We start from the raw sequence: 69,734 nt of genomic DNA on the forward strand, positions 1-69,734 counted from the left end.
TGATGCCAGTGTAGAAATTGCATCACGAGTGAAGGAGCTTTGGTGCTGACTAGACAAGGCAATGCAGAGGGAGCAGGATGGAGGGACGGTTGGAGGAAGAGGAGGCGGCATGGGGACTGCACAAGCGCTCTATGACTCACACACACACACACACACACACACACACACACACTTCATCACTCCCATGGTGTCCTAGCTCTCTCGGCTCGACCCCTCCTCTTTCTGGATCTCTGAGCCTGCTCTTGCTGGGAGCTATACAGTGGGATGGGGATTCTCAGTTCCCTCCCCCCCACACACTCAACTGTACACACTCAGCCTCAAATTCTCTCACTCTCACACTCCACGTTGCTGCATATAACATCTGACTGTAAACCACCCTCTGCTGCATGGTAGAGTCCTGGTGCAAAATGCAGAAATGTGTTTGAACATATGCAACATTAGGAATTGGAGATTTGAAGGAATCCCTCTTAGAGCATGACATTAATATTATAGTAAGATTTATAACATAATGTAACAATACATTTAAAATAAATGCTGTATTATTTCCTTGATAACATAAACACCCCTTTCTCTAGCAGTGTCTCCACACCCTCTTGCGTATCCCCGTCATTTCATCCTCCTGCTTTTGAAGGGTGAATGCCTAGATATCAAAGGGGAAGCCTGCAGCGGAGCACACCAAAGTGATGCCTGATAGGGGTGACCTTTAATTATTATGTTTTTAAATCTAATATAATAAACACTTTATATCTACGGAATACGTAATTTATCATTTTAAATCCACAGTTTTAGTTTCATAAATTGGTTGTGCCGCACAGTACACCATTAACAAACTTTGTTTTATTGCGCCCCCCACACCCAGTCGATGATAGGTTTTATCCGTATGGCCAAGTCAGGTGATATTTTCCGCTTCGCCATTTTGTACTGCTGCGCCGGGTATTTATCATAAGAGTCGTGACTATCCCGTTTACACTGCTAGTTAGGTGTTGAGACGGTTCCTGCTATACTCGGTTTCTCATTTCAAGCCTGTGGCCTTCGTTAGGTTTCGCGAAGTGCGATTTTAAGAGTCGACATTCCTAATTAATTTTGTATATTTAGATTATTTTTATATTGTGTGAGAAAGAATGTCGGCCGAAGCTCCCGAATACTCTCCGTTCTTCGCAGTGATGGGTGCCTCTGCGGCTATGGTGTTTAGCGGTAATATCACACGACCACCTCTTATATTTAAGCTGTTTAATGTCGTTTTGTGCGTTTCCTGCTAACCCATTTTGCATTTATATCATTCCTAACAGGGTGCTTTGAATTGTCAACCATGGTGTTTCTTGTGGCTTTACTAAAAGCCACCCGCTAGCCTTGCTAACGTTAACGTCGCATTGCTAATCTTGAGCGGTCATTTATTTAGACTTAACGGCTAGCTGGGGCAGCCAGTGACTTTGGTTTATTATTATGCCAGTGTTTAGTTAGTATTGGCTAAGTAGTTGATGCAATTATGGCTGCTAGCCTCTCTGCTTCAAGACTAACGGTAGTCAAGGCGAGTTAATTTCGCTAGCTAGCTAGCTGATGACGACTACATTAGGTTAGCTTTGACGTTAGCTAGCTTAGTTCGGTTTTGTACGTTAGATGATTTATCTGATTTAAAACGGTGAATGTTGCCAACTGATAAGACAATATAACGTTAACATTGTTATTAAAGATGTCAACATGTATTCCATTTATCCCTCATACAGTTGGCTGCTTGTTAGCTTTCTCCACTTAACAGAAGGTTTATAGGTTAAGTTAAATCCCACCTTTCTGCCAGATGCCACACTAATGCATGCAGGGTTTAATGGTGTAGCTAACGTTAAATAGCAATAGGTTATGAGTTTCACACAAAAGTAGAGACCATAACCAATGACATTAAATAATCGCATTGACATAGTTCTGCGTAAAATGTGCTACTCGGCAACAGTTTACCAGCTGTCAAGTCGGTAGTATCACATCTAATTTAATTAAAGTTATTCTGAAAATCGCTCTGTCTTACAACTCCAATAACCATTGGAAACCAGAATCCGCTGGTTTACTTCCTTATTGCTCAAAGGAACGACACAAGGTCACATGATAATCACATGATGAAACTTCTGACTTGGAATTGCCATCTGGGTACCGATCTTGTGAAATGTTACTATTAAGGCAAAAGTTAACAAGTTGGCGGTGAACCTGTTAAAAGAAAATATGACTAATTTTGACAAACTATAAAGGGTCTGACACCACTGTTATCAGTGTTTTTGGATAGAAAGTGTGAAGTGACACAGAAAGGGAACTTTGAAACTGGCTTGTTTTAGTATTGGTCATACTTGCTTTTTATGAATCCTTTGCTAGTATTTATCTTCCCTTTAATCTAAGATGAGAGCTACATCATATGCCAGTGATGTATCACAGCAAAGGCCTACATTTGTGACCAACTAGGGTGACTGGTGGGATGGGTGCAGCTCCAATGGGAAATCAACAAGCTGCTAATTGACCATGTTGCAGAGGGCTTGACCCGCTGTAGCTCGAGGCCTTTTGGCAAAACTGGCTCATTTATGGTACATTCACTGGGGGGCATCATTAGGGGACATTACCAGTGAACGGCTTTAGGGTAAGAGCTTAAAATCTATTATGAAAGAGCTTTTTTTTTTTTTTTTTTTTTTTCTGCCGAAGTGTCATCTTGGATTCTGTTCCCACCTCTTCTTTTGTCTTATCCCAGATTTAAACATCCACATGCCTATTTAATGGTCAGTGAAAGCAATGTTTTAACATGTTAACTAATCACATTGGGCTGCATTGTAATGACAAATCTCAGAAGTCATTTTTAGCTTGAGTTTTAGAGTATTTCAGAAGTTTCTGAGAAAAATCTGACCTAGTAACTGCTGTTTGAAGCGTAAACTCCAGCCCTACCAGGAAATGAGAACCCGCTGGATGCCAAAGCAACCCTGATCTCGTCATAACTTTGTGTAGTGATAGGCAAAGGCAGCATGGCGGTGGTGGACCCTGAGGCTAGTAGTAGTACTAGTCTGCGGTGGAGAAGGACTGACAGCTGGGGAATTAGCTGGTAGGGAGGGGATCATGCCAACACAAAGAAGGGATGTGGTATGGACAGGGAGACTTGATGATTCAGACTTTGGCATTAAGATCTTACCATGTGTCGCTGATAGAAATACATTGTAGCTTGTGCTTCTGTGATGTTGGTCACTTTAGTGTACACAAGATGAAGGACTTTGGCTGCAATGTATGTCCTATTTTGGTGGGTTCATCCATTATTCAGTTTGTAAAATATTGAGAATAATGCCAGATTCACATCACAATTTCTAGGCTCAAAGATTCGCACCCTAAAAGACTATGGAGCTAAATCGGGGCCAAATGTTTTGTTCATTCGAAAAAAATATATATAGTTGAAAAAATAAAGCTTGAAATTGAAAATTTAAGTTTTGGTCAAAACTTGGAAAAAATAAAACCATGTATTTGAACTAAAAATAAGTGTACCAATTTTTCTTTCAGTTTGAATAAAATATAGATTCAATTCTGGAATTATTTTGAATAAATTATAAATTTTCATTTTTCACTTTTATATTTGTTTTCAGTTCCACATTTCATGTTTTCAGATTCAAAAGTAATTTTTTTACGGCTTCAAATCTTTTTTTTTACGGCTTCAAATCTTTTTTTTTCGGTTTCAGATCTGTTTTTCACTTTCAGATATTTTTTTTTCGGTTTGAGACTTTTGGCCCTGATTTGGCGTGGGGGCGTGGCTTCAACTCAGAGGGGCGTGGCATTATGAGTGACAGCCTATCAAAGAAGGCAGAAGACCCCTCTTTCATGTTGACTTCAGGAAATGGTGTTACTGTGATAACTATGACTGAATGCTTTCTATCCACTATATACATGTGATGTTTACTTAAACTGATGCCAGTGACAAAGTTCCATTTAAAAAAAATGTTTTGGACAACAAATGGTACCAATTACATTATAAGAGCAATAAACTGTGCCAGATTGTGCAGTTCAGCAGGAACAATGACTTCTCCCACTTCCATGTATGACTTATAGCACCACAGTATTCACTGGCACCAGCCCACAGGTAGGACATGTGAAAGATATTAGCATTTTTGAATAGATACTTTGCGACGTTATCCCTCAGTGGCATTTTTTTTTTGTGATTAACACATAAAAGGAAAATAGGTGGACAGCTGGACAAAGCTGGCAATCAAGCATCGCTAGCACTAAAGTTAGCATTAACTAACGTTAGCTTCACACTAGCTGGTGTTTTTACACTAATTTCAGTGTCCAGCTCAAGTTTTTTTTTACTTTAACGTGTATTGGTCTTTGTTAACCTCGGTTTGTCAGAATGACCATAACTTGACACTGGCTGCAGTGAAGGTCTCCTTTTATAGAGTAGACAAATATGACTTTACATTAATGCTCTGACCTGATAAATTACGTTTTACACTATAACGTTACATGTAACAGCATGACAGTTATGCCTTACAAAATATGCCAAGTGGGCAAACTTTGAAGGCTTCTACCACAGCCTAACTTAAGTATCAGAATACACTAACTTGTCTTTTTGTATTTGTATGTCTTACTGTCTGTTTTCTGGACGGTGTGTGTCCGTAATAAAAGCTTTGATTGATTGATTGATTAACAAAGCGGACCAGGACAAGTTATGTTGTTTAAACTAACCATGAAAAGGTAACACTAGCAATGTTAGTTATCTATAATGTTTTACATTTATAAGGCTGTACGGCTGCAGGCAGCCACTGTCGAGTTATGGTCATTCTGACAAACAGAGGTTAACAAAGACCACTACACGTTAAAGTCAAAAACTTGAGCTGGACACTAAAATTGGTGTAAAAACACCAGCTAGTGTGAAGCTAACGTTAGTTAATGCTAACTTTTGTGCTAGCGATGCTTCATTTCCAGCTGTCCACCTATTTTCCCTTTATGTGTTGACAAAAAAAATGCCACTGCGGGATAATGTCCCAAAGTATCTATTCAAAAAGGCTAATATCTTTCACATGTCTTACCTGTGGGCTGCGCCAGCAGGTTGCCTTGGCGGAGCGGACGCTATGCTGACTGCCGAGTGAATACTGTGGTGCTACATTCAATGTCATACATGGAAGTGGGAGAAGTCATTGTTCCTGCCGAACTGCACAATCAGTTTATTGCTCTTATAGTGTAATTGGTACCATGTGTTGTCCAATACAATTTTTTAAATGGAACTTTGTCACTTGCATCAGTTTATTAAGTAAACATCACATGTATATAGTGGATAGAAAGCATTCAGTCATAGTTCTCACAGTAACACCATTTCCTGAAGTCAACATGACAGAGGAGTCTTCTGCCTGCGTTGTTAGGCTGTCACTCATAATACCACGCCCCTCTGAGTTGAAGCCACGCCCCCCACGCAAAATCAGGGCCAAAAGTCTGAAAAAAAAAAAAAATTATCTGAAAGTGAAAAACAGATCTGAAAAAAAAAAAAAAAGATTTGAAACCGAAAAAAAAAAAGATTTGAAGGTGTAAAAAAAATAAGTTTTGAATCTGAAAACATGAAATGTGGAACTGAAAACAAATATTAAAGTGAAAAATGAAAATTTATAATTTATTCAAAATAATTCCAGAATTTAATCTATATTTTATTCAAACTGAAAGAAAAATTGGTACACTTATTTTAAGTTTGAATACATGGTTTTATTTTTTCCAAGTTTTGACCAAAACTTAAATTTTCAATTTCAAGCTTTATTTTTTCAACTATATATATTTTTTTCAAATGAACAAAACATTTGGCCCTGATTTAGCTCCATAAAAGACACTTAATTTGCAGAAATAAGCCATTTTTTTTTGAAACGGGCTGTAAGTTGCTGTGATCTTCTTGTGTGGTGTTGCATTGTTTTAGTAGTCTGGTGATGGTGTCCTGTCGTGATGCCTGCCTCAGAGCAGGTGACACTCACAAGGTGCCATCATACATCGTATAAATTGCAGCGGCTCCCTTTTCCAATTTCCTGTGCAGTTGTTAAGGCATGTACTGTATGTTATAGGATAGCATCGTAACCCATAATTTCTCACAAAGGAAGTTTCTTGCCCTTTTAATTCATGTTTACATTTTCTCTCTCTCTCACACTCTTCAATAAAGAGGTATAATTAGTGACCGTAGCATATATGCTCCACACATCCCTCAGCTTCTGATGTAATAGATTGGTCTCATCATTTCTGCATGCAGCCTCGTGTTTTTACAGTGTATATGCTACAGCCAGCACTCAGCATTTTAAGACAAACATTTTTTTTTTTGACCTTCCTGATTTTAAAATTTGCTCCCTAAAACCAGTACTTCCCCATTCACCCACTATTCAGAGCAGACCAATCTGCTGTCTATTGCGTGGGCATATTGCATACAAGATCATCCCTAGATGGAGGCACCTCCTGCTCTGACATCACAAGACGTCACAAGGGCATCCCATTCATCAAATATTCTGCAGAGAGGAAAAAAGAAAAGGGGAGGGGGTGCTCTTTACCTAAGCTTCTGAAGGTATTAAGACCCAGAGGTTGTGCCACCACACCACTGCAGAAGCCGCCCTACCACACATCAAACCTTTATTTGTCAGGACAGAATGGTAATGTTTAAGGGCTTTCCATCAACCCTCACCTGTCTCACCTCAGGAGTAGGAGGATAACATTACTGACAGTAACCTATTACGCTGTTTGTAAACGGATTGCTGAATGGCTAAAAGTGTCTCCCATTTAAAGCATGTTTTAGGCATTTCCAGAATATTGTTCTTAAGGAGATTTGCATGGCTAAATTAAAAGGTGTGTTTTGGAAAAAATACAATTGGATCTGCTATCTAGTTTTTATATTGAACTGCTGTTTGTTGGTGCTTGCGAAAAACCAGTGCCCAGTAGGCCTAATACTCAAACAAATCTAAGTTGATGGGCAGGAGTGATTTAACCTTGTATTGATACCATCTGTCTGGTGATGAATCAATATAAGTAGTTGGGGCTGTGGCTGGCTGCCATGTGCACATTTGAAGATTGGCCCGCGTCATCTTCCTGTCTGCCTCTAGATCCATATGCCAGAAAGCCTCACAGCTAGTCTTTGAGTTACCAGAACTATCTCCAGGCTAGATCAACACTCAAGAAATGAGAGAACACAGGGCAGGGCACCTCGGGCTGTACGCACAAGGCTCCAAGATTATATTTTAAGAGACATTTCACATTTACTCATCAGTATGTTGGCTACGAAGAGGCAAAAAAAACACCTTTGTCGGGTCCATGTTTGTACACCAATGGTATGACGAGATCAGCACATTAATTAAAAGATGATGCATTTTTCCTAACTATTTTTTAAATTGCCTTGCGAAGCAGCATCTATAAATGTGAAAATAAATGTCTTCATCTCTACGAGAATACATTGCATGTAAATATGTGTTTTTAATACTGCTGGATAGAGTAGATACTGCCACAGCATATATGGACCAATATATTAGAGGTACTGTATTTTGTAGTCAGTGCGGTCTCTGAGATTTCACTTTTGCTGTGGATGAGGAAATAAACAAGTTATTTTCACATACATACATGCGCACACACACCTCTGATGTGGGGAAATCTTGTCAAACCAGCCTGTCTTTGATTCCGAACACTACCCTGCTCTGACAGGCTCTTGTGGGTCTATTCTGTACATGTGTACTGTACATCTATTGTTTGTACATCCTAGAAGAGGGATCTCTCTTCTGTTACTCTTCCTAGGGTTTCTTCCATTTTTTTTCATGTTTCATTACCTCTGGCAGAATCAGGCTGGCCAATCACAGCCATTTATCTAATATGGGGTGTGTTTCAGACAATGACAACTTGTGGAGCCTTTACGCAAAATACCTAATGGTGTCATTTTTGGCTCGGAATAATAATAATATTAATATAACCTGAACCTATAGATGGCTGTTAAAGTACAATTTTCAAATTCTGATGCCAGAAACAACAACTCTGGTTTACAGACTTATTGACGCTACACCAGCACAGCTCATCTCTACGCCCTGTAGTCTGTTAACATTTGTCCGATGCTCAGCGCTGTCACATGTTTGGTTGCTCTGATTGGTTGTAGGTCAGAGGCATTTTGGTCTACCAGCGTTGATAACGCCCCTTGGAAATCGAAAATTATCTTAAAGTGTTCTAGACTTAATTGGCATTTGTGATTTGGTCACACAATGTAAGGCTTGTGTCTTTTATTTTTATTTTTTTATTTATTCAAATCGAGAGTCTAAGGAGAGAGGGTTTCGTATGCTCTACAGATCAGAAAGCCCCTTGAGGCAGATTTGAGATTGGGGGATATATTTTTTTTTTGTCAAGTTTCACATAGGCTTACATTATGAAATAGACCTGGTGATGCAGATTCCCATCATCATAGTAACTCGCTGTGCTTGCTTGCACAAGGCGAGAGAGAAGAGGGGCTCTGCTCACAGTGACATGTTGGATGATCAAAGCCTTTATATAATGACAATACTTCCAGCTGTTGAAAGTATTCCTCTCCCCGTCATCCTTCGTTTAACTTTTTTGCTAGTAGCCATGGTGACGTGACCTGCCCTGAATTGCCGCACGCTAAATTACGACAAGCGTACGCCTCGCGTCATCATAAGACAGCCTACCTGGGACAAAAACAAATCACGGGTAACACAGTAAGGCAGAGTTACTGTGATTAGTAACTGTAATATAATTACTGTTTTGGAAATTGTAATCCCTTACACTACTTGTTACTGTGGAAAGTAATATTACTAAGTAATGCATTACTGCCCAACACTGCTCACCAGGATGCTATTCTACATTTATATTAGGGGTGTGCAAAAAAAAAATCAATTCACATTCGTATCTCGATTCAAGCTCTACCGATTTCATAGAATTCCAAAAATCAATTCATATTTTTTTTGATTGTGTGTCTACTGCAATCGCATGGGAAAAGTAACTACATTTACATATTTTGAAATCGAGAATCGTTTTTGAATCTTGAGCCTAAAAATCGATCGAATTGTGACATTTTCTGAATTGTGCCCCCCTAGTTTTTCGAGCAGGCTGATTATTGATTTCCTCTTCTACTCTCCTCCTGCAGTCAGACTTGGCTGTGTGTGACGTAGGTTGCACTATGCTTTCTCCTCAGCGTCACAGGCGAGCAGAGCTAATATGCTGATGAAGCTTTTTGTTCTCCTCCTTCCCCGTCACATTACAGTGATGCTAGCCAGAGACTAGTGTGGACTGGTCCCCCACCCTCCCACCCCGCCACCCTCCCACCCACCCCCGCTTCTCTTATGATGTCAGCAGTTCCCTGTCTGCTTAAGCCTAATCAGATCTTTTTCATTCAGAGTGATTTACAACTCTGCAGTGGCCATTCTGAAATTACAAGGGCTGAAGCAGTTTGAGAAGATGAGATACATGTGATTAAAGGTGATTTTTTTTTTTTTTTTTTTTTTTTTTTGTCGCATAGTGTCTGCGTCAGTAGAAAAGAGCGGGTTGGTTATTTCCCTTTTGAACACAAGGACAAATTCCCCAGATGGAACCATGTTGGATTTTTAAGGGGAACCAAAACTAACCTATTGGGTGTTCCGTGTCTTATTTCACTTCTGCTTCATTATTCAGCTGAGCCCTCTGCTTTCTGCCATCATGTCATGTCTACTAGCTAGTCTATTGTATTGCATTGTACACTACTTTATTTAACAAAGTTATCTTCTCTTTTCCCTACCAGCCTTGGGAGCAGCCTATGGCACAGCCAAGAGCGGTACAGGGATAGCCGCCATGTCCGTGATGAGGCCGGAGCTCATCATGAAGTCCATCATCCCAGTGGTCATGGCGGGTATCATAGCCATCTACGGCCTGGTAGTAGCAGTGCTGATTGCCAACAACATCTCAGAGAAGGTCACCCTTTACAAGTGAGTTCATTTGATCACATTTAGTGTTGTCTACGTTTCTTTTTATTGCATTTTATTTATTCTGAGACAATCTTGAGTAGTAAAGGCTCATTTAGTCAGCTGTAGCGATGTAGCCCTGTCACTTGTCAGTCTCGGCATGAGCATAACAAAAACCGCTAAACAATTGCAAAGACGCTGCTGTTCCTATTTTGTCATTTTATTATTTTAAAGCCCCCGAAAGGACCAAAACAAACAATGAATTTTATCCTACAAGAAAATTCATCTGTGTAGCCCCCCTATTGTACTTCCTCTATATCATTAACTATTTAACACACAATTGTGACCTATACCTTCATTACAATGAACACAGCCAGTGTACTTAAACTACTCTGACTGCAATTTCAATTTTGTCACATCACTGCATGAGCTCAGGACATGTTAACACTGGTCTGCAGTCTAGTGCAGCCATCATGACTATTTTATAAAAAAATAAAAATATATACAATAACACAAGCCGTGTTCTTTAAGTCTTAAGGCCGTTTTATAGTCGTGCGTAGAATTGACGGCGTACCCACTGACATGCACCGCTTGGTAGCGTTGCATTTCAACCAGACTCGTTTCCTGGTTCTCCTTCTCCATAAACAACATGAAATATAAAAGATGTTCTGACTTTGGCATGTTTAGTTAAAATGTTCTCAAGTGCTTAAATTGTTAACCCAGATCCCTTGTGCTGACAACGTGTGTGTTTGTGTGTGTTTAGGAGTTTCCTCCATCTGGGAGCTGGGCTGAGCGTGGGCCTCAGTGGGCTGGCAGCAGGCTTCGCAATTGGCATTGTGGGCGACGCAGGCGTGAGGGGCACAGCTCAACAGCCGAGGCTTTTTGTGGGCATGATCCTCATCTTGATTTTCGCTGAGGTCTTGGGTCTCTACGGGCTTATTGTTGCCCTCATTCTCTCCACGAAATAAACACCCAAACATCTCCACGTCAAGATCTGTCCTTTATGTTGCTGCTGGAGAAAAAAATGTCTGCCACTCAAGATGAAAGAAGTGAAGGCGGGGGAAAAAAATGAATTAAAATGGCTCCATAAATATGGTCTTATCTCAACAATGTGTACAGTTGTCCCAATTTGATAGTCAACTTGTAAATGCGCAATGTAGTGATCTGTCTGTCTCGTGTGCGTGCGTGTGTGTTTCAAAATTGTATGACGAAGATTCCTTTTTTTTTCCCTCCTCTTATTTCAGGCCTTGAGGCCAGCTGAGGCAGCTTGGCCTCCGGTCTTAGAGCTGACCAAAGGGCCGCACAGCTTTTTCTCCCCCCATATCGACTTGGGAGTTGACACAATTTCTGCATTAATCTTGAGAATCTATTTGTAAAGAAAGATGTATATGGACTTACGATTTTTTTTTTTTTTTTTCACTGATTTTATTTATGAGAAATTGTTCATTGAACTGTTCAATGCAGCAAAAGTCTTTAATTCCCCAGGTTATATTATACATATATACAGACATACATCTATATATCTACATAGATTGATTTAATGCACTGTGGGTTAATTGTGATAAGTGGTTGGAATTCCTCTGGATGTAATTCTTGGTTTAAAAGTAAGATTGCCTTTAGTATGTTGCTGGTGAAGTGGGAGTTTTGTGTGTAGCTGTATTCTAATCATTACGCAAACATTCTCAAACTTCAGTGTTTTTCCTGTAGTACTGTTTGCATTAAAGGTGTGTGTGTGCCCTGTATTGGGTCTCACAAGTGTAATTTCCAAATTTCATCTCCATCTTATTCACTCCCCCCCTCCCCTCCCATCTGTGGCTGTACTTCCACATTCCAGTCATTAAGGTCCTGCATGGGTTTCAGTGTTTTGTTGCTGTTGGATATGAAGCTGAAGAGCTGGCTAGTTTCAGAAGACTTAAACCAGATCAAAATTTCACGTATGGGTCCTCCAAAAAAATGTTGAGTTGATTGCTACTGCTTGTAGCATGCAGCAGGAATCCAGTGAGATTAGTGTTTGGCCTAGTTACATGCAAGGACCAGTCCTCTTTGATCTGGGGTTTGTTTTCTGAAAATGGAACTGCTGCTGACGCATTTACTAAAGCGCCAATCTACAATCCTGTATTACCACTGATACTGAAGTTATCCTGATGTGTCGACATGTGTGTCACAATCGAATTAAAGAAGATTCCAACTTAGATTTGACTGGCTTTCAAACACAGTACCATTTATTTTACTGTGACATGCAAGTCTTCTATAGAGACATGACTTGGCATTTCTTTATTACAAAATTGTCTAGCTGCATAACAGATTAGCAGAGTTTTATTTTTTTTTTTACAGGATTCATGTCTTCTGTTTCACTCTGCAGCAAGAGCTGGTAATCTTCACTGGTTAACCCTTCAAGAATTACACCTACAGCACTGGAAGATAACTGCACACAAAGCCTGCATTGTACTGCTGGCAGATGGTTTTATGTTTAAGGTATAAACGATAAATCCGTTAATATTTTTATAGTGTTCAACTGTACAGGACAAAAATGCAACATAGAAATCATTACATCTGCACAATGACTAATATGTCTGCATTAAACATTAGGCTACTTTTTACAGAGACTGTGCTAAAATAGTGTGTTAGCAAAATACAGACTTTTAGCAAATACATTTCATGGCTCAAGATGTTTGGAGGCTGTTGAGCAGAGTCTGAGAAATGCTGCTGATGGCACTGAAGGTGGCGCTGTCGGGAAATGACTGCATGAAGTCTTTGCCTTCCTCTATACACGTGCTGAGCAGAGGATCCAAGGGCACGCAACCTGAAACAGAATAGACCTAGTTGATTACTGATCTTAACCAGTTAAGATCACTGCTGTAGTTTCACAGCACTGCTAAAAGTGGATTCACAGCTATGTGATGCTTGAAAGTAACACGCAAGTAACAACTTAATGAAAATCTATACTGAGAAGCAATCATTACTCAAGAGATTGATCTTCCAGGGAAAACCATTAAATGATCTATTAATTTGATCAAGAATAAATAGATAAGTATGAATCATGCATTCGCTGAAGTATTTTAAACCTGCTACGCTGAAATCTGGATCGACCATTTTAGCAGCGATGCAAAATGCCTCCTAAATCATGAATGGTGGGTGAGGAGTAATGTGCAGTCACAGTGTGTTGTGACACCTTGTGGCTGGAAGCTAACGTTACATGTGATTCAATCCCACTGATCTTACCTAGGAAAACTGATCCAGTCAGCTTGGCCAACTCTTCACCACCACCTTTTGAGAATATATTGCTGCACTCCTGAAAAGAAAGAGTATGTGTTAATGGATATATATTGAACTTTGACAGCACTACAGCGATTGATTTGCAGTTTACCTTTATATCGTACATAGTGTTCCATACTGGGATGCACATTACTGCAACAACAATTACATTAGAAAAGTGTTTCATGAATAAAATTGTATCACTTTACATACTGAGCAGTGTGGACAAACAAATCCACTCATGTTCTCGATGATGCCCAGGATCTGAACACCTGTCTTCTTACAGAAGGTGATCTCTCTCCTCACATCCCCCGTGGATACGGCCTGTTGCCAATACAAGACCAGTAACAACAACTGTCACTGGATGTCATGCAACTGGTTAGGGTCCAGTCTACACTACAGTACATACAGTATTATCTATGGTACAGTAAAAAGGAGCTCACTGTGCTGGTCAATTTCCTTTTTCACCTTGCTTGAAAACACACACATGCAGGACCATATACTTATATTGCTGATAAGTTCAACAGCCAGAGCTACATTTGTTAGTGTAAGTTAGTCCTGCAGCTCCTTTGTTTTTGACAGTAAGGTCTCTCCAGACTAGTGGGTACCTGAGGTGTGGTGACCAAAACGGCTCCATCCACTTTGTGTTTTTTAAGGTTCTCCAATACAGCCAAATGCTCGTCAGAAGTCCCTGGCGGTGTGTCCACCAGCAGCACATCCAGCTCTCCCCATGCTACATCCGACACAAACTGGGCAATCATAGCTGTGGGACAGGACAGTCAGAGACAGAGAAGATATTGGGCAGAAGACAGGGAGTCCAAGTGTTCACTGGTTTAAGTTGAGACATAGATGTTAAAGCAGACAATAGCGCTGTGCAATTAATCCATTTTTTAATCATGATTACGATTTCTATTAACGATCCCAAAAGCAGAGTAATGGAGAAAAACGATTATTTTGCACATTACTTTTGCAAAGGGGAAATTTCAGAGTTCAAGGTGTTTTCACTGTTGATTTGTTTAACTGCTTCACTGTTGTTGTTTTTTAAATTCAATAAACTACATCGTCTTTCCAAAAGTCATTGAGTAATGGTGTAAAATAATCGTGATTTCAATATTGACCAAAATAATTGTGATTATGATTCTTTCCATAATGGAGCAGCCCTAGCAGACAACCAGAATATCATGATGATATTATAATATTTTACTGGTGTGTAATTCCATCAAAAAAAAAAACAATCATGTTAAAATATACTGGTACAGACCCTTAAAATAAGTTCTGTGCCCACATGATAGGTCTATTAAACAGTGTCACAGACAAGTACAGCGGCAGAGTAGCTTACCCGTTTTCTTTGGCCCCCTCCACACCACTGCTTCATCTGGGTCCTCCAGCAGGAAGCCGATGGACATAAGTGCGAGGCTCTTCTCCGCATCAGTGTAGACCGGCACCCATCCTGAGTCACACTGGTGCACGTCAGGCCGGCCCACACTCAGCATGCGGGGGATACTAGGCCCACACAGGTCAACGTCCAGGATGCCAACCTGATGAACACATTGTTTTATGAATTAGACAATTTACTTAATGTTGCTCATTTCTCAACATCTGTGAGAACACAAGTAAGGTATTGTGTACAGAAAGAAACATAACTGATAAATACTAAAAGTAAGAATGACAATGATTGCAATCGCTTAGTGATAAGCAACATGTGAACTATTTAATACATTATATGGATCTTTATCCCAGCAGACATTTTGACTTGTCATAGTAGGAAAAGCACAGCTGAAATTGATAACCTTAACGATGGCTCAATTCCATCAAGTGTCCCAGTAAGCTATTTCAGTGAGTCAGCATGAACAATACCAGGGCCTCTCCTAAGTGGAATGCAGCCATCATTCATGGTTTTGAATACACCTGTGCTTTTCCTACTATGACATGTCAACATGTCCGTCGTGAAAAAGGTCTATTTACCGTAGTAATGTTTTTTTTTTTACATGAATCGCAACCACGTCTCCTTAAAGGCTCCTCGTGTGTTTTAAATAGAATAACAGCATGTCAGCATATATACTGACACTCCGTGTTCTGCTGGTCTTTGAACTCACCTTTTTGCCTGCGTGCCTGAGAGCCAGTGCTAACTCTGTGGTGATGGTGCTCTTCCCGACACCACCCTTCCCTGACAGGACCAACACAACATGCCGGACCTGGGCCAAGTTCCCGTCTCATATGAAAAGGAGAAAGAAAACTGTTTAGTTCAGCAGTTCATTTCTAGAGTTTCGTCAGTAACCGTTTATGTCACGAAAGTAGGTCATCTGAACTGTCAAAGTAATCCGAACCTACGGTCAGAGAGAAATGTCGCAGTTAGGGAAGGCGGCCACGTTTGATCAGCCGAGGTCACACGTTTAACGTAACTTGGTAGACCTAGTGTGTTTGGAATATTGTTAAACATTATTATCTATGTAATAGTAACTTTACATTTCCCGAGGGTATAAAAACCTCAGCACTGATATTGAAAGCTTTAGCAATAAGTAACGTTAAAACTTGAGCTGATTTCCAATTAGCTTCCGCTAGCCAGCCAAGGCGTCAGTTAAGCTTTAAATTGAATACCTTTTTAAAAACACGCAGTTTCTGACAGGGGCCATCTCTAAACAACGACGAAACAGTTCGTGTAACGTGACGGATGGACGAGCTAAAAATAGGAACATAGCTTATTATATATTATTATATGACCGGTAACTAGACTTACCATTATTTTGTTCCATATTTTTGAATTGACACATGCACAGAGCTCAATTACTTCCGTACATCGTCATGCGCCACCTAGCCAATCACACAGCGCATGCTACATTTAAGTCCCGCCTCTTTTCCAACGCCACCAATAATATGCCGCTGCGCACCATATGGCGCATTAAATCGCACAAATAAACCAGTCTATGGTCAAACGGGATTATTGTGTTTAGTGAACCGTTTTACTTGTCTTCGACTTTTAACTAAGATGACTACTTGTGATTTTAAGTACATGATGGGCTCGTTATTTTATCAAGTAAGCAGACCACACATTATACTATAATTTGCACAAAGGCCAGCCAACGACTCTTGGTAAAGGTAACTAAAAAAGATAACTCCTCCCCCACTTGAGTCTCTTATCCAATCGGCACACGATAAGGGCGTGGAGAAGTAATGTTTACGTCTAGCTTGCTACGAAGTGGGACAGAGTGTAAACTGCACCTGTCACAAGGTCGGACATACAGTAGAAGCACACTGGCATTTTCAAATGAGCCACTGCAAGACCGTGTATAGGACGACTACTGTAAGGTAAGAGCTTAACTGCTGTTAAAATTGAGATAATGTGGTTCACTGAGTTTACTAACTTAGTTAAGATAAAGATGCAGCAACACAGCAAAACGTCGGCTGTAGTTTAACTGAAAATACATGCAGTATGTGCTGAGATTTAAACATGGAGCTGATGCTATTAGTAAACAGGTTTTCTGAAGTGGATCACTAAAGGACGGAATGAGCTTCTGCTGTATTTGAATAGAAAGTCTGGGCAGGACATGGACAGTGGTGCGCTTTTCAGTGAATATCGGAAACATGCAATCATTCACGTCACTGTCACTGTCCTACTGCCAGGCAGAACATTGGGTGACATAGGTAGGCTACTGTAGTTTGTCTCGACTGGGTTGCCCAGATGATGCATTTACTGTATGTAGGGTAAGGCCCAATTAAAGTGAGACTATCTGCAGTCTAACTAATCTAAATTATTGGCAGTTATCTCCTGCACCTGCTTGCAAAGCAGTCATCAGCTGCTGTGTTCAGCGTTGGCATAAACCAAGACATGCTATCAGGTTTAGGTACAGCGTTTAGTAAATATGTTGTCTCTTGTTGAGGTTGGAAGTGTAAACTATGTTATCATGATATTGAAGGTGGAAAACAGTTCAACATAGATACAATTTCTTTTAAAAGCAAACATATTAATCAGTTCTGTTATTGGTCAATACATTTGGACCCATGAAGGGTGACGTTACTAAAAAATATCTAACTAAGAATTATGCTTGTGTCATTACATACTGCATGAATACAAACTGGATAGAGGCAGAATGCCAATAATGTTTGGGTCATTGAAATTGCATCAACTTCTTTGATTGTTTTCCATGTTTGTTATTATTATACTTTAATTGTTCTCTTTGTGACACTGGATCAAACTTCCACCTAAATTTCCCCTAAAGGTTCCTCAAAAGTGGTAGCTATCTCACACATTGTCATTTTTCTTAGAGAAAAGGTTAGTGAACACACTGTTGAACCTGTTTTATACAGTCTTTGTGTTGAACTGAGAAAAGAGCAAATGTTTGCCCTTTATAATTACCAATTGACCTCATTTCAGTTGTCCAACAAGTTTGTGAGACATTGGAGAAGCAAGCTGAGTTGGAAATACAAGAAAAAAACTCATTCCACTCTGCAATTTATTATTCAAACCACATAAGCTACCATCTTTCAATTTTGAAACCAAATGCAACCAACTTAAGATGATATACTCTCATCATTGGTTTATTTCGATATTTGTTCATTAATTTAAGACCTCATTTTGCAGTTAAACTCCTATTCAGCTGAATCGGTATGTTTTTAATTCCCAGAAAGCCCTCTTCTATCAGAAACAGGCTATTACTGTCTCTCTTCCTGACCTCAACAAACAAATAAACTGTGAACAAGGAGTTCAACACTGACCTTACTTGACATAAATAAATAAAAAGTAGTACATGGCCTACTGTGCACATGACAGCTGGTTGTACAAGTGTTGGGTCTGCTGTCCACAGAGTTGCCATGCTGAGAAGAAGCAGGAACGGCCGGGCTCGGCATTTGGCCTGGAGCGAAACACGGCAAGAGACAGATGTTATGGCAGTGATCCAGACGAGGGACAGGGAGGAATGGGAAGGCCAGACGACGACACAGGTGAGACTTTAAGGTTTGTGGGGTGGAACCAAAGAAAAGTGGAGCAAAGTGTAGATTGGAAAATGTTGAATTTTAAAGGGAAATATCTAGATGAAGTGTATTTTTTGGATAAAGAGACTCTAACAAGCATCACTGTTTGATGTTAGAGGATAAAAAAAGTTTTTGACATCAGAACAGGTATGGTGTGATCAGCGGTGTACTGCTATTTGTGTTAAGTACCAGTGTCGTGCTGAGTTTCGCATTCCTGCCAAGAATCCACTCGGGAAGCAAGGAAATGCTACTACTACTGAGTCTAATTAAACATTGATGACCCTTAATTGTTCAAAAATTTCACACTTCAGCTCATTTATCATCATTGATGAACATGACAAAGAAGTTTGTTTAGTTTTTAAGCAGTACTTTGACTTAAAAAACATTATTTTGCCTTGTGAATGCAATTCTCGGCAGGGATCCAGAGCTTGACACAACACCGGCAGCTACCGGCAACTTTTAAGGTGAAATGTTTTATTGCATGTTACTCAATGCAGGGGTTGACATCTATCAACACACCTCAAATGTCAATATGGCAATTTGACTTTTCCATTTGTTTTTATTGTCTCTCTTCATGACATAAGCTTAAGTAATAATTGGATCTTCCAATTTCCTCACTTGAACTGCACTACACCCCTGGGTGTGACCGCATATGACAGATAATATTTCTACCCGAGTACCAGTAGTTTTCCACTGGCACTGTCCCCTGTCTGAAATGGCTGTGTGTAAGACATGGTCTCCAAAGGTAAGGATAGGAGGCTCAGTATTTTTGGAAGGGGTCTAATTTTACTTACTAGCACACATGACTTCTGTAACCAATAGGTACCATGAACCGCTTTGAAGGGAAAAAAACTTGTTGAGGCTTTGAATTATGACTCTCATTTGGCTCTTTGGATCGTTGAGTGCAAGATAGCAAAACCTTACCGCTACCAAAAGGCTCGTCTTTACAAAAAGGGCATCAGGGCTTTCAGTGGAAATTAGAAAACATTGAATACAATTCTCAGGCTCTCTCCACTGGATCTATTACCTTTCCCGGCTTTCAAGTCAACATCCCTGGACCATGGCCACGTCTACGAACTTACAAGATGCTGTTTGTGTCAAACAGATCAGCGGCGTGGAGTCTGAGGTGGATTACCTGGAGAGTTCTCAGGCCATATCTGAGGCGGTGGCCCTGCCCAGCAAAGTACCGGTGATAGGGGAGTCTTTCTGCCAGTGTGACCGACAGAAAGAGCTCGGCCCGGGCTTCTGTGTCACCAGTGACTGCCTCTGTGGGGAGGAGGATGAGGGTGAGTAAAAAGCTGATGAATACAGTAATACACCATATAAATACAGCAGTGTACACTATGTAAATTGGCACAAGTGTAGTGTTGAAGCTGGCCGGACTAATGCAAGGCTTTCACAGTAATATGACAGTATATTACACATTCTATAATTGGCTTTTGTGAGCACATTACTTCATATTCCAATTCATCCAAGAGTTGTTCAAATATTTCAAAGTATAAAATCATAACGTTCATGTGTTTGTGTTCCCAGGTTTTGACTGGGAGTGGGACGAGCACTACAAGTCTTCCGGAGCCTTCCTCAGCTGCAACAAAAGGAAGGTGAGTTTTCACTCTGACTACAGCTGCGGCACAGCTGCCATCCGCGGCACCAAGGAGCTCTCAGACGGCCAACACTTCTGGGAAGTCAAGATGACCTCTCCTGTCTATGGAACCGATATGGTGGGTAGCAGCCTGAAGATGTTTCTAAATCTCTGTTTGGATGTTGAGAATCACTGCAAACTATCATCAAATGAAAAGCTAGAAGTACTTCACCTGTTTTGATCCTGTTTTTTTTTTTTTTACTGTTTTGTCGGTGTAGATGGTGGGAATTGGAACTTCAGAGTTGGACCTGGAAAAGTTCAAATTCAGCTTTGGCAGCCTGCTGGGCCACGATGAGAACAGTTGGGGGCTCTCTTACACAGGTTAGAGGGTCCAAATACTGGGATTAATACTACTCTCTACCACCACCAATGTGTAGCACCCACCTGGGTGATGCACGGCAGCCTTACGGCGCCAGACGCTCCCCACACATCAGCTTGGTAGACTGGTATTTAAGTACTGAGCTTAAGTACAATTTTGAGGTGCTTGTCCAGGTGGGAGTCTTGTCACATTTCAGATGTTGTTGAAGCAGTTCTACCAAAGAGACATGTCCCCTCTTTAGTGGGGACCCCTAAACTGGTTTTTATCTATATCTATTCAAAGGTTTCCTCCAGCACAAAGGGGACAATGTGAAGTTCTCCTCTCGGTTTGGCCAGGGCTCCATCATAGGAGTGCACCTGGACACCTGGCATGGTACCCTGACCTTCTACAAGAATCGACACTGTTTAGGTGCGTGTATAGCTGTAATTCAAGCAGGTCTTCTTAGCTACATAAAACACGAGAAAACAGCATTTTAGTTATAACTGCCAAGTGGCTCTTAAGCCCAGTTTAGGCCAAAGATTTGCCACGAGACAAAACGGTTTTAGAATGTTGCTGGGAAAAGTCGCAGCGGTCTGAACTGGCCCGTCTCGGCTCGACTCAAGCAGCCTGCGACTCAGCTTGTCAAGTCGCCAGTGGAAGGTATCAGAACGTTGGAGACTGGCGCGTCGCAAGCAGTTGCAAGTTTCAACTCTTCTCATCGCAAATCTTTGGTCTGAACTGGGCTTTAATCCTAAATCCCTTCACCTCCGATTCTGTTTTTCTCTCCTGCTACAACAGGTGTTGCTGCCACTAGGCTGCAGAACAAGAAGTTCTACCCCATGGTGTGCTCCACAGCAGCTAAAAGCAGTATGAAGATTATCCGTGCCTGCTATACACCCACCTCCCTGCAGTACCTTTGCTGTGCCCAGCTCCGCCAAATGTTGCCCTGCTGCCCCAATGTACTAAATGCTATAGAGCTGCCCCCAGGCCTGCGCACCCTCCTGCAGTTACAGCTGGGCTGGGTCTTCACCCTCAGCAGCAGCCCTGAAGCCTCGGAGCAGCACGAGGAATTGCTTGAGGATTTCTACGAGGAGATGAGCCTGCCTTCCAGCCCCATCCCGAGCCCAGCCTCCACCCTGAGTGCCTGCGCCTCCCCGAGCCCCTGCACCAGCCCGTTTCTCGACACAGTCCCATACCAGTGTCCCTGTCACATGTCCCCTCAATCTCAACCCTGCACTTGCCACTGTCCTCCAACTCCTCCCAGCAGCGACTACGACAGCTGCTGCTCTGAGCCGGAGGATTACCGATGCAAAAGAAGCCGCTGGACATGACCTAGTAGTCAAAAGGTATTTGTAAGTGTTTGGCACACAGCTATTCTACCATTGCCATCAACATCTCCTGTTGGAAATCAAGAAGAGCAATCTCATCTTTTAGCCATTTTTTTTTCTTAATCTACATTTGGCGTGGATTGTTTCTTGTTTTTTATTTAGCAAGTGTGTGTGACATTCAAACAACTTTGTCATTGAATGGGGAGAAGGGAGTGAGTGTGTAGCGTATGAGACATTTAACGAAGTTGAGATTTTAGAGTGACATCTGGGTCATTCATTTGTATTTTAGCCAATTTCTATCATGGGGTTAATGATAACAATAATAATAATAATTATAATGATATGCCAGTTACTGTTTGGAAGGACTAATGTTTGCCAGATTAGACTTTGACAAAAAAAAAACACACTGGAAATCTTGTGAAAGTATACACTTGTTATTCTCAGGGACAGACTCCAGGGGGGAAGGAGTTGCTTTTTTGATACTGTGGAAAAGACTTTTTGTAAATGTGTTTTGTAATCAGCATTTGGCTTGAATATCAACAGTGGTGGTGTTCTTGCTCACCAGAGGATTTGTTTTTCTATTTACAGTTTGTTTGTTAACTTTCTTACTCAGGAAATTCTCTAAAATAAAACAAAAATGAAAAGTTCTGCTGCAGCTCATTTTTATAAGCCATTTCACACATAAACAAAAATAAATCACAGAGTTCACAAAGGTCCCTTCGACAATACAGCTTGCATTTACACAAACAGAATAAAATAATACACATCAAATAATTCCTTATTTTACTAAATATATTCTATTCCTCAAATCTGTTGAAGTTCAGATGGTTATAAATAGTGCTTTACTGGAAGGTAAACATGATATCTAAGGCATAGTTTAAGGTTGTAAACATCATTATTAACACATTAGAAACCAAGTGGTGACAAAGTGTCATTAGAGACCAGATTAATCCTCGCTGACGTCCGTCCATCTGGTCCTCAAGTGGACAGGTCAGTCCAGGACCAGCTGGGGGTTCTGGGCTGTGAAGCAGCGATAAACTCTGGCTGATATCTCCGGTCCTATACGTCTCTCTTTACCTCCACTTTTCACCAAGAGAGCAGCCAGCAGACCCTTTCTGTCCTCCTCTGACCCTAAACTCTGGTACGCCTAAAAAAAAAAAAAAAAAAAAAAATAGAAAACAGATAATTTTGTTTTTGTGAATGTTCTTTCAGGACACAAAAATGTGGCAATGTTTTATGTCTTGAACACATTGTGTGTTTTATGTATTAACATATATTATTTGACTTTTGATAGTCTTAATTAGCTTTGTAGCAACTCATTTGGCAATGGCTTGAATGTAACAGACATTCATTGATATCAAAAAAGTTACGCACTAAAGCTTTAAATCCTTTCAAAAACCCACCAGTTAAAGGTTCCATGTCATGCTCATTTTCAGGTTCATAATTGTATTTTCGGTCTCTACTAGAACATGTTTACATGCTTAAAAAACACATTATTGTTCTCATAATGTCTGTCTGAATATAGCTGTATTCACCCTCTTTCTGAAACACTCTGTTTAGCGCCTGTCTCTTTAAGCCCCCCTCCCAAAAAAGCCTAGTCTGCGCTGATTGGTCAGCGTTTTTGGGTCTTCCACATCTGCATCTCTGCAGCATCATTGCAGCCAGGAATGACTGTAATGTCACTGTAGCGGCACTTTCTACCTATTATGTAGTATTGTTGTGACATCACAACCGTACAGAAGTCCTGACGGCTTGTTTAAAAGAACCGTGTCTGAATACAGGCTGTGTGCATTTCTCTGTGGATTGAGTGTTTTCTATACTCACAGTATTTATATAGCACCTCGACCTGCTTTATAATCGGAGAATACATTGAAATCTCACTTTTTATACCATTAATGTCAAATATACTGTATATTGTCTAGGTTGATTTGTATACCTCCTAAAAGTAATAAAAAGCAGTGTAGTTCCTGTGATTTATCCAAAATGCCTCAGTTGCCTCACAGTGGGCATCCAGGCCACAACCCTGCTTGTGGTGGCACCAGCCTCTATGCACTGAGCTCTACAAGACCATACTGAAGCGCACTTGGGTGTACCTGCAGCAGCAGCTGAGGAGACGGGTAGGCAGCAGTCACAGTGGAGGCCACAGCAGGGCTGACTCTGTTCAGCTGCTGAATCTGCCTGCTCCAGACCTGGATCAGTCCCAAGCCGTCCCTCTCCACGCGAACCCCGCTGGCCCATGAACCGTCCACACAGAAGGGCAGCTCTGCCTGCTCTGTCAGCAGTCTGGAAGGACATCTTATAAGTGACATACATTTTCCTTGTCTATTAATGTGACAATGACTGGAGTGGCTGCATACTTAAAAGGGCGTTTTGATAAGGCCTTGGTGACGGCACACACGTGGTTAGTGACCTCCTGCCAGCCCTGCAGGAAGACCAGTGAGATATTCTTGCAGAGCTGCAGATACACAAGGACCTGGAGAGAAATGGAGACAGTACCAAAGAAACCCCTCATCTCCTGTACTTGATTCGAAACTCATCGTGAACATGTACTGTATGTATGTCAGGTATGTACAGTGTTTAGCAATCTGTTTTCTTCTGAAATATACAATTAAGTGGCAAAACATCTACAAAAAGAGCATGCAAGATCAACTAAGTATCGGATTCAAAGTAAACTGACCTCCTCCACATCCAAGTTCTCCATCCCCAATTTGGATTGCAGCGTCTCATCTAGTAAATGCACACCATAAGCATCGGTCCTGTTGGTAAGTAAACCCAAAGTCAGGTCAGAGTGTGTACATGAAAGCCAATGTGTCAGTGTCATCTCACCAAAGATTAATTCAGTTAAATAAATAAGAAGGTAACTGAGATATTTGTCTATCAGAAGCCACATTTATGGACACATACACTAACCTGTTATCTGTCTGAGAGTCTGACACTAAGAGAGTGACCTTCTTGGCTTCCCGGTTGAGACACTCCAAAATTGGACTGAGGAAAGACCCCATCCTTGTCTCCTCTCCTTCACTGTCTAGCATCTGCACTGGCAACAAAGTAACAAAGAGGAGTGCACCAGGGTGCAGCATGGACACTGAAAACATGCAACAAAGCCTGAGGCCTACCTGAGGTCACAATCACAACAACAAAGAATTCATTGTGTAGACTGCCATCAAAGTTAATTTATTACAACTTTAAAAGGTTGCTTACTTTCTTCCCAGAGATCACCATGTCCATGAAGTCCGTCAGACCCAGCACCAAAACCACTTGCTCCTCCTCCACCGAGCCAACTCCCTGCTAAAAACAAAACAGTAATGATCCCACTGGAGAAAGTAGAAAAAGTAAGAGTATGTAAGTAAAAATACAGCAAATGAATGCAGCCAAAATATCACAATCAATTCAAATGTTTATGTTTATTATGTTAGGAGAGGCGTGAGATGCCTACCTGAATTAAGTCTCTGGTCCAGGTGATGCTGTGAGGGAGCTGCTGGCTCTCAATGCTAAACCTCCACTCAAATGTAGTCAGGGTGTCCAGCAAGATGTCTGAGCCATCCTGTTGCAGAAGAGCTGGAGAAAAGCACACAGTCTTCCAGATGTATGCATATGCAGCCTTTTAGTCTATTGTCCTCTTTATGGAAATCATAACCTGGTTGACACAGACTTTAAAACTTGTAAATACAAATTGGCATGCATGCAATTGTCATTACCTAAAGTTTTAATTAATATATTAGCCAGTAGGTGTGTATATTTATTATTTAAATAAAAATATCACAGATGTCATCCAAAACTAAGACTGTAAACTAAAATAAACTAAATGCACTTAATTGGGATACAAAAACAACACCAGAAACTCCAATAATAAAGCACATTTCCCCCAATACATTTATATACTAAAAACGGACTGCCTTCCAGCTAATTTTTTTTTACTTTGTCAACGTTGTTAACATTAAAGAATCAATGGAAAAATAATAGCATTTAATATTTTTTACATTAAAATATCTATATCAAAATATTATGATTTTAACTGCAATGAACTACTGTATTTTGTAGCATCTATTAGTATTTCCCTAACTGTTTACAAGCTGTAGGCGATAGAAAGAAAAGTTTCCGACAGCACCTGAAGGCAGCATGGTGTACCTGGATCTATGCAGACAGTCAGACACCTGAGGCAGTTCTCTGGCCGGAGACTCTTGAGGTTCTCCGCTGCCTCTCTCCTCCTCTGCTGCTCCTGTCTCCTGTCCTCTTTCTCCCGGGCTCTTGCTGCTCTCTGCCTGTCTCTCGCCTCCTTCCTCTCCCTGGCAGCCTGTCTGTCCGCCTCTATCTCCTCCTTGGTGCGGCGTTTTCTTGCAGGGCTTGGTGTGCCACATCCATCCGATCGCGGGGGAGACAAAGCAGAAGTTTGACTGGACTCAGTTTTTGTGGGTGACGATGGGAGGGTTTTGCACTTGTGGTCTGAACTCTGATCATCTGTTAAGTCTGTGCTGACTGTTATTAATATTTGACCGCTCTCATCGCGGTTTAAGTCGGGGATTGTCTCAGCGTCGCTTTCCTCAGATTCAGATATTTCCCATGTTTTTGCTCTACGCAACGCAGACATTTCATATGTTTAACGACTCCTTGAATGCATTATTTACACAACACATGAAACAGCAATGTTGTATCACCTCGATGGTGTCCGCAGAGGGACAAAAGATACAAAAAACGCGCTAGCCATAGGCTATTACATTTATACAGTAGGCCCTAGGCTATTAGCAATTATACCACCCTGGAAACAGAGGGGACTTTTTCTCGAATAAACCCGACCACATAGTAGATTAGATGTCTTTAATTAGTAACTGCAGAAGGCAGACAGACACCACAGTTTATGGCATATTGGTTTTATTGGATTAAATCTCAGGACTCGCTGATTAAACACTGCCTGAATGGGTGGGATGGATGGTAAAAATCCTAAAACTAAAGTTGTTGCTGTAGCCTACTTTGTGTCATTACACATTACGCAGTAGAATATATTAGAAACACATAAGGCGGGAGAGAGAGATGAAAAAAACGAAAATTTGAATATGCAGATATTGAGGTAACAGGCCTGCAGTTGGTGTTTAAACAATTAGACTACTAGCTGGGGGTGGGGGATCAAAAGGTAAGCAAATGCTATATCAGGGATGTTAATGTTGCATCCAAAATGAATTTGATAAAACATATGCTTACATACAAGCATACATATCATTTGCACTTTGTAAATCTGAACACAAACAGATTTTTTATTTAGTTGTAATTTAATTGAGATTATATAATGTATTTTGACTATTTTGAAACAACTGAATTATTATATCATACATGTTATGACTTAATGGGAAATTCACAAATATGTCGATGTATTGAAAGAACATATTTCTTTTATATTTACATTTTCCTTCCAGATTTTTTCTTTCTCTATAATTATAATAATATTTAGACATTTATTTTATTATTCAACTTTTACTTTTTCTTCAATGTTTAGTAAAGAAAATAATCGAATATGTTTCTCAATAAAGTCTGCGGGATAATAAAAAAAAAAAAAAAAAAAAAAAAAAAACGTCTGCAGTGTCGCTGCGTGCGCAGATTTCCAAACAATCCGCTGCGTCCTATGGCTGCGTCCAGTGTATAAGAAGAGACCGATCCATGTAGCTTATAGAGTTGCGGACACCAGCAGGAGAGTTGTAGCCGACCTCAACGTTAACCTGCCTGTTCATATAAACAACAGTGAAGTATGTGATTTGGAAGTTTTCTTTTATAGCAAGTGTCCTTTTGCTCACCATGACGCAGCCGGCGGAGAAAGGTACGACTGGCTATAGTTTTTATTTTTCCTTAAAGTCACCATAGACTGTTAATAATATACAGTCTATGAAAGTCACCAACCTTAGCATAGCCAAATTACCAAAACCTCTGTCTCGAAACCCTGCGAATACTTCCCTGAAAAAACTGGGCCATTGAAAGACCAACTCAGCAGTTTGCTTCAAGTGTCGTTAGAAGAGTTCATGTGACTAAATTGGAAGTTGTCAAAACCTTGACGTTAGCAGTAACGGTTTGCTAGTTTGTGAATGACATATAAAAAAAAGCTACGTTTAGCTAAGCTAATGCTGCACATCTTTTTTTTATTACACAGTTTGTTTTCCCAGTAAGGGGTAAACACAAAATTTCCCATTGGGCTGAGTTAAAGGAAATGTACAAAACCAGGGGAACAACAGATGGCAGGTTCCCCTCCACTCAAAAATGTGCTTTTTAAAAATTATTACTTTATGAAGGTTTACTTTCACTGTGCAGAATGAGAAGATTTTAGCTAACGTTAGGTGACTGCACTTTCTTTGGTGGAAAATCCATAACACTAATTATTTTTCAGAGCCTCATATTTAATATCTTAAAGCTTTATATTGGATTACATCTTTTCTAAAAGTACCACACACACACACACACACACACACACACACACACACACACACACACACACACACACACACACCCGATTTTGCAGGTTTTCCCACTTACAAAGCATGTAGAAGTCTGTCATTTTTGTCATAGGTACTCTTCACTCTTCAACTGTATGTGAAATACTGAAGTGTCCGGTGGTGTTGGTATCTCTTCCTGTCCATGTTTTACACTGACTTTCATAGTGAAGTTAGACTCCAGATGAAACCATTGATCCGGTCTTTATGTTATTTTATTTCTTTTACAGTCTATTACCGCTTTGTGGTGCTGTTCTTCAACTGCCTGCTCACATTTGGCTCTTACTTCTGTTTCGACATCCCCAGTGTTTTGCAGGATCAGTTCCAAGGGGTAAGTAAGCGGTGCAGACCAATGCAAAGAAACCATCAGCATTGAATGATCTCTCCACATTAACTCAGCAGCATCATTGTAGTTTGGTGTCCAAAGTATGTCCTCAGTTTGTGGCTAGTTAGATGATAATTTAGCTTCCCCTCATCTGACAGAACCTGACATGTCCCAACGCAACAGTGGTCAATGGGACAGTGGACTGTGTGGTGGGATTAGGGATGACCCCTCAGCAGTACAATCTTCTTTATGCAATCTATGCTTGGACGTAAGTGTACACACACACACACACACACACACACACACACACACACACACACACACACACACTCTACTGTAATCTATTGAAACATGGCTTATCAGAAAACAGCTACAGTTGGTGAACTTTTCTCCTATCAACAGGAATGCAGTAGTGGTGATCATGGCTGGGTTCCTGATTGATAAATTAGGAAACCGCTGTAAGTTTACAAATATCTTCTATGCAAATCAAACAACTGATTTACGGTAACTCATGGTAAACGGATTCCCATTTCCTCCTCTCTGCAGTTGGAGTATTTCTGTTCTCATTTCTGTGTGTTTTGGGCTCGTCCCTGTTTGCACTGGGTTCCCACTTCAAAGGATCTCCCTATCTGCTGCCACTTATGCTCACAGGCCGACTACTGTTTGGATCAGGCAATGGATCTCTTACCAGTAAGGCCACCTTCCAAAAAAGTCCCACTCTTTGTGTTGTCCATTCAGAGGAATGTTCCTAAACCACTCTTCTCATTTACTTCCTTACCAGTTGTTCAGAACCGCATCACAGCGTTCTGGTTCAAAGGGAAGGAACTGGCCTTGGCTTTCGGTCTGACCCTGGCTTTCTCTCGCCTGGGTTCAGTCCTGAACTTCTTCCTCACGCAGAGGTTTGAAGAACAATATGGCATACAGTGGACACTCTGGGGCGGTAGGTAATTAATTAAGGGGATAGAAACATCAAGGTTCATGGCATGACTGACTAATAGCAAAATGTAAAAAAAAAAAAAAAAAAAGAAGGTTTAAGTAAGAGTATTTTTCACATGATGCTTTCCAGGTACACTACTGTGTGTGCTGGGCTTTGTATCTGCCGTTGTAGTCAGTGCCCTGGACAAGATCGGAATGAGGCAGCTGGGTCTTGATGGCGCCATCCGAGAGGAGTCCCGCAAAGTGGTACCAACATTATCTTTTTAAGAAAACCTGTTTCAAACATCATTATAAAGTGCAAGGATACTGCAGACGGAGCATCTGACCTTGTTGATTGTAACGACTACGTTTGTTTCTCTGTGTGTGTGTGTGTGTGTAGAGGATTCAGGATGTGAAGCTCCTGTCGCTAAGATACTGGCTGCTGGTTCTCACCATTATGTTCTTCTACAATGGCATCTTCCCGTTCATCGCAGATGCCAGGTAGAGCTATCGACACACAACACGTGCATATTTCTCAGGGTTTTGAAGGCCAGTAAACAGTCTGACAGACTTTTAGGGAAAGAATTCATTCGGGATGTGTATATGTCATAAAACCACTGTATTGATATGAACCTAGTGCTGTCAAAAGAATAATTTTGTAGTTTTAAAATACTGCTGTTTTTCCTCTTGTCCAGTAAGTTCATTCAGGATAAGTACAATGGCTACAGTCAGAAGGAGGCGGCCTATATCGCCGGGGCGGTTTATGACAGCTCACTGGTCCTCTCAGCCAGCGTGGGCATTCTCATAGTAAGTATCTATAACCTAAACCTGTTTCTCAAATGTTCAAAAATCTGGCGTATGAAGCAATATGAAATAAATAGGTGCATTGGTGACATTCTCTTGTGTTTTTGTTCCAGGATTTTGTGGGTCTGCGGGGCGTTTTTGCATTGGCCTGTGCCATCTTCACGCTGCCTGTGTTTGGGCTCCTGGCCTTCACCTTTGTCCCTCCTCTCGTCTCCACCATATGGCTGGGAGTCACCTACTCCTTCGCTGCTGTGAGTCAAAGTCAAAGCCATTGTTTTAACATTTTAATTTCTAACACCTACTTTTTCTCAGGCAGTTCATTTTTTTGTATTGGTTTTAGTCCTGAAGAAGTTATCAAGGACTCTAGGTGTATATATTGTTGTCACATTACGGTGACCCCCAGTTTATAAGGGTTTATGAGGACCCCCTTGAAAATGACATGGTGCATCTCAAGGGGTTTATCCTCTAATTACAATTTTAAATAAATAAGTGATTGACATGTCTTATTCTTTCTCAGTTCTAATGTGTTGGGGTGGGGATTTTAATTGTGAAACGTGTGTGTGTTGTATCTTCATTTAAACTATCTGTGCTGTATTCCAGGCAAGCATGTGGCCGTCTATTCCCCTTGTGGTGCCTCAGGCGACTCTGGGAACAGCCATGGGTCTGGCTACCTCCATACAGATGGTTGGGATTGGGGTGTCCAATCTGGTTGTTGGGCAGATTTTGGGCACCAAGTCTAGGTAGGAAATACTTCAGATCAGGCTCTCATTGCAGTGCACTTGATGGTCCATGCTGCATGTTAGATCTTTACTTACCTTCCCTGTTTTCTCCATTTCCTGGCCAGTGAAACTAAAATTCCGTTGTGGCGTTGGCAGAGGATGATGATCTTCATGTTGGCCAACACCATCGCCTGCATCGTCACCTCGGTGCTGCTCAACATGGTCGACCACAGACAGGTCAGACATCTCACAGCCTGTATAGCATTATATATATACTAGAGATGCACCGATAGACCGCCCGGTGACCGGAATTGGCTGGTTTTCACGTGTTCGGCCATGACCGGCAGGTCAGTCTGACATATGCTGATTTCATGCCGGTCAATGCAACAATTAACTGACCACATATACGAGTTACAGTTCTCAAGGACGCACACACACACACACACTCGGACGCTACAGCACAGTATCTTTCTTTTCTCTCAACTTTTCCGCCGTGTGTCGCGCGTACCCGCTTGCGGTGTGAAGTGTGTGTCCGCACTATTCTCGCACATGTAGGGAACCTCGTGAATTAACCTGCAACATGTCAGCTGTTTGGAAATTCTTCAGCGTGTGTGCAGAAGATAACAAGTTTGTAATATGCAACACCTGCAAGGAAAAATGTAGGGCGTGTAGCGACGACACCAAAAACCCAAATCACATTTTTTTTGTTGGATATTGGATGTGAAAAGAAGGACATGGTTCAAACATTGCACTTTAGATGTGTGTGAATTTCCCACAAAAAATGTTCTATTAAAGAAAAGATGGAAAATACATATTTGTGTGTGCTGTAAAGTGGTTAGAAAAAATGAAATCTGAATCGGCTAAAATCGGTATCGGCTGGCCTTACTCAAAGAAAATCTGAATCGAACTAGAAAGTTGTAATCGGTGCATCTCTAATATATACTGTATGGGCTGCGTGTGTCTATTGTCAGCTGGCTTCAGCACAGGATGCAGCATGTTCAGTTCATATTTGTTTCTCTGCAGGGCGGGATCCTGAACAAGACAACCAAGAGGTCGGGGCCGGCAGAGAGAGACTCCGACAGAGAGCCGCTCAACCCGGGAGAGGAAGAGCAAAATGAGGATGAGGAGGACGAGGCGGTCAGATCTCATTCTCTCAACTCTTAAGTTTGGGTTATACTTTACTCAAGTTTGAACATTTCTCTCTCCCTTTTTATTTATATAAATAAAAAGAGAGAGAGAGGTACATGTTATATACTGTGTGTGTGTGTGTGTGTGTGTATATGTATGTATGTATGTATGTATGTATGTATGTATGTATGTATGTATGTATGTATGTGTATGTGTGTGTGTGTATGTATGTATATGTATGTGTGTGTATATATATATATATATATATATATATATATATATATATATATATATATATATATATATATATATATATATATATATATATATATATATATATATATATATATATATATATATATATATTGTATTTGTTTTTATATTGTATGTTTTTAAATTGAACTTGGTTTATTGCACACCTCACTGAAACCACCTTGCTTCTCCATACTGTATCTGCTGTTGCTACTACAACAGATAATTTAAACAACCAAATGGTATTGTTGTATTATATAACATGTGAACCAGGTATTGCAGATTTTTCAGTAATAAATAAAAATACAATTACGCAAAAAACATCAAAACTGTATCTTTAACTTTGGACTTTTTTCCAGTTGATTTGAGATGAAACACATTCTATCAGTCATATCATCCAATATCAACTGTACTGCCATAACTGACAGTGAGGTCACTAAATAATTTTAACATGTCAATATGCATGTCTCAAAAAAATTCTGTGTCTGTGTTTTTACAATTTTTTTTTTTTTAATGAAACTATTTGTACATCCTATCGGTTTGTTCGTGGTTAGAGATTTCACTATGTACTTAAAGAAGGGAATTTGATCTTTTTCACATTGCCAAAATGGCAAAAAAATGTGTCTGTGCTACATGGCTTTAAAAAAAAAAAAAAAAAAAAAAAAAAAAAGAAGCTTGATACCTACAAGCTTGCTTGGTACATGTTACTCAGCACAGCATTTTTAGCACTAGGTGGAGCTCTTTACACATTTGTTTGAAGTGGATAGACTACACCTAATGTAGTGTTAGGGGGGTATTGTAAAGATTTGAGTGTTTGTCTCAATGGCCTTTACTTCAACTCTTCAGGTCCCATATCCAACCTTCTATTTTAGTTACCTGAATTCTTAGTACCTGGTTAGTGTGGGGATTTTGGGGGAGCTAGTCGTGATAACAGCGCTTCATATCACATCCATCATGTTGTCAACAACTGCAAGAATGTAGGCTACATTTAAATAGCTACAGGGAAATATGGCAGCACCACAAGTAAGTGTAACATGTTTTCCTTGTTTACACTAATGTTCCTCCTATTCTTTTGAGCCTGTACACATCCCTTGCAGAATAATTTGTGCCAACTTATGTTGCTGTTTTAGTAGTTTTACAACTTTAGTTAGTCAAGGTTTTTTTTATGGTTGTTTTTTATGTTTTCCATTTGTATTTGAATTCGTTGTATTACATTTTATTGTGAAGCACTTTGTGATTTTTATCTGTGAAAGGTGCTATACAAATAAACTTTACTTACTTACTTACCACTGCCATTAATTTATAGCTATCATTCATCATTTCTGAAAATTTAATATTTCAAGCTAAAGTAAAATGCAGGAGAACATACTCATCCTCTAAAATCATACAGACAGGCACCATTTATTGTTGGTGAGTCTACTTAAAAAAAAATAAATAAAAAAAAAAGTCCCTTCCTACTGGTGAAAATGTGTATTAATTAGCGCAAGAAAGGTGAAGTAAGTTTGCAGTATTTGAGTATTTTTACAGTAAAATGTTGTTAAAGCTTGTGCTTTCAATCAACTTCCGTCTGTTTTCCCATGTAATCAACATACTGTTAAACGTCGGAGCTGTTTTTAGCATTGGCGTTTGTTTAAATGCAGATTAGAGCGTGCCTAAACTGACCTAGACAGACTTGTCTTTCCTTGAATAATGCTGTAGTCCTCAAATACTTAAAGATCCAGCCAGGTTCAGGGTGACAAACCTCCTGACCCTGATCCTGAATCTGTGCCAGGTTAAATGTGGAGAATTCTCCACTCTAAAGCTAAGCGTTCAGAAGACTGCAGTCCGTGTCGAATAACAGATTACTGAGAGAGAGAGAAAAAAAAGCAATCACATGTTCAATATTTGCAGTCAGAGGGTTATGGAAGGTTCCCGAAAATTCTTTTTTTTTTGTCCAGCTGGTTCTTGTATTCGGCCATAATCCCAACTACCAAACCAAATATCAGGCAGACATTTACTGAAGATTTAAAAAAAAAAAAAAAATGGATTAGATGATACAATACAGCTCATAATCCTCTCAAAAGCGTGCCCCAATCATCAGATTATTAGAATGATGCATCTCATGTGATGACCAGTCAAAGTCACTGGAATGAAGGGAAGACAGTTCCGTCATTAGACACTTCCTTGAACTCAGATTTTCTGTTTACCATGAAGATAAACCCTAAAAATATACCTTACTTAATCTTCTTAAGGGGCATGTGGTAGGAGTTAGTCTTGGATTGCCTGATAGACAACACACTCACACGCTGAGTCAGTCACAAAGTCAGAGAGAGCAACAGAGGGCTTTAACATCTTGAAAGCTGCTTTATGCTTTCTCATAGCCGAAAGCCTTGACAGCATGAGCATTTCCGGCCTCCTCACCCTCAGCAGCCTGGGCAGGATCTGCGGCTCCAGCCACAGCAATGAAATGGTAGTTTTGGACCGGGTCAAGAGGAAGAACTCGGTCAGGCGCATGTCAATTATTGAAGATGGTGAAATTGCCGAGGTTCTTTACCTTATTCCTAAACAGTCCATGATGGAACAGCTGCCTTTCCTCAACCCCAACGACTACCTCCTGTGTGAGAAGTTGGACGGTATTCCTGCAGAGATGTCTGGTAATGAATAGTTTCCTTACGTGGTTGCCATGTGATAAGTTGTTCTACTAATGACTTGTCATTACGATCTATAATTTAACCAGAAAAATGTTTTGTACATACACCATCTTATATTGAAACACAAGCTTGTATTTGTTAGGAGACAGCTCATATATTTAGATTGCTACTTCCAAAAAAGAGGAGTAACAAAATGCTCGAGAGTGAGTTTTTGAAAGCCATGAATATCAACAGCAGGTAATGTAATCACTGAATTAGCTGCACTGGTGGCTGGGTTGGCTAAGTGGGTAGAGCAGGCGCACACATACTGAGAGGTTTATGCCTCGACGCAGAGGTCCAGGGTTAGAATTTCTTGCATGTCTTCTCCCTCTCTCTCCCCTTTCTCACCAAGCTGTCCTATCAAATAAAGGTGGAAAAGCCCCAAAAAATAATCTTTAAAAAAACAACAACTGAACAACAGTCCCATCATAGATACACAAATACTATGGCAATTTCCTGCAAATAAACAGAGAAAATATGTATCCAGTATAAAAACATTTAAATTATTTCAAAACAATATGTCTGGGACTCAAATACTCTTTTGTTCAGCATGGTGGAGGTAATGGTTCTTTACACTTCTCCTGCTGTTCCCTTTGAGAACACACACACACACACACACACACACACACACACACACACACACACACACACACACTCCTGCCCTCTGTGTTTTGGACCACCCCCTTCCCCATGGGCCAGCAGTCCAGTTAGTTCCTCTCCTCACTCTGATCCGCTGCAGTGAGCAGACTTGTGGAAACCAACTGTCATGAAAGAGAAAGGTAGACATTTTTTTTTTAGTGTGTGTGTGGTGTAGAGGATGAGAAAGAGAGGACATGTGTGCCTGCTTGTGCTTTTTGTTTGTCTTTACATAGTTATGATTCGTTTGCAACTTGTGATTGGGATATTTGATTGTTTTAAAGGTCAAAACAAATATTGCTTATGTTATGACTTTGTCTTACCTGCTCTTGCCAATAGTGTTATACTATTCTTGTGTTATACTGTACAGAGTTGTTATTACAAATCTTGTCTAAACCACATTTCATGTGTAATCTGTAATCTCTTAGCAAACAGTAATGATTCTCAAACCTTTCCCAAATCTAGAAACTGAATTTGGAGATACGTGCAAGCACAGCTGTTTCAGCTAATCGTAGAGCATTGTGGGGGCTTAAGACCAGCATGTGATTTTAGCAATAGGTCTGAATTAATCAGTTCTTCGCTCTGATTATTCTATTTTGCTGCAAAGGAACTCAGTCACAGTTAGAGTAAAGTACCACCCACTCATTTCACTAAATGAGTGTCTGTTGAGATTAAAGCCTCCTTAGTTTGCTGTCCTCATGAAACTCCTGAAGTTGCTCCACTGAATTGAAATATTTTTAACATCTCACTAATTGAGCTTTTCTTTTCTTTTTTATTCTGAGTCAAAGCATGTACACCTAACCCTAAGTGCTTTCTAAATGGGATATGTGACTGAAAGAGACCCTGACATTCCATTATGTTTCTGACAAACTACTGGGTGTTCCTGCAGGTGCATGATTGTAGTGAAATTCAATTAAATCTTTGTACCAGAAAAAGCATTTAAGACCGTTGAAAGCTCTAAAGACAATTATTAATGATTATTAACACACATAGCATGACCAAATACAGCTTGTAGTCCATATAACACACACATGAATTATATGACCTCATTGTATGGCTAAATGTATAGTCCTATTGTATATTAAGCATAGTTTACATTGTATTACTTTGTGAGGTATATTTAAACATTAGAAACATTCTAAAGACTTAAAATAGACTCTACCTCACTCCTTACACACACAGATGCAGGTTTTCATAGCTGTACATAGTGGGTTGTGTGATTAGCTGTCCGTCTCAGGTTTCTCTCCATTTGCTGTCTTTCTAAATCTACCATTTGCTAATACTTGACACCATATCAGCTTCACATTCTGGGAGAGATCAAGAAAGAGCAGGAAGACATTTTGGAGTATTGAAATATTTCAACCGGAGGACTCCACACATGAGTTTTACCATTTACACAAGAGCCCACATTAACCTGTATACTTTATATACAGGATAATACAATACACATATTGTATATTGCTGTATACACGCAATAAAATGAAGTGAAGCGAGTCCTTCTCCATCAGTCAATCTGCAACAAAACCATTTCTAAACAGTAGGAGTCTGTGATGTTGTTGTGTTGGCATCACAGCTCTGTCATTAACAAATATCTGAGGCGTTCTAGGACAAAGGCCAGTTTGGCAGTGTTTTCAGTCAAAGTTGGAGTGAGATGTATGAAGGAACGGATTACAACATTCCCACCAGGATTTTGTCAAGTTTGGCAGAAATAACACTTATTTTTCTCAAGGTTTTGTTTTAGATCAGATCGTATGCGACTAATATCACACAGTGTTCGACTACTGCTCTTCTATTGGCAGAAATATTCTCAAAATTTCAACAATGAAATTGCCAAGAATGACCATAATCAAAGCCTTTCTCCTCTTTCTGTAAGACCCAAACTGCTTTTTTGCTTTCATGAAAAGTAGTTTGTTGCTTGCAAAAATCATAAGCCTGCTCTAAAGCTGAAATATTTATTTCTTTATTACTTCCCCTGCACTTTTGTTTTTGTTCTGTAAGTGTGAGGAAATCTTTCTGTTTTGGTTAAAGAAGACACAACTCATACATGTTAGTGTTGTTGAGATATATATATCCAGTGAAGCTGTTAGGGTTAATATGTGAATTTTTTACGACTTTGCATGTGGCAAAACTGTATATCAAAAAAAAGAAAAGATGAAGCCTGTGTGTTTGTTCATCTATTTGTGTGCTGGATGTCCACACAGCGCACTTGAGTCTCAACGTGCCACATTCTTTCCCTTCTCTCCTCTGCTAATCACATTCAAGACCTCTCAAGTGGGCTGTGATTAGATTCTACAGGCATCTACTTCTGCTGCCATATAAACATGAATGAGACAGAAGGAGGAATGAGGTTTTTGCTACAGTATGAGATTAGGTTTGGCATACAAGCTGCTACAATGCTCATGTAGAATACTGTTACTGATGTTGTAAGATTTAATGTGAGAAATAAGGGCTTCCGCGTGAGCTACTGTCTGTCTTTGTGAGACACTATAGATTACTGTGTGTGTGTGTGCATGTGTGTGTGTGTGTGTGTGTGTGTGTGTGTGTGTGTGTGTGTGTGTGTGTGTGACAGGACAATTCTGAGGGAAGGGAATTCAAATAAACAAAAAATATAAATATATAATAATGAGCCTGACTGAAGCTTTTTTCAGTCTGAAAGAGCACTACCTATTGTAATGCTCAGGCAGAAAATAATCACACGTTTTAGTAGTATTGGAAAATGTGTACTTTGTGACCAAAAATGCATACCTGTAATGACATTAACCTAGGCTGTACTTTGTGTTTATTCCTAATTAATAAATGTTAGCATGCTAACACGCAAGCAATAACGTGGTAAGTAATGTTTGCCATGTTTAACACAGTAAACAGTATAGATGCTAAACAGCAGCATGTTAGCATTGTCATTGTAAGCAGGTGAATGCTTGCATTTAGTGTTAGCTAAAAGCACTGCTGTGCCTAAATACAACCTCACAGAGCTGCTAGCATGGCTGTAGACTACTTTTTCACATTTATTGTAACAGGCCACTTTGCTAAATCGACCAGAACGTTTAACTCTTCAACTTTCCTTGCATGATAAAACAACAACTAGCAGAGATGTAGCCTACTTTCTGAGAGTGTAGAAGTTACTAACATGGGGTTACATTTCTGTTGCTTCATTAAAGCCTCATATGAGTGGCAGTTTTTTTTAAAAGAAGTAGGCAAAAAAGATAGTTTATGAAGACTTGGCATTTTCAGGTATTGTAAGATGACATTTAAACATGACATGCAGATAGGCAGACTGAACTGATTAATGCACAATATTTATTTGACAGGGACAGCATCAAATGCACCTGAGTGCACCTGAGTTAGCTATAAGCTAATTTACATCTGTAGTCCCTGGGCAGGAAACAGAGAATAATATATCTGTTAAAATAATTCACACTGTATTCCTCGCTCTCCTTTAGTGCTCCATGCTCAGAATGGCTGCCACCCATGTTCTCCACGGGGGAAGCAGGTCATCCAGTGCTTCCGGTGTGGGGAGCCGTGCAAGGGAGAGGTGCTGCGAGTCCAGACCAGCTACTTCCACATTAAGTGCTTTACCTGCAAAGGTGGGTACCATCAATACATGCACTTTTAAACTATCCTGCAATCATACCTCAGTCAGAATAGACTTATGTTGGTAGGCTCCCTAGGTGTCTAAATTTGGACATTTGGGAAGCTTGAGAGCAATCCAATCAACAGAATTCTCCATGTGCAGTGGAGATGAATTGGTGGCTGCCTTGAACACATGTTGTGACTGAATTCCTGACTTTTGCTCCAAATTACTTCTTGAAATAAGGCTGCTCTGTAACATGAATGTCATCACAGGCCTAATAATACAGTTGTCTAATTTGTCTGGCACTGTTCATTGGGAGTAGTGTACTGTGGTGGTGTTTTGATAATAAATTAGGAGCTTAAACTAATTGTTAATTTCCAGTTCAATTGAAACATGTATTCACAATTTTACATGCAAGCAGTAACGCAAGTCGCATTTCACCCTTTAGGTTGCATTAAAACACATTGTTTTCAGTAGGTTAGTTTTAAATTGAGCAGAATTTGCTGGCCATTCATTAGTTAGCCTGCTGATGCCATCAGATTCAATTTATTACAAAATATTCTGCATCTACAATGGGCTGTTGTGAAAACCTCCTCGGGTTGTCAGATTCACCGGAGTTACTTTGTTTCGGCGAAAACATATTTACTCATCAGGCTATTGTTCCAGACTAATCGAAACCGACAAGCTTCTCGTGTTGTTGCCCTTTCATCACATTGTGACTGTGTTTACAGCGCAGACGAAACAAAGAGACTTTCAGAGCAGAGAAGCCTGCAGTATTTTGACAGTGGGAGGACATGGGGATCGAAGGGCTCTGTGGGCTTCACTGAATCAGAATTTGCCTCAAAATGTTTCACTTTGAATGTGAAAAAAATAGTAATTCAAATAATCCTTTTTTTGTTTTAGTGATCCATGTTATTCCCCTTCGGTTTATTTTCTTCCAAAGTAAATGAAACATAATGGTACAGACAGAAGGGGAATAACAATTGTCTGAGTGATAACACTCACTTTATGCATTTATTACCATCAGAAAATAAGTAAAGATCCATGATCAAAGTTATTTCTCACATCACAGAGGAATGTAGACATGTTTGTGTGTGTTTTATTCAGACTTAAAAATAGTCATTTTAAATAAAACACGTATGTTGCAAGTGAGTCGCAGTAGGACAGGAATAGAGCAGCATAAATCTGTCCTTGGCATCTCTGTGTATTCTGTCGTGGCAAGTTCAGAAGGACAGTGTTGTAAACGGGTTGTGTGGTGTATCGAATGACTCCAAACAAGCTGGGAGAAAACACTGCCTCCCTGTCAGTAACTTGTCAAACACATAAACACTTCAGAAACCCTGGCAGAATCATGAGGTCGCAAAGCCCAAATAGCAATTATCTCATCTCTTTGATGGATTACTGTATGACAACAGCCTGAAAAAAGGTGACGATTTAAACTGTTAATTCATAGTTATTGACCCAAATAGCAAAACACAAATTTAAATCAAATGTATACAGACCAGATGTATCATAGAGGAAGTTACAAATACCTTGTCCCAAGAACACAACAAATTCAGGGAAAAGGTAACGTAAGCAAACCGATACACATATAGAGAACAAAAACTCGAAAAGATTAAATTGTAGAATGAGTTCTGGCTCTTATAGGGTCAAAAGGTTAGTTAATACAAATGTAAGGTAGCTAAGAGATGAGCGCAGTTTAACCAAATGTGGTCTAGTCTAGTCTAACTGTATTATCTCACCAGCTAGTAGCTAACTTTAAAGTGCTCATATTATGAAAAAATCACATTTTCTGGGATTTGGGATGTTATTTTGTGTCTCTGGTGCTTCCACACACATACAAACTTGGAAAAAAAAAAAAAACATCCATGCTGTTTTGAGTGAGATAAGTGTTTCTGAATGTCTTCTGCCTTCTGTCTCCGGGTGAGCTGTTCAAAATCTATAGGTCTTTCTACGTCAGTAGCCGAGACGAGGTGACTAACCGTAGCATGCTAGCACTAGCATGCTAGCTCATTCTCAATGGCAAAACACTGCTACAACACACACTATAATCATCACCATAATCTGCAAAAGAACTACTTACATGTCCCTGTTCTGCAGGTATTCCACGCAAAGTAGGAAGTGCGCCCTCGTTTAGAAGAAGTCTCCCGGCTAATCCTGCCTTGTACTAACTGAAGTTGTAGAAACAAACAGCTATCTAATGTGATCCTTACCTAGCTACTGCGCATGTGCGCCTCCCAACAAAGATGGGATAGAAGTACGATGCCTCACTCTGTAGCTAAAACAGAGAGCTCAACACACGCAGCAATGTGCAGTACATCAAAAAATATGGTGTTTTTTGAAAATTAAACCATGTAAACCTATTCTGGTACAACGTCAAAATACAATTATGAACCTGAAGTAAGCATAATATGGGCACTTTAATGTTTTATGTTGTCTGTGTGCAGTGTGTGGCTGTGACCTGGCTCATAGTGGCTTCTTCGTGAAGAACAGTGACTACCTCTGCCCGCTGGACTTCCAGAGGCTTCACGGCACGCTCTGCAACAACTGTGGGGAATTTGTGGAGGGACAGGTGGTCACAGTTTTGGGGAAGACTTACCACCCAGTCTGCTTTGTGTGCACCTTTTGCAAGTAATTGTGAAAAAAATATATAATATATGGTAAAATATAACTATTTTTTTTCTAAGTTGTATGGTTAACCTCTGTCTCTTTCTGTTTCTCAGACAGCCCTTTCCTGCTGGGGATTGTGTCACCTTCAGCGGAAAGAACTGCCTCTGTCAGCGCTGTATCCAACCCATGTCTCCTACTCCTAACGGCATCAGCTGTTCCAGTAGTAAGTGCACTCTTGTATGATTTTGTCTCTCAGCAAGGATCCAGTTTTCACATCAAAAATATTTATTATTGAAGCTTTAAAATAGACCCAAGACTTTGATCTCAAGCAGAAACAATCAGATAGTGGATTGCACTGAATATAATAACACTGAGTTGACATCAAAATCTGGTAATCCTCCTGGGATCCTGCCAGGTCAATGACTCAGTACGGACTCAGTAAGAGATACAGTAGAACTCAATGCTCCATCTCAACTTGACTTTATCCACCCGACAACTATACATAGGAAAGGGATAAATAGAGGATCCAGACTCATAAAGCCTCTGGATTAAGAGGATCTCTCTTTAGGACCGTACAGAAAGGTACTAATTTAAAAGCAAATCCACAGGAAAAAGCACAGCTACTCAAATAGTTCAGTTTATACATGTATATCCAGAAATAATGTGTGTGTGTGTGTGTGTGTGTGTGTGTGTGTGTGTGTGCGTGTGTTCTCAGACTGCTCTGGTTGTGGTAGAGACATCAAGAACGGCCAGGCTTTGTTAGCACTGGGCAGCCAGTGGCACCTTGGCTGCTTCAAGTGTAAAACCTGCAGGAAAGTGCTGAGCGGAGAATATATCAGCAAGTAAATACAAATCTCTCATTCATAATTCTTTCTCTTCCTTCAATTGAGTTGATGTTTCTTAACAACAAAGGCTAGAATTAAAAACAATGTTAGCACACACCACAGAAAAGAAAATGTTTATTTATTTTTAACGTTTTATCTTTCAGGGATGGGGTTCCCTATTGTGAGAGAGACTACCAGATTCAGTTTGGCGTACAATGTGAAGCATGTCAGAAGTTTATAACTGGAAAGGTCCTAGAGGTAAGAAATCTTTACTTTCAGTGAGGAGTAAGCTCCTGATTGTATCTATATTTGAATATCTTGTAATTTAGATTTAGGCTTTTCTCAAAATGAATATGAATATGACTTGACGGTTGATGGTTCTGACACATTTATCATGATCTTCTGCTACAGGCAGGGGAGAAACATTATCACCCCAGCTGCGCGAGATGCAGCCGATGTGACAAAATGTTCACAGAAGGTGAAGAAATGTATCTGCAAGGTCAGTGTGAGAAAGTACCTGATGTGCATGTACATGCGTTCATGGTGAGGATATACATTTAGGCTTGGATGAATATCTTAATGTTCAGTGTGCAAATTGTTTTCTGTTCAGTGTGCAAACGTTTTCTGTTCACTGTGTAAACTGCATTTACTTTGACATGCTGTAATTTTTTTTTGCCATAATGTCCCTGTCTTTGCAGGATCAACAATTTGGCACCCAGACTGCAGAGACAGCAGCAGAACTGAGGACAGTTACATGGTAAGACCTCCTTGATTTAACACTCAACTTGTGTGACAATTTAATGTGTGTTAGAGGCAGTATGCAAACAGATTTTTCTATCATGGCTTGACATGACACGATATATATATATATATATATATATATATATATATATATATATATATATATATATATATATATATATATATATAACTTTTCTAAATAGCTGTTAATATCCAGCTAGTGTAATTGCTGTTACAAGGAGGATGCAAGTGTGATATCTTACCCATTCTCTTCCTTCCCAGGTCAGCAGACCAAAAACACCTTGTCTTGATTTCTTTTTCCCCAGACATAAACTGAAGGTTAATATTGTGAGCGGGCCTGCCGTTTGCACTGGTGGTTTTCTAGAGTGAGCAGGCTGTAATCTCACGTCTTGAGATTAACCGCACTCGCTTGCTTTACACGCAACACTTTGCTCGCCAGGCTGGCCAATTAGATCTCATGTGCTAATTCAAGGACGCAATAATCCTTCTTATGTGTTTAATTTTTGCATCCAAGAATTATTAAGAGGAGCTTTTATTTTATTTGTAGAGCACCTGTACTGTACAGTATATACAGTAGTATGTGCGTTTCATAAATTGGTTTTAAAGTTGGCTGTAGCATATGGAATTTTATTGTACACCGTGATGCATGCTTGGCTGTGCTATTTCAAATCATCTACTCATATCTTGCATAATTTACAGTAATATAAACCAAATGTATGATATAATGCAAAACATAAGTCTGGCTGATATCAATGTTAGGTACAAATAAGGGTGTTTTTTTTTTTTTTTTTTTCTCGAGTTAATTGCAATATGGAACAATGCACAAAAACTGCATGATGCCAGCCCCACACTGTCCACTGCTGCAGGAAGTTTCTCAGCATCCTATGACTCAAACTAACCGCTGTTTTTAACCCCCTTTAGCCCACTAGATCCTCATCCGAAAGCTCCTGTTCCAGGCCGGGCTCATGCACTCCGGGGAGTCCTGGTCGAACAATCTGTGTAAGTTCTTGCTCAACAACATCTGCTGTACACCTTCCATGGTGCACAATTTGCCGTGGCTTGATTTACATTTTATTTATCCTTTATTTATACAGGGGAGTCGCATGGACAAAGTGTCTCTCTTGCAAGATGTTTCTTTTTGTAAATGAAGACAAACATTTAGGACAATAGCCAATGTGGAAGAACATTCAAATCAATCACATTTAACATATTTCTCTAACCTTACCTTGACTGATCGGAACTAGTTTTTATCTCGTGAGAAAAAAATGGGATTTCAATTGTGGTTGAATGTTGAAGAGCCTTCAAATTGTCTTAAATCAACCACATATTGAACAGGAATTTAGATTTATGTGCTAAATCAATTTGAATTCATTGGCAATTCAGATTGAATTTGATTATAAAAACAACCTGCTGCTTTCGGTGTCCTTTTGTTTCCTCCTTCCAGTTTATTATGATCCATAGACTGTTGGTTTTGTTGTGTGGAATAGACTTTACCAAAACACCTCAAAATATGAGCCAAAAATGTACCTTATATATACTTAAAAGCCTGAGAAACAATGAATACAGTGAAACAGAAACCGGCCACAGATTATAATGTTAATCAGTCCACTTCATGTGCCAAAATCAGACGGCTTGAGGTGTTGTGGGATTCAAGTTTTATTCCTCCCTGAAGTCATGTAATAAGCAACCTTTGTCCTTTGACCTGACGTAACCCATACTGTGTCTTCCCCCCCTCTGTCTCCCTCCATCCTCCCCTCTCCTCCTGTCCTGGTCCCAGGCAAAACTAGATAATGAGATCATTGATTACCAAGACTTAGCAGCCATTCCCAGAGTCAAGGCTATATATGATATAGAGCATCCTGAAATGATATCTTATAAGTCTGTGAACCACAACTCATCTACTTTGGACAACAAAGGCAACAGACAGGAAAAGCAAAGACCTTCAGAGGTAACTCCATTCAATGCTCCAAGTTGTATCTGGTGTGTCATTGTTTTGGGGGTGTTTTTCTTGGTTTGATTTATGAGTCAAACCAAGTGAGGTCTTGTTTGTTCTCATATTGGACTGTGTTTGGCCCCGAAATGCAAAGATATTTATTGTGAAAAATAGACAAATGTATCTTTAATTTTATTTTAGTGCAATATCACTTCTACATTCACAAAACACTCTAAATATCTAGATCTAGGGTACCTGCCTGAATCTAGATACATATTCTCTACTTACATTTATAAGAATTTTGCTGATTCTTTTATGTAGAGCAACTTTTACAACACAATCACAGAATGTTGTCATACTTAATATGGATGCAACTGATAAAAACAAACGTGGTTCGTTGCTATTTACTGTGCCATTGAGCATTCATTTAATGATTTGTGTTAGGGTAATTAGAATAATTGGCTAAAAGTATCCAATAATATAATCATTTTGTTTCCTAGTGCATACATAGTCCATGTCCTAGTGTTAGGACGAGGTTGTTTTTCTTTTTCATATCAGACGGGTTTTGTCGATACAAGGGGATATCAGTGTATGCTGTGTTTCTTTCTGGTTCATTCATTTATTTTTCTTCCCCTGATTTAGTCACCAGGAAACATAAATGAAACCCCAGAGGTAAATATTTCTTTTATTAACTTTACTTAGTTAAGGTAGAGCAGAAGTACTACAGGTATACATACAGCATGTGCCAGACCCCCATTAAAATCATACATATTACACTCATTCTTTTTTATTTGTTGTGCATTTCACACTGCTTTTGTGTCTTTCTTCTTTCAAGGAGAGTTTTGAAGTCAGAAAGTGCATACCAACATCTACAAGCCACAGATCTTTCGGAGTTCATGCGACATACAATCGTCACAGCTACACTCCAACTCTGTCCAGATCACCACAACACTTCCACCGGCCAGGTGAGAAGAGCGCACAAAAGTAAAATCACCTATCTTGTCACCTTTAGTAAAGATATTAGCCTCCCTCTGCTCACTTGTTCTCTCCTTTACCACCCTCCCTTATCTCCTCTACCTCCGCAACTCCTCCTTCCACTTCTTTTGTGGAATAACAAACAGGATTGATGCTTTCTCCCTCTTTGTTCTCTGGCAACAATGACACATGCCCCACTTCCCCTTTATGTCACCACTTTCTCCCTCCCACCAAAGGTAAGAACCCCTGCTCTTCTGCCAGCCTTTTCTGCATCCCTTATCCCCTCCTGGTACTGCTTTAGCCTTTGTTATTCACTACTGATCCTTTATATAAATCTAGATCTGAGCAGTCATTTATAAAACTCTACAGCCGTGCCTATTTAAAGCAGTGCTGTGATTCTTCTAAAGCCTGTTTTATCGTGTGTGTGTGTGTGTGTGTGTGTGTGTGTGTGTGTGTGTGTGTGTGTGTGTGTGTGTGTGTGTGTGTGTGTGTGTGTGAGATGTGACAAGCTCTGACCAGTAATCGCTGGCATCTGTTTTTGGTGGGAAATGAAAATCACAAACAAACCCACACAGCCTTGATTTGTGTATAGTGAACCGTGCCTTGCTTTATTTAGTCAGAGCCTTTATGTCCAATTGTTTCGAGATTCTTTAAAATTATCTTGATGATCCTTTCTGACACTCCAAAATTACATGAAATTAAACTGTATTTAGAAAACCGTTTACTACACTCTTTTTTTTTTTGTAAATGTGTTGTGCGCTCATTGTGGCATCCCCTTTTTGCAGTGCTGGCTTTTTTTTCAATAAGCGATGTACTACAATAATTGTACACGTGAAGAACCTTTACTGCACTTTGTGCTTTTTTGAGTAAGTAAATTATATGTACAGATGCTCTATAATACTGATTGTGTTCCCAGTCTTTTTTCAGAGAAAATGTCCTGTAAACAAAATCTGTAAAAGAGGGTGTCAAGTTACTCCATTTGAATATTTGAAAACATTGAAAGGGAAAAGGAGACACTACAGTAGGTTATTGCTAACAATATATAATTTTGGTTCTGCTAATACAATTATCATTATTAGGCTGCTTTAATGAACACATTGAAGGAACTGACAGGATTATATTTCACTGGAATTGTATTTTTATATGATTTCATGTGACAAATAAATTGATTGATTGATTCATTGATTTTTTAGAATGAATAATCTGCTGACACTGCATTCTTTTTTATCCGCAGATGAAGGCTTCAACATGTACAGGAGGCCTCCAATTTATAAACAGCAAGGTATAATATGACCTTTTAAAAAGTTAATTTTAACGCAGCTTGAAGCAGTTAAATACTGTATTACTTTTAAAGTTGCTGATTCTTATCTCAATTGTGTTCTCACTGAACTATACTTGTGCAATTTTTGTTGTAAATATAAAAATAGTACAGTACTGAGAAGTCTGATTTACCGAACAATTAGCAAAAGGCTAAGAAAAGAACCTGAGGTATTCTACTCAGTAAGTCTGATCTAATTTGGGCAAAGAGCCGAGTCTGTCTGTGAGTCACCTCCTGATGATGAACTACTCTGTCTGCTGTTTCACCTTTACATACAGATCCAAATTCCTTCACATCCCAAACGTCCTCTCTGCCTGGATATGGTCGCAGTGGCCTCAATCCGGTGAGAGCAACAACATTTATACCTTATTCTCTCTTTAGCATTATTGTGTAAGGCTCAGTGACATTCCTTTGATCCAATCAGCTGCATTTATTTTCATTCTGAAGTAGATTATGACACAACTCATGACACAGTGACATTCTTTATGTTTTTTTATGGTAGCTCTAGAAACACACAAAAGAAACTATATAAGGTTTGTCCAACTTTATGAATAGAATAAATGTTTTCCTTTCCTCTTCTCATTAAGCCACGTTCAGCTGATTTCTCCCATTACAGCAGTGACAGATTCAGAGGTAACTATGTAGACATCTTTGTTATTCATCTAAATCAGGGGTGGCGAACCTGTCGCTCTTGAGCCGTATGCGGCTCTTTGCCTGCTCCTTTGAGGCTCTTAATGTGTGGCTGAGGGCTGTGTTATTGGTGGATTTATTTTATTTTTTTTACTTTTTGAAACATTTCAGAGAAGTTAAAAAAAAAGAAGCATTTGAATGATGCATTTGCCAATACATTTGCCAATTATTTTAAAATAAAAAATAATGCAGCAGAGTTTTTTTTATGGACTGATTCTGCAACCTGAGGAATAAAAGCTGCCCCAGATTTCTGAAAGAGTGGCCACAACCGAGTACAACCAGACCTAAAAAGGATTGTGGATAACAAAGACTGTCAGGTTTCCCACTGAGTCAATCTAAGTAAGAAAAAAAACCTATGAAAACTGCTATGTATTATGACTTTCATTAGATCTGGAAGTCACTGTTGCTGTTATAATGTGGACGTGCATGTGTTGTGTGGCTTTTTGCTATGGTGCGTATTTTTTTGTGGCTCTTTATGCTGAACTGGTTGGCCACCCCTGATCTAAATGTTGTTAATCACTACATTATTTAGAAATTAAATTGTGTTGCTTGTTCTTTACCTTCTCCCTCCTTTCCTTTCAGACTTTAAGGTATGTGAGAAGAACTTTATGTGATCTTGAATCCCCCCACCCCCCTGGACTGGCCTCACCTCACTCTCTGCATAAGCATGTTTTAAGAAGTATTCATTCAATTCAGTTTCAACTCAAAGTTGTACATACAGTACCTCTTCATCAATACATATGTTGCACATATTACACAATTGACTCTTTAACCCTACCTTTTATAAATACACTTTACTTACAGTAATTTGGCCATTTGGCTTTTAGCTTTGAAGTGATTAATCCCGCCATGACATTTTCCCATTGCACGTGTTTGCTTCATTCTGTAGCTCATCCATGACGGTCAACATCCATTAGCACCAATGGAAAGAGGAGTGTCTATGCCTAATTTGTTGGAACCAAAAGCAAGTATTGTTTGTATATTTATGTGTATGTTTATATTTTCCCCTGAAGGCGGAAGCACTGGTACTATAGATAGACTTCTATCCATGATAACTGTATAGTCGTTATACAATATGCATGGTATTTGCATGGAACATGATGCTTCTAACTCCATCTCATATCTCAATAGCTGGTAGCATAACCGTACAAAAGATTGTTTAGGTATAGCATGTGTGATAATAAACTTACACTATAAAGCATTCTCAACCAGTTTTTGTTTTATCAAGGTCTACCCATACGAACTGCTCGCAGTTAGTAGTAGAGGGCGAGTGAAGCTTCCCAAGGATGTTGACAGAACAAGACTGGAGGTACAGTAGCATGTGAGAAAGTTTGCCAAAAGTTCAAGTGCAAAAAATGTTTTCAATATTTTCCATTTCATTTTTTAAATAAATGCCAGACCTGGTGTAACATACTACACATACCATGACTAAAACTTACTAGGATGTTGATAAATTCCTTGACAGTGACATCATCTGCTTTTCCTTCAAAACAAGTATTTAGTTTCAGTCAAACTTACAGTATGAGTTTTATTTTAGTATAAGAAATGCAACCAAACAGATTAACTGTGCAGCTTTTCCATGGTCCATTTCATTCTTTTATTATTTCCTTTGCAGCGACACCTATCTCCAGACTCATTCTATGAGATCTTTGGCATGGATAGTCAAGAATTCAACATACTTCCACTGTGGAAACGTAATGACATGAAAAAGAGGGCAAATCTCTTCTAAATGCTGCCTAATCCACTCATTGTTGATATGCAATGCATGTCAAGTTCTGATGACCCCTTATGTTTATTTCTTTGCATTTGACACAAAAATTTGATTTATTTATTTTTTGCCCAATAATTGGACACAATATTGTGTTTCCCAGTTAGTTTCTGTAGGCTAATGTTTAAATGTGTAATACCTCAAAACAGATATGAACATGAGTCTCATAGTCTTGGCTTTGCAAGAAAGAAACATTAAAGGTGCTGTAGGTAGGATTGTGAAGATCCAGGACTTAGCCAAAGAATTTGAACATCGACAACTTCTCAGTCCCTCTCCCCCTTTCTGCAAAAGCCCAGTCTCCTAAGCCCCTCCCCCCACAAGGGAGAATGAATGTGTGTGCATGAGCAGTGATTGACATGCAGTTAGAGACCCCCCCTGGCCCTGATTGGAGGATCTAAACAGAGAGCTGTGGATTTTTGCAAATCGCATAACAGGCTGTAGGTGGTGCCAGAGGAGCTGGATTTTTTATTTTTTTATTTACCTGTCTAATGTAGTTCTACTCGAACATAGGGTCAGTTTCAGCAAATATGATAGAAAGTTGGTTTTATAAGTCTCACCTACTGCACCTTTAATCTTTGAGGCCGGATACCAGACTGTTTCAAACCAACAATCAATGTTGACTTTTGTGACATTTACCAATGCAGAAAATCTTTCCGTTACTTAAGCTTAACCTTTAAGATCTTAATTGGCTAAACTTTAAACAATGTACTGCTGTTGGGTTTTCACTCGACTCAGGGCGGCATCAGATCAGCCAAATGCTCATATATCATTAATTTAATATTTTATTACGTATATATTATATTTCTTAAATATCTCCGCATGGGAACTACAAGATGGATCAGGATAGGCACATTAAGGATCATGTGTCAACATGTAGTTTAATGCATTAGAAAATGTATTTTTCCACTTGCCTTCTGAAAATTAAGGAATTACTGATTTTAGAACACAGTTTCAGAGTGGTTAGGGTATTTATGGTGTTTGAAGTCAGATACATTGATGTCTAAAATGGTTGTGAAGCTAGTTAAAGTTAGTTTGTCCTAATTAAAAGCCTTTGTAGATAATTAGTATTACCCTTTCTGAATAATACGTCATGATACCTGATGTATGGTGCGGTGATTGGGTACATGAAGTACATAACCTGTTATCAGACACGTCATTCTGATACAACATATAAAATGACTCCCTCGACGTTGTCATTATTACTTGTATATCATATTATATTTTTGTTATTCAGTTGATTCTCACTTTGTTGTCTTATGGTTACACAAATGTTTAAACACAAACTGAAAAGAGGATTTTTTATGTGGCTAATGGTCACTGAAATGTGCTTATTTGGACTATAGGAATATTTAAGATGATTGATGATTTATGATTTGACACTTTTAACAGTTTTTGTTTTTTTTCCTCCAACTTATCACTGTATATGTTACATTCACACTGCTGTCTGAGCATACCACCTCAAGCGCCCTGAATAAAATCTTGCACTTCTTGTCATGTCTCGTCCATGTGTCAAGTTCGTTTTTCCATTTCCTGTTTTATTTTGAAGGTTCTCTGTTCTCCCTTGGGTTGTCTTGTTTTACATCCTGTTGTATATTGTCCCACCTTTGTGATTACCTGTCCCTGCCCTAATGTGTGTTGCTGTGTCTCCTTGTCTCCTGTGTCTTGTGTATTTAAGTTCAGTCTTCCCCTGACCCCAGTGCGCTATCGTCTGCTTCTCTGTGTTCAGCTTTCAAGCGGTTTTCCCTGTGTCCTGTTATCCGGAGTTCCTGTTGTTTCCCTTGGATTTTGACCATTGCCTATTTTCCTGGCTTTCCCTTTGCCTGCCGATAATTGGACACTGTTGCCTTACTTTATTAGCTTGCTAAATAAATCATTGGATTCTACATACCTGAGTCGTGTATCTGTGGGTCCATGTTCCTGTGTGCGTGATACTTCTTACAAGTCAAATAAATTAATGTGTCTTTATTCACATGATTAATGAGGTTGTGTATATATGATGGGGTGTCAGTTTTGAGGAGCATCATTTCAGTTTTTTTTGGTGCATCTCCCTGGAGAATATCACAGTCTGGATCAACTTGGAGGGGAAACAAAATACTTAAATGAATCTCTACAGAATGTGTTTCTTTATCATGCACATATTAGTCAGAAGCAGTAATAAATACATTGTTAGAAATATCATCTTGACTATGAAGTAGCTGAAATTCTAATTACTACCCCACTTTACTACCTGTCAAAATTAAGAGACAGAAGGCTAAGATAAACTGCTTCATGGAAGAACTCAAGCAAAGGACAACCAAAGTACAACAGTGTTTCCACACTCACGTGTGATAAGATAAGACGCCTATTGTTTTGAAATGAATGTAGTTATTTGATTTTCTAGTGTGACTCAATGAGGTTAGTTTTGATAAGACAGGGTGTGTACCAGTATGCTGCAAAGCATGACAACATTTTCATAACATCACATCATATTTTCACTCATAAAACCAGCCACATGGTGGAAGAATTACAAAATGTCCTGACTTAACTTCACCTGCTATCTATCACTTATACATTCCTATTTAGTTTGGCTTTGACATTTTTGTTAAATCTGTTTTTTCCTTTTTCCATTTCGAAACGTTGGACCTAGCCATTGGAAATGTAAGACCAACAGATGGTGCTCTGGAGCCTGGAATCAGAACACCACTTAAAGATTGCCTTCCATGTTTGAATTAAACATTTGCCTTGTTTTGTTTAAGCTTGTATTTGAGCCGTATATTTGAGACATTTTTTTCTTTACTTGCATCTATCAAAATGTCATGCAGTAGTATGCCTAGCAGTAGTATAAAAATAGCCTCCATCACAGTCCCTCTTTGTAACTTAAGACATCAGCTCCAATAACAAGACAGATGGGATCATGCAAACAAATCAAATCATCATAACGTTTATTGCATTCATTATTTGCTTCTATTATTCTCCTAACCCTAATCCCTACTCATCTGTAGCCTACTTTATCAAATCTATTCATCTATCATTCAATCTATCAATCCTATTAAAGTGTAAAAGAGTATAATGTTACAACGTTTTGTGTCATATTATGTGTAATACATAACATTTGAGATGTAAGAGGGCATTTATGTAGTGGGCTTGTGTCAGCCCACTCTTATTTGTTAGTAGGTCGATGGAGGAACATTTCTGTGTAGTACTCAGTGCATTTTATTGGCTTTAGACTTTTGCATGCACACACTCCATGAAAGGTAAAATAAAAATAATCGAGGCGTTATCATGTTTATAAGTAATCTTTACCAAGTAAAGCCTCACTTTAGCATGTATTAATGGTACACTGAGGTAACACTTTTTGAGAGTTTGGCAACTGTTCAGCAACCCATTTTTCAATGTCAAAATGAAAGAAATAGTTTTCACGTTTTGAATTGTTACCTTTTCTTTTTTGCCTTCTTGTCCTGTTGTTGTGGATTTTAAAGATTAGCACACCTCACACACACAAAAAAGAAAAGAAATAACTCTACCAATAATAACGAGGGTAACCTGAATAAATATAGTTCATAGTCTTTTTAGTTTGGAATAAAAAAAATATTAGCTCAGGCTCATATTAATACCATCACAGTTTAACAGAGAAGTTGTTTTTGTTATCATGGGCTCTTTAAAGCCCACCGAGCTTGAGCGAAAGTATTGGAGTATTTTCGAGGCTTTCTATTGGACAGTTAAAGACACGGCCTCGTTTGCAGACAAGTCTATGTATGTGATTGGTCGAGGTTGCGGTCACTCACTACTCCACTCTCTCCTGACCACCTCCCCGTCTCTCCACAGACTGTACGGCCCAAGCGAGGATTTTCACGAAAACATCAACCGCAGGCTGCGTACCAGTACCAGCGGGAACGGTACTACGACGAACGGAACCCGACGCTATGTATCCAACGGCATGACAGCCGAGTCGATGGCGTTTTTAAAGTTGGATAACGGTGTTTGGTCTTAAAAAGAGACGTCAGAAGCGTAAAACAGATTTTACGGCAATGAATACGGTATCACTTGTTAGATAGAAAGACAGAGAGAGAGAGCGAGCGAGCGAGCGAGGGGCCAAAGTGGACTCCCTCCCTCGGTTGAGTCGTTCCGCCCGATGGAGGCTGACGGGACCTTTGCAGTGAGCTCGAGGCCCGGAATGTTACCTGTAAAACGTCGACACCTCGTCGGAGGACGTAGTTAAGGAAAATACCGCGCACACCTGTCTGCGCTTTCGAAGAATCGACAACTTCTTAGTAAGCTTGCATACACAAACAAAAGTTATCGGGGCAACGTTAGCTGCGGGTTGCGTCCCCTCGCACAAGATGACTATCATAGATATCACTTAACGAGGGTTCTTCGCCGCCTCAGGTAACGTAGCACAGGTGAACAGCGCACTAAGGCTGTTTCATGGACTTCACGCGACTTTCTTCTGATGGCTTTGTTTTAAAAAGTTGACTCCAACTCATTTGGCTGCGAGAATTGAGCAGTTTTTATTTTTCAAAACAAGAACTTCCTGGAATTTTTTTTTCTTCTCATCAAGTGTCACCTTTTCCGTCAACCATGTCATTCAAAGACAATCCTTGTCGGAAATTTCAAGCCAACATTTTCAACAAAAGCAAATGCCAGAACTGCTTCAAGCCCAGAGAATCACATTTGCTTAACGACGAAGACTTAAACCAGGTGAACTATGTTATTGTTTTTAAACCGTGGGTACTTGATATTTCTATGCGACCTATAGCTATTAGTGATGCAGTGACAGGCTGTTTTTAGCTCTCTGTTTGATGTGCACATTTCAAACGGTTTGCCATGATTGTGCCAATAAATCGTGAAGTGCAAAGGTTAGGTTAATTGGACATAATTAGTTCCCAGCCCAAGGGCGCACATTGACCCCAATTCCTGCAGACATAGGCCTCCATCCAGCTCCATGCCTTCCAGCACAGTAGCCTACTATCAGCTGTTTTTGTTGAGTCATTTGGGTTACCGTTATTTCTTTGAAACCTTTTTTTTTTTTTTTTTTTTTTTTTTTTTCAAGTTGCATTTTGCCTTAATCATATTCTTTGCCACACTGTTGGCAAGTTCACTCCTAAAAGAATTAGAGACTAGGTGTTGATTACCATATAATCATAAATGAAGATATCCCAATGCTTCCTACTGGACTGCATTGTTGTATTGGCAGGTTGTGAATGTTGTCATCAGGGCTCACTGAACTCTGTTGGCCTATATCGTGATCATTTTGTTTGGTAAGCTGTTTACCAGGACAGGTTAAGAGCACCCAGTGTCCAGGCTGTTTGTGACACCTCTGTGACTGATAACTTCTACAGTTGATAATGTCTTCATCATGGCTGGGTGAGGACTGAAATCGGGCTAACATTGTACACATTTCTCTGTCATTTCCTCCATCATGACCAATGGCTTCTCTGTTGTAATGGAAACAGTCCTGAGGTTTATTTGTCCTTCTCAGTGGAATTTCTGACCCACTGGCTGTCAACCTTGTCCTGTGATGACTTCACCCAGTGAAAGGTTATCATCAGTGGTCAGAGGCTGAAGACCCGGGGCAGGCCGGCCATGTTGTCATTGTTTGAGTCCTGCTACAAAAAGATACTGAATGCCTGTGGATCTCATCCTGTGCATCTTTTCATCCAGAATCTTTGCCATTCCTTTTGCAGCCCAACTAATTCACCACTCACGCTATTCGTACAATATTTCATAGTTATTTATGATGTGGGATAATAAGACGTTGGGGGAGTGGGGGTTCATTGCGAAATGAACACACGCTAACACGCTCAAATAGCTCAATTTAAACACTAAACCATTGAAGGGTAAAAATGACCTAGATTCATCTTGTCTATTTCTCTCTTGGGACTACTTGCCATTCAGGCTGCTGTCAGGTCATGTGAGGAGAGATGGGACATTTTTCTAAACTGTGCTGCTGAGTCTAAGGCAAGGAGGAAGTTTCTGCCGCAGTATTAGTGGGATTCCCACTCAACACTTACTATTCTTTCCCGCAGTTCAGTTATCAAATAACTGTCTTATCTATTAGGTGCTATTCCTATGTGTCACCTCTAGGGTTGGGCGGTAATACGGTATACCGTGGGGTCTTAAAAATAGCAACGGTATCTGTTTCAATACTGTCATTAAAAAAAAATGCAATGCACTTCTATAGGAGACAAGGATTAAATATTAAATATAATTTATGTAATTATCTGTGGTTGTCATCACGTGATGGTGTGGAGGAGAAAGTAGTTTTTTTGTAAGTTATGTTTTTCATTGTTTCAGTATTAGTGTTTGGTATTCAGTTTCTGAACGGTGACGCCGTCTGAACCTTATGTCATAATTTTTAATTAGTCACGGTAATACCGTATACCGCGGTAAAATAGGGAGGAGGTTTGACGGTATCAAAATTTGGATACCGCCTAACCCTAGTCACATCTCTGTTTGTCTTTCAAAATGTGTTTGTTGTTTCTCTTGCAACTCTGCACAAAATCTTTGACTCCAGTGTCCAAGATTACAGTTAGGACTTCTGATTCAGAAAATTCCTTTTATGTCATGTTGTTTACAAAGTCACTGAGCTGAGAAATGTGCTCTACCTCCTATAATCAAAGCGAACAAGGATTTTATGGTGGATTATACTCTGCTTTACATGGGATGAAGTTATGACTGTAATCAAAACCCCTGATAAAGGGGACATAGAGGTGCCAGATGTCTGTAAATGTCAGAGCTTTTCGACTTGATTTGTAGCCTGTTGTTCCACAGACTTGGGACTGCAGTTAGCTTACGTAATGTACCTAATTTGCTAAGCTCTTTAGGTGTAGGTAAGAGTTGAGTGTAGACATTTTACTCAAATTTGTGCTTGTGTACACACAAACCCGCAGTGGTTATGCAGGGCTTTTTTGGCTTAGTAAACAAATGCTGACTACTAGTAGTTCAAGTATGTACCCATCTGAACGATTTAAGAAAGATGGCCAGGCCAACTTGGATTTCTCTGTGCAAGTTTGAATTGCAAATCTGTAGCCACAAAAGCTCTCAGACTCTGTACTGCTTCTCTCTCCTGTTACTCATCCACTGTTTTTCTTGCTAACTTCTGCCTCTCGCTGCCTCCTCCACCCACCAGTCCACCCACTTAGAGGATCAGAGGGAAAATCATGTGTGTTAGCCTTTCCTTTTTTTTTTCTCCCACGGCAGCATGGTTCTCTGGAATACAGCCAGCTGGTGAAAGTAGCCTGCAGTCAACTCAAGCTAGTGACAAATACACACTTCCCCGGTGTCGAACTAAAATATTTGTGTGTCCGTGTAATCCTGTCTGATATTGGGAGACAATTTGAAGTCTAAACTAGGGACTAGCCTCCAGTTATATCTACAGTGAATTCAAATGTGCACAATTGAACTGTTAATCAATATGTTAATGTGCTTGTTTTAGTGTTTGCTTTCAAGACTGTAATTGTGTTTTCCCCTTACCAGGCAAAACCCATTTATGGTGGATGGTTGCTGCTGGCACCAGAGGGAACAAATTTCGACAATCCATTACATAGATCTCGGGTAAGTGGTTCCTTTTGTTGGACTTGAAACTGATTTTGTTTGGCTCCTTTTTGACTTCCTTTTAATAAACATTTGGTGGAGCTTCATGAAAACAAAGGGCTATTCTTTAAAGGGAACAACTTTCATTGACCCATTGTAGCTTCTGCTCATGAGAATGAGATGTGTAAAGTGTATTAAATCTGGGCAGCTCCAAGGGCCAGGTTAGTTGAAAAAGGCAATTGGCTTGCCTAGCCCTTCCTTTTAATTTTGTTATCCATTCTGCCACTCATTTTGACATCTGACAAACAGGACATCTGGCTATTGTGGCTCCTGTAGCCATTTCATGGATTCAACAGCTTCCTGTGGGAGGCTTGGCCCTCTATCAGAAAATGCTTCATTCGCTGGCAATAATGAGCCTAATATTGACTTTATTTCACAAATCCTGCTCCCCTAGCATCATGCAATGGGAGACTTGCTCTGTTGTGCCGCTTCCTTTATCAGCTCCCAGATTATACTGTGGTGATGGTGCATCCCAAAGAGGAGTAGAGAGAATGTGGGGGAGGAGAAGGAAAAGTCCCAGTTCTCACAGCCACACTGATGGCTTCCATATGGGTTTTGGGAAAAGCACCTCTGAATCCTTCAACCCAACTACTGTCAACAGGCTGCTGCTGCTTTGACATAATCACTGATGTGTTCTGCCTATTATTACGATCTGTTTTTTCCCGCCGGTCTATAATTGGTTGCCTGTAGTGCTGGGGTAAGCAGGTTGGTCAGGTTTTTGACTGACCAACAAACAAATAACAGAGAAAATGTTGGATGAGTCATGTTTTAGGACCACTTTAGTCTGACAGGTTGCAGGTCTGTGGCTGTATTTTGTCTATCGACAACACTATAAGCCACATTTTTATCACTTTTTAATGGATATAACTGAAGTGTCCTTTTAACCTCACCTGTGAAACTTATCAGCACCCCTTTTGAGACCACTGTATGTTAGGTTACAAAGCACCTCTCAATATTTCATGGATTGGCCCCCGTTTGAATCGGATCCCAGGATATTTAACACTGAGACAAAACGGTGCATTAAGATAAGAGGAGGGCATCTCATCAAGCCAGTGAGCAAGGAGATCAATGGGAACTGTCACCATATCATTTGCACAAATATCAACAGAATTACCATTCCAACCAAGAGATCAAATGACTCCCTTGTTTGTGTTGACCTTGTAGTTAAAAAAAAAAAACATGGGCTGGGATCCATTAACATTGTGCACTTAATGTGTTTTGGAAAAAACAAAACATGATAGATAGATGTCAGATACCAGGTCATGGTTGTGTGCATTTAACATGTAAGACAGATCTGGATAGGGTTAATGTTATTAGATGTAATGTGTAATTGTAATGTGTACTGCCGTGTAGAGCTGTCAGTCTTCCTCTATAATAACATTCAAATTTCCTTAATTTATTTAAATATTGGAATAATAATAATAATAATAATCATCTATTGGGATAGTTATGACATCTATGATGTGACCATGTCAGTAATTCAAGAATTATTCTATTTTTTTCAACAGAAATGGCAGAGGAGGTTCTTCATCCTTTACGAGCACGGCTTACTTCGCTATGCTCTGGACGAAATGGTGAGTGAAAGCCTTCCTCCCGTCCGCTGCGGAGTTTTGTTTGCTTTGACACCAGCGCTTTCTCTCATACAGCAGAGTATTTTGTGAATGTGTTGAACACTAAGCTAACTAGCGTAGCGGTGTCAAAAGGAATGAAGTGACACCACATGGTGTTGATATTAAAAGTCATGTGCCGAGCTGTGTGTGTTTGTTTAAGTGGCTAACGCACTTATTGTGCAAGAGCCCCATGGCAACTTCCTGTTCTGAAAGAAAAACTGGAAAAACCACACAGTGCTAAGGAGAGGATACTGTCAGTTTTTAGATTAGAAAGATTAGTAATCTTTATTGGGGCCAGAAGTCTAATATCTATCAATAATTACAAAATGAATATGTAGACTGACTGATATTTGTCATGGTCACTTGTTTGAATACTCTATAGTTTGTGGGTTCTATTTACACTGCAGCATGTGGGCACGCTGAATATTGATTGACCCAGAGCAGCGCTCGCCAGTTTTTTTTTTTTCTATGTGGATGTGCTTTTAAATGAGGTGAAAGCAGCAGTAGTTGAAACAGCACTTGCTTTGTTGCTATTGACCCTTTCATACTGTATGTGGCATTGTCTGGCAGAGGAGAGCGAGGCTGAGAGGGTTTATGTAATACAAACAGCAGGAGCTAGGATGCTGTGTAGATTTGTTTGTGCCCTTCAGGGTCATTTCATTCCCACTATAGAAATCCGCTAACAGTTTAATGGCTACTATTTGCATAGTGCATCCAATGTGCAGTTAAACCGAGTATTTTATTTGACCAAACATGGCCTTAATGTCTTCTTTGAACTGGAGCCGATAAATTAGGTTTGTGAGGCACTGGTGGAGAATGATGACACCAGAAAAAGGATGGATGATGTGTTTACTGGAAGAGTCAAAGGAAAGCGGCGGATGTCTTCCTTCCATTCATCGTTCTCTCTGGATGTCACTCTTCATCTTTTCATGTGCACTCTGAATGCAGGATCTAAAGGAGAGGGGGGCTGGTGGCAAGGGTCTGAAGCTGGAAATATCAAGTGACACTAAATATAGAACCTCACTTATCACAAACACATTAGAATAATTGTTTTGTGTTGAATGAACAGCTGCACTCACTTGGCTAATTTTCTGTGGACAGAGGTAAAATGAATATTTGGACTGTTTGATGTTGAACATCAGGTAGGGTTGGAATCTGTGAGTGGGGTTGTAGGATTTCATAAACCTTTTACTTTTAATAGACAGTATAGATAACGACATAAAATACATTTAGTGCCAAAACATTGTGTGAAGCTGCGATAAATATTAATAACACAGGAGCAGTTGTGAGTGTGTGTGAAGAATTTTCTTTTATACCAGTGATCAATCCAAGTGGTTGGTTTTGTAGCTTGTATTGTTTTGCAGTGATCTTAGCTTTGCCGTTATTGCAACATTTCATTTGTGCAGTGATACTGAAACTTAATTCCACCATTGATGCACAGTAGGCGGTTTGCCCACACTCGATGATGGGTGTGGTTTTGAAATTTGATACACAGCTATGTAGTATGCAGTAGGGGTGGTACAGTTCATGAAAAAACATCCGAACCGCTCGGTCCGCTTGTCTCGGTTTGGAGCGTGTGTGTGCCACACGGTTCGACGCATGCAAAATGTAGCCTCGTGCCCGTATGTGACCTCGGACAGCTGTGTTTCTCTTTCGCGCAAAAGAAGAGATGTGGACAAGTTACCAACAAAACGTACAGCAAAAGACCGTGCAAAACATTTCAGACCGTCCTGCCAACCAGGTATACTTTTTAACATCAATGTACTGTAACGTTTTTTCACTCTAAAGTCACCGAAGCGGCTGCAGTTTAGATCCTGTCGGGTCTCTGCAGTGGGCGGGGCTGCTCAGTTCTCCCCGCGACTGACGCGCGTGCACACACACAAACGCACATGGTGGATGCAGGAAAAAACGGAGATGAGACATACAGGAGGACCTGACAGCTACGCTCGTTATTGTAAATGCAATGATAAGTCCAATAAGTACTTTATCAAACCGTATGACTGTGTGTCCCAGCCCAGGCCAGGATAGGACATCAACTAACAATGTAAACTGTTTTTATGTTTAACGTATTCTGACTTATTCAAAAGATGGAGCTTTAATAGTTCCTCTCTTTTTCTTTTAAAGGATACATTTTTGTAAGAGCTTCACTGAAGTTAGCAGTTTGATAAATGCAAGTTATTTCAATTGATATTCTGTAATATTTCAATCTTCTTGTGCTAAAAAGGCACATAAGTTCCTGTAGATGGTGATACACATTCTCCTTTTTTTGCCTAATTAATGAAAAGCATGCTGAAATCATCAATGTCTTCCCTCTTGCTGTATCAAAATCTCACCTAGCTTTCCTCAGAGATGGTCCCAATAATGTGCTTAAAGTCAAGTCAAATTCAGTTTGTGCATGATTACATGATATAACTATATAATTATTTAATACTGTATCCTACATTGTGGATAATTAAGCTATATATAATATGCTGAAGTATATTTCTGAAGTGTTAAAGATTAAAAGAAAAAATAACAAGAACCGTACAGAACCGAAAACCGTGACCCTAAAACCCGTGATACGAACCTAACAGTGGGTTTTGTGAACCGTTCCACCCCTAGTATGCAGTAGTATGCTTTTAACATAGGGTTAAAATGTTTAGTGAAAAATGCTTCAGATTGCTACGATCAACATTAAATACAAGAAAGAGGCCGACATAAAGATCAGTTTAAATGCTGTATTATAAATGACATCAGGTCAAATCTAAAGACTGCCAGCTTTCGCCGGTATAACGTTGCTCCTGACCACATCAGAGCCCCCATCTGAGAGAAATGGTTGGGGTTGTAGATGAGGAGGTGCCCCTCTGTTTTCCTCTCGGCCTAGTTTTATGGCTCTTGTGTCTTGGCTCTAACCAAACCCAGATGGACTGCGGTCCCAACCTGCAGGATGTGGCACGGCTCTGGAGGAAAGGAATGGGTTAGCAGAGGCATGGGAGAGATCAGTTTTTGAAGCCATCGATTTGGGGTTGCCCACCTATGGTGAACACCCAACACGATGCACCACCGCCATCATTTTATGCTAAGAGCAGCTGTGGCTTTGAAGAGTCGTTATGTACAAGAGACAAGTGGTAAAACGAAGACAATGTAGCTTCAGTAAGAGCTAGATAAAGAGAAAATGTGTTCTGATTGGAAGGATGGAGAGAGTGTGAATAGCTGAAAATGTTGGCCTGCATAGAACATGTGCTGCCATGCAAGGCTAATGTGTCAGTGCGGCTTCTCTGAAGAAGGGAGTTGAAATGTGTTGATTCCAAAATGGTAAACTGAATTTTAGCACTGTACATGTAATTAGCTGTAAACATGGAAATGAGAAAACTGTACTGCAAAAGTCCACTGTCAATTCACTCTCCATTATTTGCTAAATGTACAAGCTAGACTTTCCTAGAGCAACCCAACGTAGTTATTTCAGGGGAGCGTTGCCAGGGCAACATGTTTTTGTTCCTTTGTCCAGCAACCGTTGACCAAGGCATGTGTAACATGGGACAGAGTTATTCTCCGTTTTGTGGAGAGCTCTGGCTGTCTCTGTCCTGACTGTAGTGATACAGGACAGAACACTCTGGAAGCTAAGCACGAGTGTGTGGGCTGAGGTTGTCTCTAGGCTCAGTCATATAGTGAGCAAGCCTTGCTCCAGTAGCTGTAGAAAGGAAAAACCTCAGACACAGCGTCAAAACTAATGTGCAAGGCTGGACGGGACAGAGTTATATTTTGGGCTGAGCTGTGTGTTTGTGTGTGACTGAATTCACCTGGGACAGAGGGTGCTTGACTGCAGAAGCCGTGTCAGGAACAGGTGTTTGCAAGGTTTGACAAACCCCTCAGCTTTTAGTCGTCTTGAGTTAACACTGTTGAGAGAAAGTGGTCTTCTGATCCTTTAGAGTTTAGGTAATGAAAAATGAACCTCATGAACAGAGGCAGCCCCAACACAACTGTATGAAGGCTGTTCAAGTTGTTTAAGTGATGTGAGAAACACACATACACACACAAAATCCATTATCACCTCGAGGTGAGGGCAGGTATGTGGGTGTAAAGAACTTTCCAGCTCCACAAAGCCACTTTTATGACATAAGTGCAAGTTTAAATGATCAACACCCACGCTCTAATAACTGCTTTGCTATGCAGTCCTAAATACTGCACACAACACCTAGCTGCCGTTGACCTTAATTGTAACCTGTTCTTACTGACATACTTGCACACGTACACACCGCCGTCATATGATCTAGGCTTAAATATTTCAATCTATCTCCATCTCTGTTTTGGTATCTGAGCTCACACTGAATCACAGCCTCAGTCTTTGCACTAAAACTCTTATATTACTTTGCATTGTGTACATTTGCTCTGTTTATTTGGAGGCCATTTGAAAAGATGGTGCACACTGTTTTTTCTAATGCTTGTCAGTTACTGTATTTCAATCCTGATAAAACAAACTCAGAATACCTGCAAATAAAATGAGGCTACCTATTGAGTTGCACTGCACAAAAGGCCTATTCAGAGATGTTTTAATTGCATTTGCCTTTCGACTGTATTGACTGCAGTTGACTGTCTGTACCACAGCCATATCCCTTGTTATTCCAAGAAGAACATGATGTTTTTATGACGTTTCAGCTGTTGAAGTCATTCTCATTTCATCTTAGCTCAATTAATTTCCTGTGTTTACTGGAATTGGAATGGTAGACCCCTGCCCCATAGTGCAGCTCAAGAACTGAGCGTTTTGACAAACTTCCTTCCATTTCCCACACATTTGTGCATTCTTTTAATTTGAGAGATACACTATTCTGTCGCTTCTCTCCTGAATCTTCCAGACATGAGCATATACAACCTCAGCCTGTGTTTGCCCTTAGACTTGTAAGACCTTTTGACATGCTGAAACATGCTTAAACACACTCCATTCTCTCTTTGAAACATGAAATTCAGGGCTATTTTAACCAATTTTGAGAGGCTTTTGTCTTGTGTTGGTTTGGGAATGAGGAGAGGTTTCTAGGGAATGGGCAGGGCCTCTGAGCTGCGTTGTTGCCTTCAGGCACTCTATGCAGGGAATAAGTGGAGGCTGACCATCCCACCCCAAATTAGGGATACTTATAGGGGAGCTCCAGTCTTCCACTCACAGCAAGCCATGGGAAACAGAGTGTAGAGGGAAGTAAAGACTGAAGTGTTAAAGTAAAAGGTGGGGAGATGGATAATTTAGGATTAAAAGGCGGATTAAAGGAAGCAGCTGATTTAGGCTAGAAGGTGAAGAATAAGTGAGATATCGGTCACAGCTCGTGTTGATAAAACGGTGTAAGCCCTCTGTATTGGATCATTGTGGATTGTTTACTAAGTGTGGGTCCTGGGTGAGGCGTGTGTTGGTTTTGTAGAGATATGGTGCGTGAGAGTCTTCTTTAACCCCTGCCCTTCCTTCCCCATGGTTCCAGTAGGAACTGATCTGCTGGAATGTAAACAGCCATGGATTACAGTGGGGTCACTGTTCCCATTGCACAAAGCCAACAAAACCATGGGAACAGCCATTCATACAACTTGTAATCATCAGAGTCTACAGCACTGTAACTGCTATATGATAACCCTCACCAGCTTTCCCACCCACAAACGCAGTTGTTGTAAAACAAAATTCTTGTAAATGTTTCTGACAGACAAACGTAACCAGTTTTAATTGACTGTAATTCCATAACTTAATTATTTGCGAAATTATGCCAGCATGCATTGAAACTATATTAGATCACAAAATTGGAAGAGGTAGCAACACTGAACACATTGCATGTTGTGCCTTATCACTGACTACCTGGGTGGCAGTGTACACCCTCCACCAGTGTTTCCTCTGTGTTGCTGTGGCGGCCCACCACGGCAAAATTTCTGCCACCACGGTATCAGAAATAGGGCTGTACAAAAAATGTAGTCGCGGTTGCCTTTTTAAATGATCCTGCCGACATAATGCACCCCCCATTGCAATTTAACAACAAGTAGAACTATTCAGAGGTTATTGGGCCCATCCAGTTTAACTTGTGTTGATGTAGTTTATTGTCAAAACGTTCGCTTTCTTCCGAGTTGATTATTAAACTAACAGCTCCACCAAAAACGTCCCCGCGGTGGGTCCGTTCTAAGTGTAGACCTGTTGTAGATGTTAAGTGCCCTATAGTTCCTCAAAAAATACAGTTCAATCACAACTGAAAATATGCCTCATTGTGTGTGACTAGAGGTGAATAAATATATTTGTTTGTGTTGCAGCGAAGTGTCAGTTGTGTTTCATACATAAAACATTTGGCGGCGGCGGGGTGTGCGGGAGGAGGGATGGTTGTTCGGACAGACCTGCCCCCACTGCCTTCCACCCTCCAGGATTGATCTCATGAGAGATGATTGACCTAAAACGGCACACAAACAGACTTGACACAGCTTCTAGAAAAGACAGACCATAAGAAATTTGGTAGTCTGAAGGGATCGTACATCCCTAATTGGGCAGAGGTTCTTATCCACCAGCTCACATTGATCGCTAATCAAGGGCCTTGCTGTCCTCCAAGTGACCCAATATGCGTGTCCATTTTCCAACTGAGTGCTTTGCTTTCTGAAGAGACATGAGTTTACCATTGCCAGGAGAGTATTATTAAGCTGAATACAATGAAAGGTCTCATGTAAGGTGGGCTAGGTTGTATTTTCACTGGATAAATGACCAATCTGGCTCTCTGTTGGACTTTTGGTCTTACTTTCCAGTGTCTTCTTATCTGTGCTCTTTTAGTTTTTGCCCTGGTTTTAGTCACTACATCATTCCGGATGTGGCTAAGATCAAATCTTATCTCTACTTGTTCACTGTTTGAATACTTTTAACTTCAGTCATTAAGTACAGTAACCCTGTCTGGCTCAGGACCAAGTCTGCTCTCTAAACATTACGAGTTTGGCCTGGGTGTGAGCAACTATTCTAAATGGCACCGCTTTGGCCATGTTTTTATTTTCTTTATCTTTAAAAGTGTCAAAGCTGTTACTGTCATCAGTGTACTGACACACATGGAGAGCTGCCGAGAAACAAGATCCCAGCAGCAGATTTGAAACTAAACTTTATTGTGGTTTTGTTCTTGTTCTAATGTTCTAAACTCTTAAGGATCACATTTGAAAGACAGGGAGACATTTTCATGCTTTCCAACTGACTTCCCCCTTACCCACTCCTATTCTACATTTGTTTGTGTGTGTTCCATATAGGGCTGTAGCGATACACTAATCTCACGATTCGATACACGATATTCAGCTCACGATACGATATATATCACGATATTCAGCCAACGATACGATTCGATATAATTCGATACACTTACATCATTTTCTGAAAGATTTAAAGGGGACAGAGTGATTTTGGTGACATCTTGTGAGTGTTCCATTTACTTGGATTTAATTAATTGAACTGAAAACATCAATTACACAATATATGTCTCTGACTGGACAGAGTCTACAGCAGGGATCATCAACTACATTTTTTTCAGAATTTTTCTAAGCACTCTGGCGGCCGGACTTTCAAATAAAATAAAATGAATTTATACCTAATACGCCTATTCTTTTTCACTTTCTTACTGAATGAATGCTATTTTTTTTTTTTTTTAATGTATTAGTGTGAGCAAACTCCTAAAAAACATGGAAACTCCCTAATGATAACTGGCTCTTTAACTAGAAAAAGATCTCCGACTAGGAGGCAGTTCACTGAGGAGTGATGGTTAAAGTCTGTGATTATGGAAAAATTATTGTAGTATGCAGCATCCTGATTGGTGGAAAATGCTTGCAGAAAGAAAGGCTGTTGTCAGGTAAACATGTCACTGTCAAAGAGGCTGAAGCAAAAAGTTGAAATGGAAAAGCCAAAAGCCCAGCTTTAATGATGAATGGACTGATAAGCAGGCTATGCACTCGTCATGTATGCCTCATTTGCAATGAAACGATGTTGTTGCAAAATAATACAACCAGCATCATCATCACTGAACATAACGATCGCGTCATTCACGTGCATATTAAGTAGCTCCAGATTGTCCGCTCCAGCGGAGAGTTTGGTTTGTTCAGCCAGCAGTGAGGTTTACAAGAATTTGTCAACATTTCCAGATTCCCGGCAACCTAAGAAACCGTTAGACTACAAACCGACAGCTTTTGTTTTAGCTTGATTGTAAAAATTCGCTATTTGCAGAGTAGAGCTGTGTTTGCGTAAAACAGCGCGGTGGACTGAGCAGATTGAAATATCGCTTTCTACATGTTTATGCCGGTCTACACAGGTGAGTGCATTGATAAGTATTGACTTTCTACTCACGAAGGTTTAATTGTAGCCTATTTACAGAAAAGAGACGGTGTGAGTTCATCTGCCCCACCGGCCGTTGGTAACTCTGTATCGTTCCCAGTCAGGTGCTGCGTGTTTTAACCTTTAACACACACACATCTCGGCTCAGCGGTGTGTGTGTTTTAACGCACACACATCTCGGCTCAGCTGTGTGTGTGGAGCTCGGTCATCGCTGTAGAGAATCCCGGCATGTGAATAGAGATGTAAATACAGGGGGCTGGGTTTTTGCTCTAAATGCTTGAAATGATAAATAACAGAACACATTTTTTCCTCTTTACATTTAGTGAATTCATGATTATTCTGCGGGCCAGACTAAAAGCTTTGGCAAGGGCCGCCAGTTGACGTTGGCTGCTCTACAGCGACACTAGCGGCTGGCTGACCAAATCGCTCTTCCTGCAACGTGAATGGGGGTAAACACGGGGGATTTGAATGGGACTTATGTATCGATACTCGCGGCATAAAAATCGATACTTTCTTGGGGAATAAAATATTGATTTATATCGCAGAATTGCTCAGCCTTAGTTCCATAGCCAAAAAGGCCTAATGAGTCTAAAAATAATGGCTTCAAATTACATTCAATAAAACAGCATTGTTACACACACACACACACACACACACACACACACACACACACACACACACACACACACACACACACACACACACACACACACACACACACACACACACAACACAGAGAGAGAGAAAAAGCTGCCCCTTTGATTGGATGAGCAGAAAGTGCTCCTATTGAAAATGAGATTGAATTCCTTGACATGTATTGACCTGGAAATGCATAGACAAATTGGTGCAGACCACATCAATAAGTAAGTTTTTGTGTTCTCTTAACGTATCAAACATGAAAACAACTGCTTATAAGGTTCTACTTTAAACTTTGAGCTTAATGTAGGTTGTAAGAAAGTAGAGACAGTCCTTGTGTTCAACCCTGTGGTCTATTATTATATTGGTGTTCACTGTCGCGTGACCTGTGGACAGAATCATATAACACAGGGCACTAGGTCTATCAGCACCAGAGTAAAATATTACTATATTGCTCATAGCAAATGGTTTCTCATAAGGTATCAGTTTTCTATTCATGCGGGATTCCAGTTGATGATGAACTTGTACTCTCTTTTAACTTTTTCATGGTGAATATGATTGCCTTGTTGGGTTGAGCCAAAGTGTTGATGGTGGTCCACTGTTGCGCCATGGTGAGAAGGCTCTTTTTTTTTTTTTTTATTAAAGGATGTCTTTTTTACCATCCTTCTGTTCATTGTACCCTCCTTCATGTTCTTTTTAATTATTTCCAGCTATTCATTATCCAGAGAGAGGCTGGCTCCAGGAGGCTTTGGCTAAACCAGTGTCCATTCTCACTTGCGTGGACCCCACTTTTACTTTCCCATTACTCAGTCCAATTCACTTTCCCTTTCTTTTACCTCCTCATTTTCTGCCACTCTCTCGCATCTCCTCTGTCTTTCATTCCAGTTCTCTCTGGCCAATAAATCATTTGTGTTGGGAGAGAGCAGCCAGCAGTATTGTGTAACTTCTCTCCCCCAAACCCTCCCCTTGTCTATAAAGCCAAACATGGCCTGACTGACTGCTCGCTCAGTTTGTTCTAAACACTAGTTTGAACACTCACAAAAGGTTTCATTTAAAGCATCAGGGTGAGAGGTTAGCCAGCTCTAATAAAACAGTGGGGTAGATGGGTAGGTGTCTGCATGTGCGATAGTGGGGGGGGTAGGGACACTGAGACTAAAATGAATATACTACTATTTTGAATTACCCACAGATGCGCACTGCAGCCCACTAGTCATATTTGTGATTTAAATTAACATTCGGTTACACAATTTCTGCTCATTGGCTCATCTGTGTGTTGTTAAATGGTTGTGAGGACGGATGATGATTTGAGACTGAATGTCTAATAGGCTGTTGCCTTATGATGGCCTGCAGTAGCCAAGCTGCAGTTGAATGTCTTTCCGAGTTGTAACAGGTGCAGGTGTATTGGATGACCTTTAACCTTTCACCTCAGCTTGGTGACCTGCCAATCCAACCAACTGTTAAGGTCAGAGCTTTGCAGTCAAGATATATTTGTTAGATAGAAAGTGCAGCCTTTGAGTTGGGTCTGTTAATGTTTTGTGTGAACAATAGCAAGGGTAAAACATACATGTCATGGTAGACATGTCTAGATAAAAAATATTTGATATACAGGTGAGAATATTTCCCAGTCGAAGCTCTTTCTACCATTTATCTGCCCTATTTGATCTGTATTAAGTCCTTTTATTGTAAATTCCACATAACCTCCAATGTAAGTATCTTGGCTTGCTGCTAATTGTTGTTGGGTGAGCCACTTGCTTGCTCTTTAATAACAACCCACTCCAGCTTCCTCAGGACCTGGCTCAAAATTCCCGTTTCAAGCAGCCATGGACTGGCCTACCTCCAGCCTCAGCACCTAATCAGCTTAGTGATCTCTCCTCTGGGCTTTCTC

The 69,734-nt window shown here is 40.1% G+C and overlaps 7 protein-coding genes across 16 annotated transcripts in view; 5 read left to right on the forward strand and 2 right to left on the reverse strand.

The window, feature by feature from the left end:
• Positions 1–910: 910 nt before the first annotated feature.
• Positions 911–12,079, forward strand: atp6v0cb (ATPase H+ transporting V0 subunit cb). Its single transcript, XM_028568667.1, has 3 exons — positions 911–1,194; positions 9,728–9,911; positions 10,651–12,079. The coding sequence occupies exons 1-3, from the start codon at positions 1,122–1,124 to the stop codon at positions 10,853–10,855; spliced, it is 462 nt and encodes a 153-aa protein (XP_028424468.1). The 5' UTR covers positions 911–1,121; the 3' UTR covers positions 10,856–12,079.
• Positions 12,080–12,087: 8 nt separating this feature from the next.
• nubp2 (nucleotide binding protein 2 (MinD homolog, E. coli)) lies at positions 12,088–15,986 on the reverse strand. Of its 2 annotated transcripts, none has more exons than XM_028568666.1 (7): positions 15,880–15,986; positions 15,239–15,354; positions 14,482–14,680; positions 13,751–13,905; positions 13,356–13,466; positions 13,110–13,179; positions 12,088–12,690 (listed from the first exon to the last, which is right to left on the reverse strand). In XM_028568666.1, the coding sequence occupies exons 1-7, from the start codon at positions 15,911–15,913 to the stop codon at positions 12,551–12,553; spliced, it is 825 nt and encodes a 274-aa protein (XP_028424467.1). In that variant the 5' UTR covers positions 15,914–15,986; the 3' UTR covers positions 12,088–12,550. The 2 variants fall into 2 exon arrangements, with proteins under 2 accessions (XP_028424467.1, XP_028424466.1); XM_028568665.1 differs by lacking the exon at positions 15,880–15,986 and adding an exon at positions 15,474–15,706.
• Positions 15,074–22,022, forward strand: spsb3b (splA/ryanodine receptor domain and SOCS box containing 3b). 2 transcript variants are annotated; one of them, XM_028568664.1, is made up of 8 exons: positions 15,074–16,448; positions 17,945–18,080; positions 19,216–19,396; positions 19,644–19,831; positions 19,971–20,073; positions 20,354–20,479; positions 20,849–21,114; positions 21,314–22,022. In XM_028568664.1, exons 1-8 carry the CDS (start codon positions 16,408–16,410, stop codon positions 21,404–21,406), a joined length of 1,134 nt encoding a protein of 377 aa, XP_028424465.1. In that variant the 5' UTR covers positions 15,074–16,407; the 3' UTR covers positions 21,407–22,022. The 2 variants fall into 2 exon arrangements, with proteins under 2 accessions (XP_028424465.1, XP_028424464.1); XM_028568663.1 differs by having other exon boundaries at positions 20,849–22,022.
• Position 22,023: 1 nt separating this feature from the next.
• eme2 (essential meiotic structure-specific endonuclease subunit 2) lies at positions 22,024–26,568 on the reverse strand. 4 transcript variants are annotated; one of them, XM_028568660.1, is made up of 8 exons: positions 25,487–26,568; positions 24,815–24,955; positions 24,580–24,663; positions 24,289–24,410; positions 24,056–24,134; positions 23,736–23,851; positions 23,472–23,661; positions 22,024–22,525 (listed from the first exon to the last, which is right to left on the reverse strand). In XM_028568660.1, the coding sequence occupies exons 1-8, from the start codon at positions 25,964–25,966 to the stop codon at positions 22,370–22,372; spliced, it is 1,368 nt and encodes a 455-aa protein (XP_028424461.1). In that variant the 5' UTR covers positions 25,967–26,568; the 3' UTR covers positions 22,024–22,369. The 4 variants fall into 4 exon arrangements, with proteins under 4 accessions (XP_028424461.1, XP_028424460.1, XP_028424462.1 ...); XM_028568659.1 differs by having other exon boundaries at positions 24,580–24,666; positions 25,487–26,563; XM_028568661.1 differs by having other exon boundaries at positions 24,580–24,666; positions 24,815–24,936; positions 25,507–26,251.
• A 399-nt stretch (positions 26,569–26,967) lies between these two features.
• mfsd1l (major facilitator superfamily domain containing 1-like) lies at positions 26,968–31,879 on the forward strand. The gene is made up of 13 exons (XM_028568213.1): positions 26,968–27,184; positions 28,079–28,179; positions 28,332–28,441; positions 28,576–28,631; positions 28,720–28,863; positions 28,955–29,113; positions 29,240–29,355; positions 29,489–29,589; positions 29,784–29,895; positions 30,006–30,143; positions 30,493–30,632; positions 30,737–30,848; positions 31,635–31,879. The coding sequence occupies exons 1-13, from the start codon at positions 27,163–27,165 to the stop codon at positions 31,773–31,775; spliced, it is 1,452 nt and encodes a 483-aa protein (XP_028424014.1). The 5' UTR covers positions 26,968–27,162; the 3' UTR covers positions 31,776–31,879.
• A 3,478-nt stretch (positions 31,880–35,357) lies between these two features.
• LOC114548154 (actin-binding LIM protein 1) lies at positions 35,358–50,085 on the forward strand. The gene is made up of 20 exons (XM_028567914.1): positions 35,358–35,439; positions 38,737–38,880; positions 41,315–41,498; positions 41,591–41,700; positions 42,193–42,319; positions 42,466–42,559; positions 42,713–42,800; positions 43,000–43,058; positions 43,985–44,062; positions 44,841–45,011; positions 45,639–45,668; positions 45,832–45,961; positions 46,118–46,207; positions 47,206–47,253; positions 47,568–47,632; positions 47,877–47,922; positions 48,562–48,569; positions 48,869–48,943; positions 49,208–49,288; positions 49,595–50,085. The coding sequence occupies exons 1-20, from the start codon at positions 35,427–35,429 to the stop codon at positions 49,706–49,708; spliced, it is 1,755 nt and encodes a 584-aa protein (XP_028423715.1). The 5' UTR covers positions 35,358–35,426; the 3' UTR covers positions 49,709–50,085.
• A 3,446-nt stretch (positions 50,086–53,531) lies between these two features.
• LOC114547633 (myosin phosphatase Rho interacting protein) overlaps positions 53,532–69,734 on the forward strand; it is a 50,418-nt gene continuing 34,215 nt past the window's right edge. For all 5 annotated transcript variants that reach the window (XM_028566900.1, XM_028566902.1, XM_028566899.1 and 2 more), the window contains exons 1-3: positions 53,532–54,424; positions 57,203–57,280; positions 58,828–58,893. In XM_028566900.1, the coding sequence (XP_028422701.1) occupies positions 54,305–54,424; positions 57,203–57,280; positions 58,828–58,893 (264 nt within the window). In that variant the 5' untranslated portion in view covers positions 53,532–54,304. The remainder of the gene's footprint in view (positions 54,425–57,202; positions 57,281–58,827; positions 58,894–69,734) is intronic.

The sequence above is a fragment of the Perca flavescens genome, chromosome 21 (genome assembly GCF_004354835.1).
Source record: "Perca flavescens isolate YP-PL-M2 chromosome 21, PFLA_1.0, whole genome shotgun sequence".
NCBI classification, from domain to species: domain Eukaryota; kingdom Metazoa; phylum Chordata; class Actinopteri; order Perciformes; family Percidae; genus Perca; species Perca flavescens.

Excerpts from the sequence above, each read along its gene's own strand:
- atp6v0cb (XM_028568667.1), top strand. The coding sequence starts at position 1,122 with ATGTCGGCCGAAGCTCCCGAATACTCTCCGTTCTTCGCAGTGATGGGT. Across the intron at positions 1,195-9,727 it reads TGCGGCTATGGTGTTTAGCG|CCTTGGGAGCAGCCTATGGC; the intron begins GTAATATCACAC and ends TTTCCCTACCAG. Across the intron at positions 9,912-10,650 it reads GAGAAGGTCACCCTTTACAA|GAGTTTCCTCCATCTGGGAG; the intron begins GTGAGTTCATTT and ends GTGTGTGTTTAG.
- nubp2 (XM_028568665.1), bottom strand. The coding sequence starts at position 15,582 with ATGTTTAACAATATTCCAAACACACTAGGTCTACCAAGTTACGTTAAA. Across the intron at positions 14,681-15,238 it reads TCAGGCACGCAGGCAAAAAG|GTTGGCATCCTGGACGTTGA; the intron begins GTGAGTTCAAAG and ends TGTGTTCATCAG. Across the intron at positions 13,180-13,355 it reads TTGTTTGTCCACACTGCTCA|GAGTGCAGCAATATATTCTC; the intron begins GTATGTAAAGTG and ends CTTTCTTTTCAG.
- spsb3b (XM_028568663.1), top strand. The coding sequence starts at position 16,408 with ATGAGCCACTGCAAGACCGTGTATAGGACGACTACTGTAAG. Across the intron at positions 18,081-19,215 it reads AAGGCCAGACGACGACACAG|ATCAGCGGCGTGGAGTCTGA; the intron begins GTGAGACTTTAA and ends TGTGTCAAACAG. Across the intron at positions 19,832-19,970 it reads CTGTCTATGGAACCGATATG|ATGGTGGGAATTGGAACTTC; the intron begins GTGGGTAGCAGC and ends TTGTCGGTGTAG.
- eme2 (XM_028568659.1), bottom strand. The coding sequence starts at position 25,966 with ATGTCTGCGTTGCGTAGAGCAAAAACATGGGAAATATCTGAATCTGAG. Across the intron at positions 24,135-24,288 it reads GACTCTCAGACAGATAACAG|GACCGATGCTTATGGTGTGC; the intron begins GTTAGTGTATGT and ends ACTTACCAACAG. Across the intron at positions 23,662-23,735 it reads TTATCAAAACGCCCTTTTAA|ACTGCTGACAGAGCAGGCAG; the intron begins GTATGCAGCCAC and ends ATGTCCTTCCAG.
- mfsd1l (XM_028568213.1), top strand. The coding sequence starts at position 27,163 with ATGACGCAGCCGGCGGAGAAAG. Across the intron at positions 27,185-28,078 it reads GACGCAGCCGGCGGAGAAAG|TCTATTACCGCTTTGTGGTG; the intron begins GTACGACTGGCT and ends TTTCTTTTACAG. Across the intron at positions 29,114-29,239 it reads ACAGTGGACACTCTGGGGCG|GTACACTACTGTGTGTGCTG; the intron begins GTAGGTAATTAA and ends GATGCTTTCCAG.
- LOC114548154 (XM_028567914.1), top strand. Across the intron at positions 45,669-45,831 it reads ACATAAATGAAACCCCAGAG|GAGAGTTTTGAAGTCAGAAA; the intron begins GTAAATATTTCT and ends TCTTCTTTCAAG. Across the intron at positions 47,254-47,567 it reads TCCAATTTATAAACAGCAAG|ATCCAAATTCCTTCACATCC; the intron begins GTATAATATGAC and ends CTTTACATACAG.